At 53.1% G+C, this 51,061-nt stretch overlaps 2 protein-coding genes across 3 annotated transcripts; both read left to right on the top strand.

Moving 5' to 3' along the window:
• Window positions 1–7,696: 7,696 nt before the first annotated feature.
• HNF1B (HNF1 homeobox B) lies at window positions 7,697–31,485 on the top strand. 2 transcript variants are annotated; one of them, XM_075112934.1, is made up of 9 exons: window positions 7,697–8,146; window positions 13,345–13,544; window positions 14,997–15,261; window positions 15,691–15,932; window positions 23,605–23,768; window positions 26,805–26,937; window positions 27,069–27,260; window positions 28,000–28,118; window positions 30,791–31,485. In XM_075112934.1, the coding sequence occupies exons 1-9, from the start codon at window positions 7,713–7,715 to the stop codon at window positions 30,809–30,811; spliced, it is 1,770 nt and encodes a 589-aa protein (XP_074969035.1). In that variant the 5' UTR covers window positions 7,697–7,712; the 3' UTR covers window positions 30,812–31,485. The 2 variants fall into 2 exon arrangements, with proteins under 2 accessions (XP_074969035.1, XP_074969036.1); XM_075112935.1 differs by having other exon boundaries at window positions 7,698–8,146; window positions 15,075–15,261.
• Window positions 31,486–41,604: 10,119 nt separating this feature from the next.
• DDX52 (DExD-box helicase 52) lies at window positions 41,605–50,145 on the top strand. The gene is made up of 15 exons (XM_075113465.1): window positions 41,605–41,734; window positions 41,913–42,153; window positions 43,013–43,143; window positions 43,341–43,526; window positions 43,815–43,958; window positions 44,622–44,733; window positions 45,035–45,107; window positions 45,260–45,463; window positions 45,833–45,923; window positions 46,459–46,581; window positions 46,803–46,953; window positions 47,341–47,416; window positions 48,144–48,215; window positions 48,847–48,939; window positions 49,538–50,145. The coding sequence occupies exons 1-15, from the start codon at window positions 41,648–41,650 to the stop codon at window positions 49,623–49,625; spliced, it is 1,872 nt and encodes a 623-aa protein (XP_074969566.1). The 5' UTR covers window positions 41,605–41,647; the 3' UTR covers window positions 49,626–50,145.
• Window positions 50,146–51,061: the final 916 nt, after the last annotated feature.

Below are 51,061 nucleotides of genomic sequence, written 5' to 3'. Positions count from 1 at the left end.
GGGGGGTCCTCTGTCTCCCCAGGAGCCCAGACTGGTATTTCAGTCTAGACATGCTGGTATTTTTTCAGTCCAGCAAATTTCCTTGATGGCCCAGTGGTGAAGTATGAGCATGCTCAGTGCCCTGGCACGGGTGGCTGCTGGAAGGCGGGGGATTCCCGTGGGGGTATGGAGGGTAGTGACTGGGCAGAAGTCCTGCCGAGGCCGCAGGGGACCAGGAGCCAGTGAGGAGGTGACTGACGCACCCCGCACCCGCTCCAGGGGAGGCAGGAGAAACATTTGCACTGCAATGGGAGGGAAAACTATGCAAAACTTGAAATTTGCTCATAAAACGAGGCTTGCTGGGTGGAAAACTTGCCGCATCTTGCTCGAGCATTGGCCTGGTTTGCAGAGGGCTGCAATGGGCTTGCGTGAAAAGTTTTATTCAACAGCTGCCGATGTTCCTGCCACGCTGCGTGCAGCCACCCCGTCCCACGCACCCAGCAGGGTTGGGCTGGGTAAATAGTTTGGGGGGTGACCAGCTTGGTGCTGCCGGAAACGTCGCAGTGACTCAGTGGTCCGTCCCTTCCCCTTGATGCTGCAGGCTCTGGGCTGATGCTTTTGCCAGCCTGCCTGCCCCGGCGATGCTCCTCTGTGTGCCACCTGTACTGAGGGACCTCTGATGCCTGCCTGGGACTAGCCGGCTGGACAAAGGCGGCTTTCAGGGCTGTGGCAGGGCTGGCCGTGCTTGGGCGGCTTCTGAGATGTGTGAAATTCAGCTTTCGCCTGGCTCCTTCCTGGAGCGGAACTGTTCTCAGCGAAACCATCCCCACCACCCGCCCTAATGGCTTTTCTCTGTGTGCCTGCATTAATGAACGCGAGGCCCAGCCTAATCGGAGGGAAGCCATGCAAGTAATTGCTTGAATTTTTAATTCGGGGTTATGATAGGGGAATCAAAGTCACACGGCGGCCGCTGAGGCCGCCCGCGGCTCCGCGCCATTGACTCCTGCAATTTGCTTTTGATTTTTGCCCTCCCGGCTCCCCCCACGGCCTGGCGGAGACCCTGCTGGGGGCCATGGCTGGGCCCTCTGGGGGAGGGCACCCAGGGGAGAAATGTATTTGGGGTGGGGGTCTCACTTGCAGCGGGGGCTGGGGGGTGCTTACCTGGTACGGCTGTGCCCACGGGGGACCCTTGCTGCAGGTGCGAAGCCATTTGCAAACCTCCAGTGGCGTTTGCTTGCCTCCAAACACCTTCTCCCAGCAGCAGCTGCACCCACACCTCACTGCGCTGCCTACAGGGAGTTGGGGTTTGTTTTTCTTTTTCCATTATGGCAGCTCTCACGCTCAGTCCGGGGAGCAGCCAGCGGTGACCCCCTGCCCGGTGCACAGCCGGTGCCACCGTGCTCGCACAACGGGCCGAGCGATGCACAGACAGGCACCTATAACCATGGGGTGAGACACGAGCTGGCGGGGCTGGCTGGGGCTTGGGTTGGGGTACCTGGGCCAGGGGCTCCCTGCGGTGCAGCCGGGGCTTGCACCAAAGCTGCCCCCAGGGATGGGTCCCCCATCAGCCAGTTGCTCCTCTGGCCCCAAGCATCTCCTGAGCCGTGGCACGCTGCCACACTGCTTTTGTTTTCCCAGAAAACAACCCCACCTCCTGCACTGGTTCCAGCTCGCTTCCCTCTTTGTCTTAAAATTAATAAAAATTCAGAGGACACGCAGCAGTTCGGTAAAGCAGAATGGCATCTGTGAAATGTCTGCCCCGCGTGGGGAGCCCGTGGCTGGCAAGGCTGCCCCTGGCTCCCTGCCTGGCACCACTCAGGTCCAGGGTCTCAAGAACTGGGCATACTGGGAGAAGCTGTGCTGTGCTGGTGCCACGCTCTGCCGTTTGGCACGGCCGTGTGTGGGATGGACCCCACGTGCCCAGGGCAGCCCAGCTCCTCTCGGGGAGCCGCTGGCTGATGGGCTGTGCCCCGTGACCTCGTGTTTGGGGTTTGGGCTGCTGTTGTGGTGTTCTCTGTGCCGCGATTCCTGGGCAGATAGCATTGTTTGCCCTGACACGTAAGCTGGTGACAACCTGCAAGAGCTCTGGCATGGATTCCGGCTGCGCGGCTCCCAGCCTGCCCTGCTTCCCAGGGCCTTTTTATAGCCCAGCAGAACTTGTTTTGCTGTGGCAGCGAAGCAGAACCCGAGTGTGGGCTGGGAGCCGCGGGGACACACACGTATGGCTCACAGTGGGTGCGGGGTCATGTTTGCACCTCCCTACCCCCAAACGCCGCCACAGTGGGACCCTGCTCTCCCATGGTTGCTCAGCTGCAATGCTTGCCTCCGCCTCAAGACTTGGGGAAGTTGAGGGAAGCCCCCAGGCTCTGAAAATGGGGGTCTGGAGTTTTGGAGGGGTCCCAGAGAGGGCTGGGAGCATGCTGCCAGGGAGGGGACATGGTGGCCAGGCCACGAGTGCAGAAGGGCACACTGCCATGGCCATGGGCAGAGGACATGCTGAGGTGATGCTGAGCCCTGCCACCTGTCTCCCCAGCAGAGCAAGGGGCTGCCAGCACCCCTGTGGCCCCCCTCTTGAGCAGCAGAGCCTCGGCAAAGGACAAGGAGGTGAAGCCGGATTATGAAAGTGTTTCTTTGCTTTGCTTTTGAGAAAGGAGAACTTCAAAGAGGCCATTTATCACCAGACAAAGAGAGTTGCGAGTTATTTGCAAAGTGTAAGGGAGAAGCATTAATTATCAGAGTGACAGACAAACGCTGCTGCTGGGTGTCCTCCTGCCTACCCCTCCGCCCCATCCCAGCAGCCACCTGCGGCCGCTCCTGACAAGCCCCAGGTGACACCCGCGCTCCTGTGCCTCCTGCCATGCCGTCTCCGGCTCCTGCCTCGTCTCCCCTCTATCTGGGGCTCCGTGTGCCAGGTGGTGCTGCAGTGGAACTGCCTGGCTCCGGGTGATGGGACCCAGGCAATGGATGTCCCCAGTGTGGGTACACCTGCACCACTGCTGCAGCCAGAGGGACAACGCAGGGGGTTCCCCATTGTGTCCCCAGCGCTGACTCTGCTGAAAGGCTGGGAGGTGCAGGCTGGGAGAAGTGCTCCTAGCAAAGCCCACCTGGTGCCCCAGCCTTGCCTGAGTGCTCCTGTTGAGTGAGACAAGAAACCATGCAGGGGGAAATTTGGTGCCTGAGCAGGCTGGGAGCATCTTTTTCCCCGTGGCAGCCCAACTTGCCCCAGATGCCTGCAGCTGAGGTTCACCCAGGACCCGCTGTGCACAGAGCTGGGGGACATATGTGTGGAAGAGTCCTTTCTTCACCCTTTCCTTGCTCTGCGGCTCCGTGACCCCTTAGGTACGTCTCTTCCCCTTCCCCAGGAGCCCCTGCCAAGCCTGGGCTCGTGCCGAGTGGATTGTGCAGCATGGCCAGTGACGAGGCATCCACGGGATGTCAGTGCCAGCAGGGTCACTGCACTGGCGACTGTAGGTGACAGCTGATGGCCATGGCCAGCAGCTGGGCTGGGGGACGTGGCCAGCAGGGCTCAGCCCAGAGCTGGGGCACCAGACCCATACCACTGAGCCACTGTCCCAGAAGCTCTGCACGAAGAGAGCTGTGGTTCTGTCATCTGGGATGGAGAAGGTGGGGAACGAGAGCTTTTACATCCCAAACCAAAGTGCCAACACACCCAGCCATCCTCGGAGGGTGAAAGCGGCATTGGTGCCGCTGTCCCTGCTGCCTCTGCAATGTTGGAATGCAAATATTGGGGTGGCTGGGGCACGAAGGCTCCCTGTGGCCCTGCTGAGTGAGCCCCGCCTGGGGCGGGCAGCTCTCTCTTTCATGTCTGATCTCTCTTGAAACCACAGCTTCCCTTCGCCCTGCGCGGGGATCAACCACGGGTCATATTTAATAAAGGTGGGGATGGGAGAAGGCTTCAAAACATTACGTCACCTTGGTGTGGGGGAGGCGGAGGCAGGCAGGGAATGCAAAAATCTCGTCACAAGTGGGGGCAGAGGAGAAAATATATCAGCAAGGCGATTTAATGGCCCTGTTTTGGTGGGAACTCTCTTGCCCACTGCCCACGAGGTCAGAGGCAGTGTGTCTGCACGCGCTCAGGCGTTAAATGAAACTGTAAGAAAAAAATGAGAGGCATATACAAAATGCATAAGCGCGTCCGTGGCAGAAATCCCCCGGCGCCTCTGTGCCCGGCTGGCCAGTCGTGCTTGCGGGAGAAATCCCCACCAGTCCCCAGGTCCCACAGCTCCTGCGACCCCACGCTGCCCGGGGCGAGGGTGGGTGCGAGGCTGTCCTGGTGGGGACACGGGGGTGCCCTGGCAGGGTGTCCCTGCCTGCCCCAAGGCTTCCTTTACCTGAGACGCAGCTGCACGGTGCCAGGAGCAAAGTCCCCTGTGCTGCAGCCTTGCCTGTGCCTGACCCCATGGGGCTGGCCATGGCAGCCGCGTCTGGCATGGGCATTTCCACTGCCTGGGTGGGAGCTACTGCCCGTGCATGGGGCAAACACTTCCAGTCCCTCCATGGGTGATGGAGGAGGCTGTGGCTGCGGGCAAGGGCTTGCCTGGCTGAGGCAATTGTGCCGGGATGGTTATTTGCTTGCGGCAATTGTGAGGGGATGGGCTTCAGTTTGGTACTGGGGAGCCTCTCTGGTGCTGTGAGTGATGGGGGAGTGGCAGGTGAGGCCACCTCCAGCCGCCATGGGAGCTGGTGGCCAGCACTGGGCACCCAGACATGTGTGGGCTAGCTGCAAACCGGGTGGCTTTGGAGGGCTGGGAAAGAGTAGAGCACGTTTGGAGAGTAGAGCACGTTTGGAGGGCTTTGGAGAGAGTAGAGTACGTTCAGCTTAAAAAAAAAACCCTCTGTGTGCTGTCTTGTGTTCCCAGCCACAGTCACCTCCTGGTGAAGGCTTGGGTTGATGCTCACACCGGGCTGGTGCCTTCCCCCAGCTGGGAAACTATGTGATCCCAGCCCTGCGGGGCACCCATCGGCCCCCTGAGCCGTAATGACCACACTCTTCTGCTGAGAGGAGTTAATGAGCTGTGCCGGACAACGATGGGAAAAGGCCGATTGCAGTGAGGCTCCTGACACAGCTCTGAGGAGCTGGGCGTGGAGGAAGGGGGAAGAGCAATAGGGTGAGAGAGATGGACCAGAAAACAATATCCACTTCATTAGCCAGGTGGCTCCAAATGTGTGGAAACAGGACAAGGTCCAGGTCACCCACTGTGACAGAACGTTATTATCATGCGATGCCATGAAGCCTGTGCAAAGACCAAGTCAAAGCTCACCAGTCCACTTGAAAGGGAGAAGGGACCTTCTCGGAGCAAGAGCCAGGCTGTTCCCAGGCTGGTGGCACGATGGGGGGTATCCACAGGCAGGCACAGCCTGTGCTGGGAGTCTGGGTGCTCAGCCCGGCTCCAGCTTGCCTCTGGCACCTGTGGAGCCTCTTGCAAGCTCTGCCCCGGGTAGGAGCCTGTAAAGGGGGCAGCTGCAGGAGGAGAGCCCCAGGGGCACAGCAGGCGTAAGCCCACGTCCTGGTGGCAGCGGGTTGTTGCTCAGGGACAGCAGCAGCTCTGGGTGGTCCCCCAGCCCCAACAGTGGGTGTGTGGTTTGGCATCTCATCCCACACCTGGGATCAAGGGAGCTTTGGGGCGATCAGAGACCTGCCACGATGTGAAGGATGAGAGCACCTATGGGTACAAGAGACCTGGTGGGCATGTACTACTTGTTTGCCCTCATGAGTGGGAAAGCTGGGCACAGCAGGGACACTCACCCAGCACCCTGGTCCCTGCACCCTGTTAACATGGTGAGGCTTGTCCATTTGGGCCCTGAACTACTTCAGAGCTGACCTGAGCAGGGCTGGCATCAGGAGAGAATCAACCTGCTGGGAGCCCCCCACCTTGCCACAGGCACAGCGGAGCAAGGGCTTGCCTGGTGCAGGACGAGTGCGAGGGGGCTGCCTTCACCTCCCTGGCTGTGTAGCCTTGAGCCTGTGGGAGCAGAGCCAGGGAGGATGCTCAGCCAGGCTGGGGCTCCACGTTGGGAGCCAGGAGAGGCCTTCTGGGGATTTTTCAGTCCTCTCTTCTATAGGCTGCGCTCAGCCTCCTGCATGCCCATGAAAAACCCTGCACAGCCATCGCATGCTCACCCACAAACTCCTACCCAAGCATGCAGAGAGGTTTCCTGCTCTCTTTGGAATACCCTTGACCCCCAGCCCTCCCGCCCCTGGCTTTGGCTCTTCCCCCCCATCCCTTGAAAGGCAGGGGGCTTTGAGGGTGCTGCGCTGCCATCCCGGCCCCAGGCTGCTCCTGTGCTTCTCTACAGAGCATGAATGGTTTCATCTCACTCCACAGCAGTGTGTCCCAATCTGTGCAGCTCCCAACACACTCGCTCCCAGAGCTGGGTGCAGGCTGTTCCCAGCCGGGCTGCAGAGCTTTTCCCTTTACTCTGCCTGGCTCTGCTGGAAGCCAAACTGCAGCCAGCTCCCCCAGAGCATTTTGCTGTGAGCAGGACCCATGGCCAGTGGCAGCAGAGACCTACAGCCAGACTTTCATGGGGCTCTGGGGCTGCACTGCAAAGCACTTGGGCTCTGCCAGGGGTGCTGGTGGCTGGCAGGATTTTCTGGGGGCCTTCGAGGTGGACAGGCAGCTACAACTTTGGGTACCCTGTAAAAGTCCAAATCTGGGCTGGAAACGCTGTATTTAAAGCTATCGTCCTTTGCTGGGGCTGACATCCAGCTGCCAGCCAAAAGTGTCAGGGAATTGGGCTACCAAACTGAAAGCACTTTAGGAGCCTTGGGGGGGTCATGATTGGAGATTTTGAACACTGGCCCTGCCTTCCACTGCAGGGTCCCAGATCCCTCTGCATTGTGCTCTGGGTATGGTGGTGCCCCTCTTGTATTCGTGTCTGCTTTAATTGAAGCGAACCTGTTGATTTCGTGGGGGGGACTCAGTGCATTTACAGTGTTAGGAAAAGCAGTGTGCGCTCAGATCCCAGAGCCCAGCTTGGATTTCTCCTTCTGCCCACTTCCAACCTTGTTCCCTGCTCCCACTCCTGACCACTGTTCAACGGGGGCTTCGTGTCCCCTGAGCACCCCTGTCCCCACAGGGTCCCCTTTGCTAACTTGCTGAATGTCCTTCCACCCTGCACGCAGCTAAAATGGGGTGAGCCTGTGCTGAGCCTGGCCCCAAAGCTGCCCCACAATGGTGGCCAAGGCCCCCGTTGACAACCCCTGGTTTGGGGTGCTCTTCTGGGGCCTGGATCCTCACAGCCTACATCTGCTCCGTGCTGGGGCTTGGGCAGCAGGACCCTCTGCGGTGGGTGATGCTGGGGGAGAAAGTTCCCCTGCGGGGCCTGAGGGGACTTTTCTCGGCTTGGCCCCCTCTCAGCACGGGGCATGGTCCCCGAGAGAGCCCAGCCTGCTGCGGGGTGGTCGCTCGGCCCCGGGGGTGCGGGCAGAGGGGTGCCTCTCACCGCCCCGGGGCTGTCCGGGCCGTGCGGGGTGTTACCGGCGCATCCCCGTCCCCGGGGGCGCGGCTGGCAGCGGGACGGCAGCCCCGCACCGAGCCCCCCCCCGACAGCAACCGGGGCTCCAGCTCTCGGGGCCGCCGTCCCGCCCGGCCGCTGCCCCCGCCGCGCCTCCCGCTCCTCCGGGGCCTCCCGGCGGCCGCGGGCAAAGTCCGTCCCAGCGCGGCTGATAAGGGCCGGGCTGGGGCTGATTTGCATAACATAAATGTCTAATGGTGGCGATCATGGCTTGGCAGAGCGGCAGGCGGCCGGAGGGAGGGCGGGAGGCGCGGGGCGAGCGGCGGGGCGCGCCGCCGGCGCCCGGGAGGATGGTGTCCCAGCTGAGCGCCCTGCAACGGGAGCTCCTGGGCGCCCTGCTCAGCTCCGGAGCCACCAAGGAAGGGTTGATCCGTGCCCTGGAGGACATGGTGCCAGCCGCCGGCTTCGGCGTCAAGCTGGAGAGCCTGCCGCTCTCCCCCGGCGGGCCGCCCGACGGCAAGGCCGCCTTCCCCACACTGGCCAACGGGCACAGCAAGGGCAAGCTCTCCGGTGACGAGGGCTCGGAGGACGGCGACGACTTCGACACGCCTCAGATCCTCCGCGAGCTGCAGGCGCTCAACACGGAGGAGGCCGTGGAGCAGCGGGCCGAGGTGGAGAGGATGATCAGGTACCGGCGGGGACCGGGACGGGACCGGGAGGGCGGACGGGGCGCACCCCGCAGCGCGCCGGGGTCGGTCTGCAGGCGCTCGGTTCGACGGCCCCGGCACCAAGCGCCCTGCCCAGTGGCGGGTCCCGGTGCTCCCTGCGCGTCCCGGGGTTAGTCCCGGTGGCGGGTCCCGGTGCGCCCTGGCCCGCGGTCCCGGCGGTGGCGGGGAGCCGGGCGGGCCGGGAGAGGGGCCGGGGCACGGCGCACCGGAGCCCGCCGGCCCCGTCCTCCCGCCCCGTCGGGTGCTGCCAGCCCGTCCGTCGCGGCGGAGCCGCGGGTGCCGGGGCCGTGAAGGCTCGGATCGGCCGCCGGCTCCGTCCCTCCGCCCGCCCTCCGCGCCGGGAGATAAAACATAAACTGCAGCACGTGGAGCCCGGGGTGTTATTAATTTATTTCTATAAATCATCAACAGAAAGATACACACGGGGCCGCGATTAGGGCGAGCGGAGCAGCGGGTTATTCATTGCCGAGGTTGTAAAGCGGCCGGGGAGGAGGGGAAAGGAGGAAACCCCTAAAGGCGGCGGGCTGGGCTCCTGCCCGTCCCGGGGATGCGGCTCCAGGACCGAGCCGAGCCGAGCCGGTCCCGTCCGTGCCGCGCCGCCGGGAGCGGGGCCGCCGTCGGGGCGCGGCGGAGCATCCCCGGGCTCAGCGGGCAGCGCCTGCCCCGCGCCTGTCGGGGCGCGGACGGCACCGGCTCCCCTCCGTACCCCAGGGCCGGGGCGGGAGCAGCCGCTGCCGCTTCTCCCGCAGCCGGGGGCGCTGGGGCGATCGTGGCTCCCCTGACAGTGCACCCGGGGCTGGTGTAAGCAGGTGGGGAGCCCCTCGGGGCTGTCCCTGCGTGCGGCAGGGACACCTCTGTGCTCCCCATAATCTGGCGGTGCAGTTTTTGTACCTGTCTCGGTGCCCCAGCAGCACACTGAGCACAGCACTGATCCTGCCTGCCAGACTCAGCCTCTCTGTGCGTGCCTGTACCCTCTGCCAGCCCTCAGAGCTGGGGGTCAGCCCCAGTTCCTGCCCCACTAACAGCCTTGGTGCTTTGGCAGCAGCGTGCCAGAGCCTGGCAGGAGACAGGGACGCTGCCATGGTAGGTGCGGTGTGCTCCAGGCCTGCCCCGGTACCAGCAGGGCAGATGATGCCTTTTGGGGACAGGGCTGGGCAGCGGCACCCATGCCTGCCAAGGGGCTCTGCTGGGACACATGGGGTGCTGAAGAGGCCCAATGCAAAGGAGAAATCATTGCAGGCCTTTTGGGCTGCGTTCTCACCCCTCCTGCATAGCACTGAGCCCTGCACCTCTGGGTTCTCCTGCTCCCCCTCTTGCTGGCTGCCTCCGTCCCCGGGGGTCTGCAGGGTGGTGATGGGGGTGCAGAGAAGGCTCTGCCCAGGATGGCTGCGCTCCCACAGGTGTTTCTGTGCAAAGTTTGCCTTTGGTGCAAACAAGAGCAGGCACATGTCCCTGAGGAGCCTTTGCAAAGAGCTCGTGTTTGCTCTAAGAGAGGCCTTTGTACTTGGAGAGGGAGCCAGGTAGGGGACTCAGGAACCATTTATTGCAGCCGTGCACGGGGTCTAAACCCCTTCTGCTCCTGCTCCGGCATCGGTGTCCTGACCCCAGGGCCAGCTCAGTCTTGGGCTGTTCCCACATCCCTGGGGGTGCTCAGCCCTGCAGCTCTTTTTGGGACTGCGGGGCGGGCTTGGCTGCCCACCCGCAGCGAGGTCGCAGGCAGGAGTTGCCTATTGTGGTGCCATGATCCCAAGCAGTTTGTCCAGGCCACGGCCCCACGGCAATCAGCGTGTTCCCTTGGGCCCATTCATGGCGCCTAAAGGGCTTCAGCTGGCATGGGTAGGAGAGGAGAGAGTGCCGCACCGCGGGCAGGCTGGCCCCGGCACCGGCACGGTGGTTTCTCCCAAAGCCTGGCTCCGGGGCAAGATACCCCGTGGCTACCCCGCTGCCCCATCCCACCCGCTGGGACTCACCCAGAACCCACTCGGGCAAATAATATATACCAGGAGCACCCAGATCCCATGGGCCTGGGGCCCCCGGATGGCCACCCACCCTCGGGGACCCGGCCGGAGATGCCCCAAAGCCTCAGCGAAACGTGTTGGGAGCGGCGGGCACAGCACACCTCCCTGCGCCGATTCCCTGTGTGCACAGGGAGATGCAGATTAGATAGATCATTTCTGTAGGGAGCCAGGTTTATAATCCATCTGTATAAATTCTTGGCATATTTCTCTGAGGATGTGGAGTGTATTTACCTGTTTTCAAGGCTGACGAAGGGGGTGAGAGGGTCTGAGAACCCCTGGGGAGAGGGAAGGGCTTTGCCCCCTCCCTGCGTGTGAGGCTGGGGTGGGAAATGCCTCTTTCTTGGTCTGTGCTGGTGGATGGGCTTCGCTGGGGTTAATTTTCTGCAAGAAAAAAAACACCTTTCCCTGATTTCAGTGGAGAAGGGCCGTGGAGCCAGGGCTATAAACTGGTTTTCCAGTATTACAAAGCACCCCTGGGTTGGGTTGGGGTTGTTTTTTTTTTTTTTTGCGTGTAAAGTCCTGGTGAAGATTGGACAATTAATGGGTTTTTTAATTTCAGTGACAGAACCTAAAAAAATGGGCTTGTGTTGAATCAAAAGGTTTTCCTCTCTGGCTTTTTAGGTTAACCAAAAAAGAAAAAAAAAAAAAAGGGCCAAACAAACACTCAAACGTTTCATATTGGGTCAAGTCCAACCATTTTGTTCATGTTTGGTTTCAGGTTGTTTAACCCTTTTGAATACAGTCAAGTTGATTTGTAAAGAAAAATTACTGCTTAGAAATGAAGTGCTGAATAATTGTTTTGAAAGTGTAAGTGTGAAAGACGCTGGAAATATCAAGGTGAAGCCTTTCTTAAAATAATAAAATGGAGGGAAACTCAAGGACTTTTTTCCTAATTCTCACATTTTTTCCAGCCAAAATGCTGCCAAATTTTATTTAAATACAGAAACCACGTCTGTAACCACTTGTTTGACATTTTAAAAGTGTGCTCTGTTGCACTGGCTCACGATTTAACTCTGGGAAAACTATGCCCTTGGCTTAGTTGTGAACCAAACTGCTATTAGAAATGATAATGAGCTCTGTTCCATTAACTTATTATTAATCAGGAATTAGTAGGATCAGTTAGGTGACATGAACCACCGGCGACAGAAGTCCGCGCGAGCCCCTCGGCTTGGGCACGGTGAGAGGCACGGTGGCCGGCGGGCTTTGCCTTGCTTCGCTGGGAAGGAGTGCGCGGAGGAGAGCTGCGGTGGAAGAACATTTTCTTTACGTCCTTCTTGTTGGCTCTCACCTTCTCCTGGGGCAGCGCGAAGACCCGAGAGCCCCAAAACCCTGTGTGCCATGGCCATCCCTGCCGAGTCCTGGTGCCGACCGGCAGCAAGCGCCCATCAGAGAAGTGCCCCCGCCTGCGGTTGGCACCCACGTTTGCTGCGGGGGCTGCTGAGCCGACGGCCCGGCCGCACAGTGCCATGCATTTTGGGGACAGGAGCAGGCTTTTCTGTTTGTACCGTACTTAACCCAGTCTGGGGTCTGGGCTGTTGGGAAAACTGGAGTCAGTGTGTCGGCGTGCCCGTGCATATATACAGCTCTGCAGTGCCGTGCAACCATCGCCATATAGAGGACACCATGTATACGGTGGGGTTTCCCTGCCCGGAGGATGTACGATTGGGCACAGGGACAAAGTCTCTGGGAAGGCTCCGTGCCTTCCTTCCAGGGGTCTGACAAAGCCCCCGCCGCCGTCAGCAGGCTGGCCCTGGTCAGGTACGTTTGCTTTGGATCCAATCAGCTTTGTTTTCATGCCATATCCAGGACAAAAAGTAAGAAAAGAAATCTACTTGCTCGTTGTTTTTTTATTCCTTGACAAGTTGAAGGATCCAAAATAAGTAATGAATTGGGAATGCAGTCGGATGGTTATTCCAAGCGCAGCATTAGAGTATCGCATTATTTGAGTGCATGACTGTGACCAGGTTCAGGCTCCACACCAATTTTTCAGCATTAAAGCACGTCCTTTTAGTCCAGCGTCCTCCTGTAGTGCAGAGTAAATCCAGGGGTCTTGAATACAGCGTTGGCCTGTTCCTCTGCTCTCGCGGTGTGCTTTCGTTAGAGCTAAAGAATGCAGACAGCATCTTGGTTTTTGGCCCTAATTTTGTTTGTTCCCTAGATTGGTGTCAGCTGCCCCAAGGACACCGAGGTAACGCAGATTTAGGAAAGAGTAATTTTACATCTGGATCTTGCAGGACCCAAATTCAAGTGTTTAAAAATGTTCAACAATGGCTTAAAATTATTGGGGGGGGGGTTGGTTTTGGTTTTCCATTTGGGGACTCGCCTGGGTTTGTGTGCCCGGTTTGACCTTCTGCGTCCCAGCCTTTTGCGTGTGGCCCACGTGTACGCTTTGCTGTTGTGGGAGGGTGGAAATAGAGTCTCTTTCAAATGAATATTGAGATTTTTAAGTAATTACCTCTGCGGGAATGGAAGGGAGAAGAAAAAGCAGCAAGTGTGGCGGGTGGTGTTCGGGGGCCGTGCTGGGGTCCCCGCCAGCCAGCGGCAGCCCCGGAGGCACGGGGCACGGTGTGAGTACCGCACCCAGGAGCGGGGGCAGGAGAAGCACCCCAGCACCTCCAAGTTACAGGTTTCTCTTTCTTCAGAGAAATATCCATATGGGCTTCCCGTATCCATACGGATGTGTGTGTTTGTGTATCCCATTGAATATGCATATATTCAAAGGGAGAAACTGTGGTGAACATAAACTAGCAGCAGTTAATGGATGGGCTGAATTTTTCCTTGAAGGATCTGGAGGTACTTTACCAGCATTAATGAGACCTCAGCATGTCCCATCAGGACACTGGGATCCTCTTTACTTCTCCTTCTCTGGGTGAACAGCCTTGTGGGCATCCCTGGGGTGGCCGTGGCACCCCACAAGCCCCTGTCCCACCAGCCCCCACCTCCCTGGGGCAGGATGGAGCTGTTTTGGGGGCTGGGATGGCAGTCAGTGAAGGACATACACTGAAGGGATCTTGTGTCCTTCTGCAACAGGTTTCATAATATTAATAATAATAATGGGTTTCTGTTGTGGGAAGAAGCAAATACTGGGCACATTTCCCCTGCCAGGAAAGATTAACCCTTCGTTTCCCTCCCCTGCCCAGCGAGGATCCGTGGAGGGCGGCGAAGATGATCAAGGGGTACATGCAGCAGCACAACATCCCACAGCGGGAGGTGGTGGATGTCACCGGCCTCAACCAGTCGCACCTCTCCCAGCACCTCAACAAGGGCACCCCCATGAAGACACAGAAAAGAGCCGCCCTCTACACGTGGTACGTCCGCAAGCAGCGGGAGATCCTTCGGCGTAAGTACCCGCGCCAGCGCTCCCCCTTCGGGGCTGGCAGGGGGGAGAGGGGGTCCCTACATCCCGGTCCTGCCTGCGGATACCCGGCACGTCTGGAGCCGAGCGAGGAGCAGCCTCCTGCCCTCTTCCCTGGCCGAGCCCTCGCCAGTGCCCGCCAGCACCCGCCAGCGCCCGCTGTTCCCTGTGCCCACTGTGGCTGCCCTGGGATCATCCCTGGCTTTGCCCCTGGACCTGGGCTGCCTAGCATCTTCCCTAAAATATTTTTAAAAGTAAAATTAATTTAAGGCACAGGAAAACTGGGCAAGAGCCCCTCTTGGTCACAGTAACACTGTGCGAGTTCCTCCAAGCCCAACCACACAGCTGAGTTTCTGTATATTTGTATTTGTTAGAGGTGGGAAAGCAATTAATAATTACACAGAATTAGACGCCTTTTCCACCTCTGCCCCCTTTTCCTCTCTGTTTCTTGAGACTGCTCGTTTTCTGCAACTACTTGCAAAAAAACTAGAGAGAGAGAAAAGAAAAAACTGTAAATTGCTCCTATCTGTAGCATGGTGTCAGGCAGTTGTGCTATTTAAAATGCAGATGTTTTTGACCATGTACACAGACTATTGCTTTTGTGCACCTTTCCCACCGGCCCCTGCTCCCAGGTTGGTCCCATATTGCTCGAAGCAGCTCTGTTTTCAGCTGAGGTGTGGGTTCGGGCACTGGCACCCCCTTAAAAGGGCTTGCCTCCCTCCTTCTAAAGGATGCAATATCCAGTGGATGGGAAGTACAGAAAAGGGTTTAGCACCAAATACCATTGCTTTGAAAACACACCTTGAGATGTTAGAGCAAACAGAGCCTGCTCCAGCCTTGCCCTGCATTTCCCCCCTCATCACAGGGGAAAAGCCATTATAAAAAGAGGGAGAATTCCCCTGCAAAACTGAGAATAATAAAACCCTCCCATTAATCTCCCTTTACTGCCGCAGTGACAAGCGCTGGGTCTGAGGCAGGCCGCCGGGGAAGGTCACCTCTGGTGCCTGCCTGCCCCGGGCACGGGGCTGGCGTCCCGCTGTGCTGGGACGGGAGTGGGAGCGGAGGGGAGCTCTGGGCGAGCAGAGAGAGGCACCCTTTTGGGGGGCTTTGCAGTTTTCTGCCTGGCTCCTAGCTTGCAAAAATCCTCCCGAAACAAGTGCACGCTGGCAGAGACCCAGTCCATGAATATGCATGCTCTGAGCATGCCTCCCCATTAAACGCCTGTCCTGGAGGGATGGTAATAACTCCCCCACCAGAGTGCAAGGCTGGCCCCTTCCCTGGGGTGGGTGGCAGGGCGCACCCAGCTTGCTCCAAAGCATTCCGGGGCCATGGGCTTGGGGTGCTGTGGGAGGGGACACAGGGGGGCCACCTCTGCGCGGGATGGTGACTCTGAGCAGCGGCTATAGGCCAGCTCACGTCTGCTCCTTTCTCTTTCAGAGTTCAACCAAACAGTCCAGGGTTGTGGAAATATGACAGACAAAAGCAGTCAGGATCAGCTGCTGTTTCTCTTTCCAGAGTTCAATCAGCAGAACCAGGGGGCTGCCCAGCTCGACGACACCTGCTCTGAAACCCCCAGCAAGAAGATGCGTCGCAATCGGTTCAAGTGGGGGCCGGCCTCCCAGCAAATCTTGTACCAAGCCTACGACCGCCAAAAGAACCCCAGCAAGGAGGAGCGCGAGGCTCTGGTGGAGGAGTGCAACAGGTAAAGGCTGCCCTGTGCTGCCCACAGCTTCCTCGCCAGCCTTGCAGCCTTTTTAACAAAAACCAGACGCGATGCCGGGTTCCCGGCTCGCAGCCCCGGCCGCTGGCTCATGGCACAGCTTTGCTTTGCTGCCTGGCCTCTTTTTGCCTTGTTTTCCCCATTTGGGTGACGCCTGGGGCTGAGTGAGGTCCATGCTGGGGCAAGGATGGTACGGGGATGCTGCAGGGATGCCGCAGCATTACAGTGACATCAGAGGGAAGGGGGATGGCTTTTATGGCAAGGATGCAGTTGGAAAGAGCAGGTGGGCTTGTAGGAACAGCTTAGATGCCCTCAAATTCACGTGTCCTCCCTAGGCCCCCTCCCCAGCAATGCTGGTGGAGGCCCCCCCCAGCAGCACCCGTGTTCCAACATGTCCCCTTGCACGCACAGGGCTGAGTGTCTGCAGCGAGGGGTGTCTCCCTCCAAGGCTCACGGGCTCGGCTCCAACCTGGTGACGGAGGTCCGCGTCTACAACTGGTTCGCCAACCGGCGGAAGGAGGAGGCTTTCCGCCAGAAGCTGGCCATGGACGCCTACAGCTCGGGCCAGCCCCCACACAGCATGAACCTGCTGCTGTCCCATGGTTCCCCCCACCACAACCAGCCCAGTGCCTCACCTCCCAGCAAAATGCCAGGTAAGCCCTTGACGAGGGTGCTCGGGCAGCGGCGTTAGATCAGTTGCAGCGATGGCTCCTGTTTCTGCCTGGGAAAGGGATGCCAAGCCCTCGGGGCCATGATGGGTAGCCTCGAGAGAAAGATGGTCACCCTGGTCCCTGCCACAACTTTGAGGGGCAGTGGTGGTGCGGAGAGCAGCAAGCTCTGTTGCTGCAGTGTTATGGTCGGGCAAACCACATGGTGGGGGATGGATTTCCATCCTGCCAAGGATAAATCAGCGTTTGCTTGGTTGGCTTAATTCACCAGAGTCCCCAGGCAGGGGAAAGCTCTGCCCAGCAGGGCGGGAAGGCAGGCTGCTCTGTGCCTGACGTATCAATGCTGGGGCTTGGGATGTAGCCCACTGGTGAGCACTGGTTTGGGGGGGGGGCAGAGTGTGTGCACAGGCGATGCTGCAAAGCCTGTAGGAAGACGTGGCAGTGTGTCCTGGCATCGCTGCAGGGCTGGAGCTGGCCCAGGCTAGGTGCGTGGTACTGCACCGTCCCCATGCCAGAACAGAGGGAGGTGGATGAAGAAAGCTGCCAGGGTGTGCAGGGCTCACCCCAACCTCCACCTCTCCACTCCACAGTCTGGCCCTGTTGTGGACAGTGAAGAGCCGGCTGGGGAGAGCAGACCTGTTGAAAACTCCCTGGGGATTTAAGCAGGAGATAACACTGCCGGGGAGGGGGCTGCACGCTTGGGGAGGCTAATCAGGGCGGCGCGGCATGGGGCGAGAGGCATTGTTGGGAGAACAATCCCCATTGTCCCCCTACCTGCCCTCTGCAGCCAACGCGCCAGCCCCCGGCAGGCAGGAGTGGGTGATCGGCGCCGGGGCGTCAGCGCAGGGGCTGCACCCCAACTGCCCCATGTCCCCCCTCAGCCATGGCACTGGTACCAGTACAGCCCATACAGGGAGGCTAAAACCAGCCGCCTCTTGGAAGTAACCCTGCCTGCCTTGTTACACACACCCAGCTCGTTACAAAGGGAAATTAAAAGAAACCCGTGTGGTGGAGAGTCCCTGCGGGAATGGCAAGGTGCCTGGGGAGAGGAGGCTGAGAGCTGGGGATGGTGCCAGTTCATGGCTGGACACCAGTCCTTGGGCATTAGCAAGCGAGGATGGCCTCCAAAGTGGTACCTGGGGGACGCACTAGCCCCAGATGAGCGCCCGGCATCCGACCCAGCTCCCAGCTGTGGAGGGATAGGCAGCACCCGACCCACTCCCGGGTACTGCTCTCCCTGTAGGGCCGGCCAGCGGTGACCAAAATGTGACCCTGCCCCAGGAATGCCCCGCACAATGGCGGGGACAGGGAGGACGTTTGCCCTCCTGTCACCGGCTGATTGCTTACAAGGTGCCCTACAAGCACATTGTCAGCAAAATCAGCTGTTTTCAGTGTCGGGTCGGCGGGCTTTACAATACCCCACCAGCATGCAGCCCCACGTTGTCATGGCGTTGTCCCCCCGCCCCGTGCATGCTTAATTGACAATTAAGCCTGGGCTTTGAACGAACCCCGCTGCCTTTGATGTGTCCCGGTCCTGCTAGCGTGCATGCAGGCACCCCGCGAGAGCCTTTGTTTCCTTCTATTAGGGGACAGCAATTACTGTAACCGTGGGCATTTATCTTGGGGCTGGAGGGCTGTTAAGCCCCAACCTTTATTTTCCTGTCGGAGCAGTGGCCAGCAGGAGCCGGCCGCGGCTATAGGGCTGATGACAGCCCATTTGGAGGGGCTTTTGAGCAGGGCAGGAGTGATGGCTGCCATGGCGGCAAAGGGCCCCTCCAGAGGGGTCAGGAGGGCTTGGCCACGGGAATTTGCTGGTGGCCAGTGCTCGTATCCATCTGCCTTGCTGAGGAGGAAGAGATGGGCACGGCAAGGGCCACTGTGGGGATTTAGGGCTATTTTGGGGGTGATGGGCAGGGATGGAGTGCAGCCATGACTGCTTTGGGTCACTTGGACCAAGCTGGGTCCAGCAGGCTTGCAGCTCCCAAAACATCACTGGGTCCATGGCTGCTTAAACACCTTCCAAGAGTTGTTTGAGGACCTGCTGCCTCAGTGGGGTGAGGGGTAGTGCTGGCGGGGCTGGCCCCGCTGCCTGGCTGACCCCATCCAGGGCTGGCCGTGCTGGGATTTGAACTGCCCTTGCACCGCGTACGGCGACGTCTGGAGCACTCAATGCCTTAACAGCTTAATGATGGCGCTGGGATGCTGCCCGCGTCCTACCCCCTTGCGGCCCCGTCCCCCTGTGACATCCCCCAGCAGGAAACGATGGGGCTGGCAGCATGGGGCAGCTGCAAAATCACTCCCATGCCCGCAGACAAAGAGGGATCGCCTGCTCCTCAGGACGTCAATGGGGTCTTGCGAAAGGGCGTAATGATGGCCGGGCCGGGATAAGAGCTGTAAAAGTCAAACATCCTCCTGGCCTCTACTTGGTGACCCATCTGTCAAGCCTCAAGCCATAGTTTTTAACTATTTGGAGGTAAATACTTAAAGCCTATCTATCTCAGAGGCTTCTCTCAGACTCTGGACTTTTCCCTTCCTATGGGGTATTATCAGTGATCTTGGTTCCCTGTTTGATTTGAAGGTCACTAGGGGCTTTATCTCGGTGCCATGCGCCGTAGACTCTGGCTTATGCCATTTTTATCTTCAAGAGCCCTGAAGACAATCAGCGCATTGATGAGATTAGGTGACGCACTACCTCACTCGCCAGCCGCCCCCCGCCTCCTGCCCTGCATACAAAGGGATGGCCGGCGCCTGTCAGACCTCGCAAAGCCCTGTCCCCACGGCCGGGGGTCGCAGCATCGCTTCCAGCCCATCCCAGCGGGTTCTGCACTGAAAGGTGGTCGGGGCATGCCTCCATCCATCCATCCATCCATCCATCCATCCATCCATCCATCCATCCATCCATCAGTACCTGCTCTGCAAATATTAGAGTAGCAGAGCAATATCAGAGCAATCATGTATACAGACATATATGTGTGTGTGTGTATATATGAATGTGGTTTTATATATATATTTAGATACCTCTAGAGTTGTAGATAACGAACATAAAAATAACTCAGTACCACCCCTGAGATTCTTCCTAAACCCAAAGGGCAATTTAAGTGTTTTAACCTTTTCTTAAAGAAGAGCCCATTGATAAACCCTCTGTCCAGAGGTACTTCGGTCTATATCTGGATCCTATACGTTGCTCCTTGGAGTATGTGCTGGTTCTGATTGTGGACCCGGTGCCAGCGGTTGTAATCTTTTACTGTTGGGCGCATTGTGGGGCTCTGTGGGTACAGTGCGCTGTTAGGAGCTTTTCCCGGTTTTATGGGGGGTAATTAGAACTTTATGACAGCAGCGAAATGGGAGGGTCCAGTCCCCATAAACAGGTTTATAATGGATATAAACTATGCACCTCTGTAACTTTGCAAGATTAACACTTTAGGGACAATTTGAGTGGCAGCCCAAAAATCAGAGCTGCCCTTGGTGCTGCGGGGACCTGCATTTGAGGGGTGAAAATGTCCTGTCACCAACCCGGCTGCTTCCATGATGTCAATAGGTGCAGCATCGCTGAGTCCGGTGTGACACCAAAAATTACACAGTGCCTTTCTTGCCCTGCTGCCGGGCTCCTGGCGCGCACCAGCGGTTGCATCCCTGCGGGTTGGGCAGAGCCAGGGCTGAATCCCTGCCGCCGCCTGAGTCATTGGTCACCAGGTGCGTAGTGCGGCCAGGTCCATTTTGGGGTTGGGCATCACTGGTGATTTGCAGGATGTTTGCGAAGCTCTGGGCAAAAATGCAGCCTGGTGCCGGGGCGAGCGGCGGGCGCTGCTGCCGGAGGAGTTTGAGGTGTGCCGTGCGGCGGCAGGAGCTCGTCATTTGAAAGTACAGTGAGTTTTTTTAAAAAAAGTACAATTTAATCATATCAATATGACTTAAAGCAGAGGAGAACCACGCTGCTTCGTTACTTTTGCCTGCCAAAGACACAAGACTGGTGTGTACCTAGAGAACGGCGCAAGCCTGCCATGAAAACAGCAAAGTTATCGATTGCTGCCCTAATCACACCCCATTGCTCTCTCCTCCCCAAAAGCCGGGTTGGGGGAATGGGTCTGGCACTCCTGAGAAGCTGGGGGTGCCAGGGCTGGCTGCAGGAAGCCGTGGGCACATGGGACCCCCGCCAGCCAGGCTGTGCCCTGGGGGCCACGGGGTCTGAGGGCTGTCCTGCTGTCCGTCCCCGTTGGCTGAAACACAGGGTTAAGGCTCCAGGAGCCTGACCCCGCGGCTTGTCTGGAAACCTGGGAAAGCAGTAAAACATTTCACGGGCAGTGCAGCTCGGGGGCCGCACAATAGCTGGGTCCCATAAACAGACTTTTATATTATGGCAGTGGCTTCAGTAAAAAAAGCCTTAAAGAGGGCAGGGTCTGTGGCCAGGCCCATTCCCAGTGATCCCTGTCCAGGCTCCTCTCTCCGACGGCTGCAGGGAGAGGCTGAGGAGGAACAAATCTCTTTGAAAGGGGGCTACTTCCAGCTGCGGAGGCACAGGAGAGTGGCAGGAGAACAGTCATGTCGGGCTTCAGTGGCTCCTGCTCATAAACCCTGGACCACAGAGCCCCCAGCTCGCTCTGGGGGGAAACCTTCATGTCCTGGTGCAAACCGCTGGAGCCGTCCCCATGCACTCACCCGGGCCAGCAGGATCCCATGGCGGGTCCCACGGTGGGGGTGAGTGGTTGTGCTGCCGGGGGACGGCTGGCTCACGGGGCTTGGGACCCCCTCCCATGGCAGAGCGTGCCAAGGAGGGTTTGCCAGGGAGCTGGCAGCGGGGGAAGCCTGGGCACGAGTTACCTGCCCTGCGGCAGCGTGCTGCATCCCGGCACCTTGCAAAATGGGGTTCTGTTGCTGTAACAGATAGAGCCCAAAGGCAAGAAAAGGGGGGCTGGCAAGGTGGCTGGGGAGGATTAGTGTGCACTTGGAGGCAAGCTGGGAAAAAGCCTGAAGGTGGCTATTGTCCAGGTAGATGCTTTAGGCTGGGCTCTCTGTGTTCGCTGGGGGGCTTGGAAGAAAGGTACCTGCCATCATTGGGGAGCTCTGTTTATTATGGCAGTGACAATAGCAGCAATGCCTTGTGCTAGTTTCCAATATTAATTATCTAATCTGCCCAAATCCAACCCAACTCTGAGCGCATACAAATAACAATAGTATCTGTCCCATTCTAGGAATGGGAAAAATCCAAGCCAGGATAGTTGGTGGTTTCCTAAAGGGCTGCAAGGTAGCTGTGGCTGAAGAGCTTTTACCCTGCCCAGCAAGCGTTTTGTGGGCAGAGTCAGGTGCCCACGGGCTTTGGGGATGCAGGACCCCCTCACCAGCACAGCTCCTCCCTCCGTGGGAGCAGGGTCCTTGGTGGGGCCAGATGGTGGCACCGCTGCCATCATCCCCAGAGCCCGACCTCGCGCTCCTCAGGAGAGTTAATCTTCATCAAGACTCAGAGTCTTCAGTGGTTTTATCTAGAGACCCAAAATCTCGGTCACCAGACTATCTGAAAATCTAAGCATTGGTTATTGTTTCTCAAACAATGAAAGTCTTGTCCTTGGGATTGCAGGGAAAAGTTTGAAAATCAGGTTTTAACATCTTACATGTTTTTAAAGACAACTTTATAACTCCAGGTGTCTTGGCTTATGAGCTACAAGCATCCTCAGTTGGGTGTAGCCTGATTTTGGAGATTAAAATGTTTTCTGGTTTGGTTTTTTTTTTTTCTTACTGAAAGCTTCACCAAACCCAAAAGAGATTGAAGATTGAGCAGAAACTCTGATTTTCTTTCCAATAGGAGTCTGTGCTCCTCGTCTATCTTTAAGATCATGCTCAGAAGAAAGGGCTTTATTTTATCTCCCCTCCTATTGTTTAACCAGCGCTGCAGGATCTCAGACCGGCAGCGGCTGAAGCACACTCTGCACGAGGCCGGGACCGCGGGGAAGAATGTGTGTGACAGTGCCCCGGTTGAGTAATGTTTACCCTGTTCACGTCAGGGACGTCCACTCGGACCGGCAAATATCCACCTGCTAGAGGACATTCTTTTATTATCAGGGATAAAAGGGGTTTGCTGGGAAATGATCAGGAACCAGACATTGCGGGGAGATTCCTATCTGTGGGACATGTTTAACCAGCTGATGGGGAAAATTCGGAGGTGATTAAAGAGTGACTTTGCCATGGTTTTGGTGGAGGGTGCGGGTAGCTGCCTGCGCTTTGGCAGATGCTTTTGGAGCTCATGGAAAGCCTCTGGACTCCAGTTATCATTTCTTTCCATTTCCTTGATTCAGAGATTTTTAGAGTAGCCCTTAGAGCATCCTTTGCCAAGCCAGCCTGCACCAGCTCTTCCCCTTGGGCACCTGGGAGAAGGACATCCCGAAATCCCAGGAGGAAGATCCTTTACCTGGGCAGGTTTTGTAGCTTGGGGTGTCCATGCTGTGCTGGGCAGCCACCGGCATCCTCCGCAGGCTGAACGTCTCCAGCTGCTGATCTTTTTGGGTAGCCATCCCCAATGCCCCTGCGCAGTGGCCGGTGGTCACAACCGGTCAATGCTCTTGGTGGCCTCACTTGCAAGGGTGAGCTTTGCTGCCGTGGTTTTCTTTCCCAGGAGAGCTGTGGGCGGTCTGTCCGTCCACTGCTTCAATCCCAGAGCAGTTCAGTGAACCTGGCTGCGAGCACGGTGCCGGACTCCCCGTAATAAATGGTTTTTCACCGTAGTCATCAAGGCAGCCTTGTAAAAGACGCTTTTGTTTCCTGTGGGTTTTCCTCAGTTAATTATTTGTGATCTGTAGATGCCTTTCCATGACACATGGCTGATCATATGGTTATCAGTGCGGGGTGTTTTAGCCAAATTAAATATATTTATATAGAAGACCTGTGCTAAAGCCAGATTTCTCTCCTCGTCAGTGGTGGGCTGCGGTCCGATTTGGAGGTTTGCATGTGTCTGGTCCCCCTGTCTTCCTGCAGTAATCTGTTAATCATACACGTCTCGAGAGGGAGTTGAGAGGGAAATTGGATGCAGAAGGGCCTGAGAAAAAAGTGAGAGCCATCACTGTTTAGAGCTGGGCAGCACTGGGCTGGACAGGGCTGCGAGGAGCCGGGTGAGCCTTGCAAAGAGCTGGAGGATGCAGAGTTGCTCCCCGCAGCTCAGGGCCCTCAGGCCACTTTCCGAGAGCCATGGGGACATCGCAGGAATTTGCACGATGGGTGCAAACTGCAAATTAAAGCACAAGGGATGCAGATGGGTGCAGATGCATGTCCAGGCTGTTGGCCAGGGTTGGGTTCCCATGGGAGCAGCTCTTTCCCCCCACACCATTGGGGCCCACAGGCAGCGTGTGCCCTGCATCCCCATTGGGCGCTCAGCATCTCCATCCATAAACTTCTTGCTAAAATTTCAGAAGATGGAGTTGGGGAGAAGCTGGGAAGTGGCACTCGAGGAAAGGGCATGTTGTCTGGTGCTGTCCTTCCTGTTTATTGTTCAAGGGTGTCATTTAGGAGCTTGCGTGTCTGTTTGCATCCTCGTGCTGTGCACGCCGAGGGAGCTGAGGAGGGACGGGGGGGTTTCTCCTTTGCAGGGCCAACTTCAGAGGGGGTTGGCATGGCCAGGGCACCCTTGCCCAGGTGCCTGTGGGCGATGCCAACGCCTGGCTGTGTTTTGCAGGGGTCCGGTACAGCCAGGCGGCAAGCGGCGAGGCAGCATCCTCCGGGGCCATCAGCCACCACGGTGGCGGTGCCATGGTCACCACCAGCCAGGCGGTCCTGCAGCAGGTCTCCCCGGTCAGCTTGGACCCAGGCCACGGTTTGCTCTCGCCCGACGGTAAAATGGTGAGTACACCTGGCCTATTGTGGCGGCGGCACTGATAAGATAAGAGGGCCCAGCGGGCAAAGCAAACACGCTTTCCCCGGGTTTCACACGCGGCCCGCGTTGAACAATGGGGCATTGTGGGGCTGGGGCTGCGGTGCGGGCGCGCGACCGTCCCCACCACCCGCCTCAAAGGCGGCGCTCAGCCCCCGTGCTCCCCGGCGGGCAACGGCATGTTTTCTGAGCGCAGCCCATAAATCTGACAGAGCCTCGCTCGGGTTTTTATTGATTGCATGCCTTGCAGATTGAATGCACGCTGGGTGGATCTCTGTTTGTTTTCTCCTGCCAATGACATGGGTATTGATAAAATGTTCATTCATTATTTTTTCCCTAAGCACTCCCAAGTTTGGAGTTTGGCTGGGGAAGCGCTTTCCTTGCAAGCAGGGACCTTCTTGTGCCAGGGCATCACACAGGCCATCTAACCTGCTAGTGCCAGCTCCAGCCCCAGAGCTCCTGCCGCTCCCCATCCCCTTCCCCATGTGCTCGGGGCTCTGCTGTCAGGGCTCCACTGGGCAGAGCTGCAATTGCCAGCGGTGGCAGGCAGCAGAGTTGGGACATTGGCATCCCTGCCGGGTGCCTGATGCCTCCCCATGCTGGGTGCACAACCGCTGCCAAAAAGTCGTTGTAAGTGCAGGGCTGGGCTGGGTTTCAAATGCCCAGGTCCTCAGGCTGCTCCTTTCTGTGGGTGCCTGGCTGGCGCAAAGCCCTTTGGAGGGAGTGCATGAAGGAGCAGGGCGAGGAGGGGGCGCAGGGTGGCAGGGCAGGACGCGATGGGATGGGAGAGCACAGCCCTTCCCTGGAGCAGGCTGCTGGAGGTTTGCGTGCGGCTGCTGCTCTTCCGGGAGGTGTTTTTTTCTGCTGAAAGCGAAAGTCAAACATGGCACTGGGCGGCAGGCCGAGCCCGCTCTTCCCCGGTTTTCACTTCCATTTTCGGAGGGTTGGCTCTCCTGGGCCACTGAGTTGGTCTCCTTGCAAAGCTGGGTGACTGCAGAGGGGCTTGGCATCCCCTCCCCCAGCTATGGCACTCTTTGATTTTGCCTTTCCTTCTGCTGCTCTCTGGCTCTGGCTCACAAGGGTCTCTGTGCAGCCCCTCGGGCTCAGATACTGACCCTGCAAAGCTAAGCATCCCCCACCAAGCAGGGGGGATATTGCAGAGCAAAACCCCGGCCCTCTCAGCACGCTCCTTCTGCCCCGAACACACCCGTCTCTCCCCAGGGGTGTGTTGAACCTTATTACACTGAGCCTTGAAGTCATAAAATGAGTCAGGAATAAAGGCAGCAGCAGGAGTCACCGAGTGCCTGGGGCAGGGGTTCATGAGGATGAAGTGATGTGGAGCTCGGTGGCAGAGGCTGCCCGCTCCCCCCTGCCAGCTCCTTTTGCAGGGGCCATGCCTGAGGGGTGGGTTTGCAGGAGCACAGGCAGGGACCCTCGGATGGGGCAGAGAGCTCACAGCAGCCCAGCAGCACAGGAGAAGGCCGCATGGAAGTGCAGAGGATTAACTTGGGAAAAGCAACTTGTTGAAGTGCAGTAGGCACTGGCATGTGGCAGCAAAAGCCCTGCTGAGTTATCCCGGCTGCACGGACACCGCGCAGCGCTGTCACGGACCGCTCAGGTCCTCAGCAGCATGCAGCTCTGCCAGCTTATCTCTGATCTTTAAGCTGGGCTAGCTAGTGCTTGCAAGTGATTTAATAAAAATGTGCTGTAGGCTGTGGTTTCTAGTAAGTAAACATGTGCCTTTAATACCCCACATGTAACCAAAAGCTGCCAAGGAAGTTGCTGCATCTGAAGGCAATTGATTTTTTCAGGGAGGAGCATTACTGAGGCTGCAGAAAGCCTTGGTGGTTTGTTCTTTCATGCTCCAGAGTTGCACTAGTCATGGTAGTGCCAGGGTGGGTGTCCCCCGAGGGTCCAGTGTCTGGAGGGTCTTTTCCAGTCATGCAATCTCCAGAGGTGATTTTGGGTGCAGTGCTTTGGGTGTAAACCCCCTATGAAAGGAGCCCAGGCCTCAGGCGAGTGGCATGTGCTTGCCGTGAGCTGTTTGACTTGTGCAGCCGAGTGTGGTGTAACCTGGCCTTGAAGAGACTTTGAAAGTGGAAAATACCGGATCAGGAAATGTGAGTCACTCCCAGGCTTTGGAATTTATTGATGGATTTGTTTCAATTGCGGCAGGGCCATCTCCAACTCACATGTGCAAAATAAACAAGGTGCTCGGACTGGTGTCCAGAAACGTCACACGAAGAGCCGCAAGGATGGCTCTGAATCTGGCTCGAGGTTGCTCAGTGCAAGAGGTCTAACAAGAGGGATTAGGAGAATGTGCAGCAGTTAAAGAAATAAGGCACCTAGCGCCCTGTTTGTCCTGGGGACCAGCTCCTGTCCTCTCGACACACTCCAAGTGCCTTTGTGTGTCTGATTGCTAAACACTGACCTGAAATCCTGGGAACTGGCTCTGGCTGAGGGCACCCAGCCTATCTCCCCAGTGTCCTGCCCATCTGCAAAAGTGGTGAATAAGGTCATCACCATGAGTCCCTTTTTATCTGTCTTTTTTTACTTCCCAAGTTTATTTTTCCCACTTTCCTTTACAGCCATGACAGTTAGAACTTAATGGGTGTTAAAAGTCCTCAGCTGTCCCTGACAGCAGGAGCTTGGACTTGGGGGACAAAATGGCAAAGGCTTGGGATGTGCCATGTCCTGGTGCTGTGCTCCGGTGGAGCTGGAAGCCAGTGCCAGTGAAGTCCTGCGCTGCTGCTGCTTTGCTATTTATTAACATGAGGTTCAGGCATCCCAGCTGGGGTCTGCAGCCCCGAGGCGGTGGGAGCTGTGTGCACTGAACTGAAGGTGCCCCAGCAAGGCTGCAGCCTGCTTGCCTCTCAGGAGGGGGCTTTGCTGATCCCCCCGCTGCAATCTCCCTGCTGAAGCAGGCAGGCGGCAGGGGAGGGGGCTGGGAGCAGCCCCCTTGGCTGTGCCTCTGACGTTGGCTGTCCTACCTTGCTCCTTGGCAGATCTCCGTTTCGGGGGGCGGGCTGCCGCCGGTGAGCACCCTGACCAACATCCACAGCTTGTCCCACCACAACCCGCAGCAGTCCCAGAACCTCATCATGACGCCGCTCTCAGGAGTCATGGCCATCGCACAGAGTAAGCGCGTGCCCCAAGCTCGCCTCCCTGCCCCGCATGGTCACCCTGGCTCCTGTAACGGGGAGGGGGATCCCCTGCCCACTCATGCTGGCACTAATGTCCCCGTTCTTCTGCTCTCTCCCTCCTCCCAGGTCTGAACACCTCGCAGGCGCAGAGTGTACCTGTTATCAACAGCGTTGCCGGCAGCTTGGCAGCTCTACAGCCAGTCCAGTTCTCCCAGCAGCTCCACAGCCCGCACCAGCAGCCGCTGATGCAGCAGTCACCCAGCCATATGACGCAGCAGCCTTTTATGGCCACCGTGACTCAGCTGCAGAACTCGCACAGTAAGGGTCTGGGCAGTAGATGTGAAGGGAAGAGCCTGGAAAATTAGTTCAGATAGAAAATAAGCTTGTGCTCTCTTCCTGCTCTCCCCTGCCCAAGCTTGCACCCCCGGCTGCTGCCTCTCCCCCGCGGGTACCAGCCGGTGCGGGGTTGCAAGTGGGATGCAGGGCGATGCGGTGTAGCCACATCCTGCCTCACCCTCTCCTTCCTCTCTGCCATCCGCTGTGCTACACCTCCTGTACTGCTCCACTGCTGCCTGACAGGTGGGATGCAGCCCCCAGCGGTGTTTCGTACAAACTTTATTTTTCCTTCTGTGTTCTTACTGCTAACACACATGCTTTGCCAAAGGAGGTGGCCGGGTCTATTGCAATCCCTGCAAAGCAAATGCTTCCCCGCTATGTCCCGAAGGGATCTAGCTTCACCTCTTGGCCTCATCCATCATCCCAGCTCCATCCCTGCTCTAGCCCCGGGCTCTGCAGAGCTACTGATGTCTGGTCCAGCCACAGCCCTTCAGTCCCCACTCATTTCCCTGGACAAGCCGGTAGCTGAGAAAGTGGTGGCTTGGGGGCAGGTGGTGGTTTCCTTCCGTGGCTTGTTTTGTTGCATTTGGGTCTCCATGATGCTCATTCACCCCCAGCACCCCTGCTACCTGCTGTACCGCAGCATTTGGCTGCTCTGCCCCGGTGCGAGGGCTGTGGGCGGCTTTTCTGTGACAGCTGCTTGTCTCCCTCCTCTCTGCAGTGTATGCACACAAACAGGAGCCTCCCCAGTATTCCCACACCTCCCGCTTCCCCTCAGCGATGGTGGTGACGGATACCAGCAGCATCAGCACGCTGACCAATATGTCTTCCAGTAAGCAGGTAATGGCCAGGCAGACATGTCCGAGGGTGCACAGGGGTGGGTGTGGGAGGTGGAGTGCGGCTGTTCCTCCCCTGGAGATGGGGCTGGAGGAGGGTGTAGCAGAGAGCCCGTCCCGGTGCCTGTGCTGCACCCGCATGGGCAGCTGAGGACAAGCCTCAGGGTGCTGAGAACCCCAGCCCAGCCCCTTCACAGGAACCAAAATACCTGCTTGCATACGGCAAGCATGATGGGGATTTGGGTGACGGTCCGGCTGTGCTGGGTGAGGACTTGTCTAATGCCTGGTGGTACCTGCCAGGCCATGCTCATCCCTGGGACAACTTAATCGGAGTGGGAGCATACTACTGGGGTTCAAATTGGGCTAAGGTCAGGACCAAGCACATTCTGTTGCCTTTGTGTCCATGCCAAATCAACCCTGGCTGGAGTTGAGTGGAGGAGCCAGGCTCCGATGTGCCCCAACTTCTCCCAGCCCTTAAACCTTTATCATCTGCCCAGTGCCGGCACAGGTGTAAGGCAGGACTTATCCTGGTTCAAATCAGGTGTGCGAGGCCTTACTCAGACAATAGTCCCTTTCTAAAAGCCAGCTCTGGGGACTGTGGGAAATATGTGGCCCTTATTGATTGCTAGATAAATAAGAGAGAGCCTTGAACTTGCATTCAGATAAACTTTCTTACCGAAGTTTGACAGGGAAAGGAAAAAAATGTCTGCAATGACCACAGAGTAAATACAGTGTGGGATTGCTGTGAGACCCCCCCTGTAGATGCCTGGTGGAGGGCAAAGGAAGGGGCTGGGGCTGCAAACGGTAGAAGTCAGGAAAGGGGCTGCCCGGGAGGGTTGGGATGCTTGGGAAGGGGTGATGGACACCACCGCCCCCAGCTTGGGTCGGACTCTTGTGCTTTGTAGTGCTCGGGGTGACCATTTATCTGTGCCCGCACATCTCGGTCCGGGAGGCGGTCAAGCACGGCCGCGCTCCTCGGGAGCACCATTTCCTCCGCGCGGCTTTATCAGCCCATCTGGTGTGCGCTCAGCCCGAACTCCCCCTGATTAATTGTGCTCTCCTGCCACGGGATGCCTTTGATGCTGGGCTGGCCGAAAGGAGCCTTGGGCACACAGGAAATGTCCCTGGCAGAGAGATAGCGCCCGGTCATCCCCGCTGCCCGGCCGGGCGCTGCGATCAGCCTACCCTGACACAGCGCTGCCCGGGGTGGTGGGGGCTCCCTCGGTTTTCTCCCTCCATCACACTTTTGCACTTTTATTGAATCAGGAGAAGGTCTCGCTCCTCAGGAGGGGGAGATGGGGCTGGGCCCTCGTGGCTGCTTCTGCAGGCAGTGCAAAATGCCAAAGGGGCGCACACCCACCCTGTTATTCCCCCATATGTGACACACAAGTATGGGCTCATCCTGCAAGTGTCAGGGTCAGGATCTGGCCCCTGTCCCCCCCCACAGAGCTGGAGTGGGCACAGGGGTCGTGTCCCTCCCCAGTGCAGCCTCCCAGCCCCTGGGGCCTCTTTCCCTACCAACCCTTCAACATTCAAGTTAAAGCTGCAAAAATGTATCCCTGAACATTGATTTTTCCCTCCAGTGGTTGCCCCTTTTGTTAGCAAAGGGCAAATTAAGTGCTACAGAGGTGGCACAGGGGACCTGTAAATGGCTCAAATGCCTAAACATTTTTGCACAACCCACATGAAACCCCAAGCTCAGGGAGCTGCGCTGCTGGACCTCACCAACTCCCTCTTTGCAAGGGGACAGGCATCCTCATGCAAAGCAAAACCTCTGTCGTTCCCCAGTGTCTCTTCTGCACCCCGCAGACCCCACTCCAGACCCTGCAAACCCGCTCTGTGGGAGCACCTGGCTGCTCCTGGTACTGCCGGTGGGGATGGAGGCTGGAGAGACTTCCCCAGTCCCCCCCAGCTCTCCTCTCACAGCCCAGTGCTGTGGATCGCTTATCAGATGTTGTTTAGACCTGGAAGGGGCAAATACCTCCCGGTTCCTTTGACAACGCTTGAGGCTGAGCCACCATTTTTATTACGTTAGCAAACACCTGATAGCCATGGCCTGTCCCTAATGACATGTCACGGGAGGCTCCTGGCGTCTCCTTATCTCCACGTTACGATGTTTGCTGTGCGCTCCAGCCCACAAGGTCACCCGCAGCTCCTGGCCCTCCACCCCACTGGTGACTGGGGGACCCTGGGTGGGGGACCCACCCTGAGGGATGGAGAAGGGGCCTCTGTGGTGGGACTGATGCCACATTGGGGGCTGCTTAGCTCCTTCCCTGGAGGCGACAGCAATGCTGGGGGACAGCGATGAGCTTGGTCCCCAGCCTCACTCCCACCCAAGCGCAAGCTCCTCATGCCTGGCTGCTCTTGGCAGCGCTGCTGAGCTGCCTGGCACAATCTGTGCAACAGCCTGGGCACAAACAGGCCCTTTTTTATTACTATTATTTTTGGGAGGGGGTGGCAATATCTGGCTCAGAAAGTATTTTCCCACTGCCTCCCCCTCAGGGGTGCTGGGGAGGGCTCCGGGCTAAGCAGAGCTTGTGCAGTACCACCAAAGAGCTGGGGTGGTGCAGGAGGTGATGCCTCCAAATGTTTTGCAATACCGCCTGAGAGCCCCCGCGGTGCTCCCTTCACCTCCTGCCTGCCTGCCAGTCACTGTGCTGCTCTCTCCTTCCCCAGTGTCCCCTGCAAGCCTGGTGATGCTCCACACCTCGCTGCTTTTGCACATAGCAACGGGATCTTATTTTCCACAACATCCCGCCGGTGACCCGCGTGCTGAGCCCAGGGAGTCACCAGAGCGAAGCCCAGCGCTGCAGCGAGGAACCCGTCAACTCAAAACGGAGCTGGAGGCTCGAGACTCCCCGTCGCCCTTCTGTGCCCTGCCGGGGACAAGCTTGGATTTGCGGGGTGCCCACCCGGGACTGAGCCTCTTCTTCCCTCCACGCAGTATTTCCAAGACTTGTCTTGGGGATTTTTTTCTTAAGTATTTGCCTTCCAAGAGGCTGTTGGCTCTCCTGAGGAACTAGGAACAAGCTGTACTGGGGACTGGCAGAAAGGGAAGATGGATAATATTTAAGTTATACTCCTCCACCTGATGGACTGAGAGGGACTTGGGTCTGTTACTTGGTGTTTGGAAGGAGGAATTGCGTGTGCCGTTGAACTGAGCCAATTAAACTGTAAATATAGGTACAGTCCACTCCACCCTCACCCTTCCCTGCTCCTATACATAGAGATTTATATAAAAGAGGTAAATTTTGTCCAATGGATGTAAACTACTGTAATCAAGTGCAATTCCCCCATCTGTATATATTGTTCCCAAACCTCTTCTCTTTCTTCTTTTTTTTTTTTTTTTTTTTGGTAAAGGTCAGAGCTGAGCATGGTTTTGGTTTTGTATTTGTCCATTTAAATGAGTTAATTCACAAGGAAAGAGCTGGGCCTATGCAAGGACGCCGATCTAGCAGCACTGGTCTCTGCTCTGCGAGAGGACAGGCACGTGTGTGTCCTCTGCACGGTGACATCCCCCGTGAGGGAAGGGCACAGGAGGAGGTTAGCGGAGCCCTGGCAGGACCTGGATGGTCTGTACAGGGACAACTGCCACTATGGAGATCTCGAGGGACTCTTCTGCTTTTGGGGACTCTGAGATGGACTGTTGTGGGGTGGGGAAGCCTCAGCAGCCCGGTCAACACATCCAGACCGCTGGGAAGCGTTTGGCGTCGGCAGTTTTCAGGTGAGCCTGTAGCAATTGCTGCTACAGAGGTGAATGAGGCTGCAAGAAATTCTGGTGGGATCTTCCTCAAGTGGAGTTCAAAGACTGTCTCCCTTTTCTCCCCTCCTTGGGGCGTTGAAGGGACTGGGTACCCGGTTATTGTCTTGTCTCCTGCCCAGTAAATGGCCAGCATAGGTGGCTTATTTTCTGCCGTTAGCAGGTTCATGCTGAGCCTGTTGGCTCCACCCTTATCAATAACCATGGTGCTCTCGTCCTTGTGGTGTCATCTCCGAGCTGCAGCTCGATGGACGGGCGCTGGGCTGTGACATGAACACACTGGTCCATAGTCCCTGCCGGCTGCCTGCCTTGTCTCACCTGGCAGCAGCTCTTGCAGGAAAAGCTTTGCAGCAAGATCTCCAGCTTGTGCATGAGCCCACCTCTGCGGTGAGGGCACATCCCAGCTGGGTACCCACTGAGTACGCTGGGCTCCACACCCTCCAGAGCACTGAAGGGGTTTAGGTGCCCAAGTCCTACCTCCCAAAGCTGTGGAAGCTGTAAAAGGCATCGTCTCCCCTCCTGTGAGACACAAGCTCCTCCATACCTGCTCCCCTTCAGAAATGGATCTAATGCTCTCCAGCTGTGTACAATTTTCTTAAACTTTGCAGTGTGTGCCAACTGCTGAGAGCGATTTAGAGAGGTGGAGAGCAGTAGAGGTGCCCACGGACAGATGACCACAGCTAAAATGAATGACACTGGATGCTTTCTTGGGGGCAAGAAAGGCCCTTTTTCTCTGTGTTTGTACAATGTCTAGCACAGTGGGATCCTAACCCTTGCTGGGACTAATAGGAGTTGCCCTACAGTGAATAAGTCATCATGAACTAGAGACCAATATTCAGAATGACATTTAATTTAATGTATACCATAATTAAATACCATTTCTTCTGACTTATTGCTGCCGTGTGGTCTGTAAATTCCACAGTCATCATCTGCCGTGGTTTGGCAGACGTCAGTCCGGCAGGCAGCTGGAAGCAAGGACACAGGCTGGCGGCAGTGACATCTCCCTCCTGCTCTCCATTGCAATGCTGATCTAGGTTTCTACCTGCCTGAATGTGGTGAGTCAAGTATTTCATACAAAGCCCCAGGTAGCAGCCACAAACAGCAAGAGGCCCTAGGAGGTTGGCAAGACCCATGTCCTCACCCTCCTACTGATGCACTAATGATGTGGCCCTTAGTGCAGCACAGTTCGTTCCTCATCCTCTGCTAACTTTAGCAGCCGAGTGTTAAGCAAACCAATTAGGAGCTGAGCGCCAGACGAAGCCAAACCCCATCCATTTTGGGTTCTGAGCCTGCTTTAGCTCGTGGGGGAGGTGGGAGGGTGTGCTGCGGTCGCTGTAAAGCTTCTGAAGATCTTTGATTGCAAAGAGCCAACATAGCTGAGTGACTTGGAGCACATCAGTAGGAAAGGGTGGCCCTTCTGAAGATGCAGTGCAGGGCATTGGTTTAAATCACCTTCAAATGTGCCTGGTTTTGCTTTGGCAACCATTTTTTTTTTTATATAAGGTAAGTGTGGGCTGCTGTGGGAAAGGCTTTCAGTGCAGCAACCTGTTCCTCACCTTTATAGCTGGAGCAGGACACACCGATAAAAACCTTCCCACAGAGTTTCTTTGTTTCTGTGATTTTTATCTACCCCAGACAAAAACTGGAAGCACAAAGCTGGAAGAAGACAGGAGGCATGAAGGCTGCTTGGTCCCTTTTGTGCAGACTGGGAAGTGATGCCCTCTTTTAGCAAACCTTGGAGAGGAAGGATGCAGGTTTTATTCTGAGATCCCCTTTGAACCTTCCTGCTCAGCAACTCCTTTTCAACACACCTGAGTGCCAGGCTGACCCCTTTTCAAATTCTGCTCCTAAATATTGCGTTCCCACCGGTCAGTGTGGAAATTACTTGGGTTCTTTTACTTATGCCAAGTATCTTTTGCTCTGTGAGTGGCTCATGAAGCTAAATGGGCTAAGCTTTCCCCAGCTGATCCATATCCAGCATCAGGTTGAATTAGTCCTGCAGAGGAATGGATAATCCAGTGGGAAGGAGAGGGAAGAAAGAGGCACTAGATAACCTGCTGCGTCTGAGCTGATGCTGCAAGGGGAGCAGTACTTTTTGGGACTTTATTTCTGCTGGCTTTAAGACAGACACAGACCAAGAGGCGTGGGGTTTGGGGTGTGAAAACGATGTGTAAACCACTGTTTTGGTGAGTGGTCTGATACCAGTGCTGCTCTCCAGAAAGCCCTGCAGAGAAGGTAAGTGAAAACCCCGGGGAAAGGAGACTCTGAGATGCAACCCTATCAGAGAGGGACCTGGAGAGGGAAGGTAGGGACTGAGCCAAAAGAAAACTGGCAAAAAAGGCATCCAAATGAAGACACTGATGGAAAAGATTGCTACCATGCAGCAAAGAGCGTGTGATAGAGCAAGCAGGATAAAGTCAGTAATATGAATAGAATGAACGATTAAGACCAGATGATAGTATTTACCCAAGAGGGGTGAATTTATGAAGCTGCCAAACAGCTCATTGTGTGCTGTTACCCATGCCTGGGTAGCAGAAGATGAGAAGGTAGAAATCACGACTGGTTGCTAGAGGATGCTGTGGATGTTACACATACCAACGTGTTCATGGGGAGAAAGGTTCCCCTGATTTGGATTTAACCTCTGGCTGAGGAAACCTTTCTGCCCAGGGAAGTACCACCCAAAACTGCTTCCCTGAGCAGCCTCTGCAGCAGCTGGCCTGGGACTGAGGCTGTCCCTGCCCAGACCTCACCTTGCACTGGAGACGTATTGGGTGGAGTGTTTGCTCTCGCAGATGCACTGGCTGCCTCATTAAATTGTTGGAAAATAAGATGTGATGTTAAATGAGGCTTCTGGAAGATAATTTTTTTTTCTCCCATTGCTGTTGGGCATGTTATATTTGTTGGTGATGCCGTTGTTATGGAGCAAAGAAACTAGCAGAAACATGACCATGTTAATTTATGACCACCGGTACAGTTTTATATTTTACATTTACAGGGTGAGTGATTATTTTACAGTTCAAAGTGTTCACAAGGGAATTCCCTGCATGGGCTGCCACAAGGCTGCAGCCTCCCTCATAGCAGAGCACAGGGACACTGCTGCATTTAATTTGAAGTGCAGGTGTGGGTGCAAAGGAAAAATCCCTCAAATCCCAGCATGACGGAGGCCAGGGAGTAACACCCAAGGTCAGGGCTGTTATGGCTCTGCAAAATGCAAAGATCTGCTCTCTCCAGGGAGATATCACTCAAAGCTCACTGTTTTTTGGTGCTCCTTCCCTGAGTGGGATGCACAGGCTGTGAGGCAGGGGAAGGGCATGGACAGGCATGAGGGGGCCCCGAGAGGTGCGATGCAGGAGGGCTGGGCAGGAGCGTGATCTCTCCAGAGGAGAGCGCAGCACAGTGATACCTGCCTGGACAGGTAAATTCCATGCCCTGACTGCCTCCTGTTTGTGCTGCAGCACCGACAATGCTGCTGGCAAAGTCACTGGGTCAAAACCAGGTTAGCGCCACCCTCGCTGCCTGCCCCAGAGCGGCGATAGGGCTTTATCAGACCATGAGCATGAGCCTTCTTCGTGGGGCTGTGGCCATTTCCAGGGAGCAGGGCTTCTTGGTGCTTATCACCCCCATAATTGTGGGGAGGAACAGAGCCAGGAAAACCCCATCCAGGGCCAAACCTTGCACACTGGCCACCATCGCCAGTGCTCCAGTGCTGGCTGGGCTCTGGCCCTGCTGCAGCTAGTCCAGCACACATCGACCAGCATCGAGCATGCAGATTGGTAAGGAAGTCCCAGGTCATTTCTGTGGAGGAGCAGATGTCCTGCTGGCCATGAAGGCAACGGCCTCTCCAGGGATACCAAAATACAGACAAACTATTTCAGCAACTTTAAAAATGTTGTTTGGTGCACATGTAAACGTAATGCGCAGTTGCACAACAGCACCCAGCTCCAAACCTGCGGTCTTTCCAGACTTGTTCTGCCAGTCCAACTAGATGGCCAGATCTGCTGGAAATTTCATCAGGAAAACCAGCAGCTGCGTTGTGGAGCTGTGCAGAGCCTTGGCTCTGCTGGGGCTCTGCTCCCCACCAGTGCAGCCTGCACCGTGCTCACCATTGCCCAGCAGTCCCAGCGCTTCCTTCCTGCGCGATGGGTCAAAAGGGAAAGCATTGTCAGTCCCCTGCGGACAGCAAACATGCTTTGCCCTTTGAAGCCTTTGAGTGGATTTGGTTGGGCTGGTGGCAGAGTTTGAGGAGTACACAGAGAGGAATGCAGAAAGTGCTTGTGTTGAGAGGCCGGGCTGTTTGCAGGTGTTGCCAGCTCCCCGCTGCGCTGCGGTCTGGCCACAGGAGCAGGTATTCGGTGCCAGAGGAGTCCCCACACCAGGCGGGTGGCAGCTTCAGGCAGCGTGTATTGATCCCATCTCCTGCTGACAAGAGGTTTCCATGATGTGTTAGCAGGAGGTCCTCACAGGTCTGAGAAAAGGTTTGATGGGGGAAAGATGTGAATCATAGGCGAGCAGCAGCAGAGAACAGCACTATAATGGTTTACCGTCCTAAACCAACACACTGTTGCACACTCAGTAGCCAGAGAGGACCTCACTCTCTGCCTGCTCCAGTGCATCTCCGGTTGCTCCTGCAGCTCCAGGTGCTGACCTCCACACCTGCTGCTGCACTGCCCCACACCGGCCTCCCCCCAACAGCCAAGGGACCTGCAAATCTGGGGGCTCACCGATCAGCAAAGGTCTCAGGGAGCCTCGATATCCTGCTGTCCTCCTACCATGATAGGCCAATGCGAGCAGTGCTCTGCATCCCACGGTGGAGCAAGCAGGGATGCCACTCCAGCTGCAAGCACCAGCAGGTCCAGCCCTGCAGCCCTGCACACCCACCACAGCAGAGTCTGGCCAGAAAACCCTGTGAGCTGCTCCACACTGTTTGCTCTGCAAAGGTCCTTTGCAGGCAGATGCTCAAGTCACTCGCTTGCCTTCTCATTGCAAGTGCTGTGAGATTTCCCATGCAGATGAGATGGGCAAGACACTGCCCTGGGTCCCCTGAGGACAAACTACAGATGCTTCTTAGAAGCCTGCGTGTGGTCAGGTTAAATATCTGGTGTGAATAGCCTGAGCCACAGACTGTATTACGTGGGCCCGAGAGCTGCACGAGCTACTCCTTGGTGCTCTGAGCTGATGATCCCAGAGGCAGAGCCCCATGGGAGGCTCCAAGGCTTGGCTGCTCGGCTGCTCAGCAGCGCAGGGAGCCTGGCTCCCCTTGGCACTTGCAGGGTACACCTTCATTTAATCCTGAAGGGTAGTTTACCCCTGCTGCAGCTGGTGGAAGGCCAACAGGTCCTACAGCAGCACCAGGGCAAAGGAGCTGTACGTGCTGCCACAGGCCAGCAATAGGAGTGCTGTGGGGGCCACCAGAATCGGGAGGGGAGAGGTCTCTGCCCCCTGGACTTTATTTCTCTGGCCCAGGGATAAAACTTAAAAGTCAAAAAACTCAAATGTGTACTGAAGAGTTGTTCCCTCCCAGTATGTGTGTAATACAGACCCATGCAAAACCTGAACCTCAGACATTTCACGTTATCTTCTAATTTCAGGAACTATGATTTTACTTTCATATTCAGCAAAATTAATTGTCCTGTCTGTAATTAATATGCTGCTCAAATGGATTCTTAATTATAGATAAATCACAAATCTACACACTCAACTGCTACGCTTTTCAAGTAATAAAAGAGATCATTTGTCTTCCTCAGATGAACAGAGACCAACTAGCACGCCATTTCCCCCTTTATGAAGAATTCATTTGCCTTAGAAAGAAAGCCTTTAAAAAAACATTGCAAGGATTTCTTGAATAGGGGATCAAAGCTCCCACACTGCTGGAAACCATTTTTGCTAAGTAAGATGTGGGTAAAGGAAAAAAAAGTAAAAGTTTTTTGGTAGTGGTTGGGATTACAACACCCTTGGGAGAGACAAGGACGTGGGGTCAAGAAGTTGTGACCAGGTTAGCAACACAGGGAACAGAAGGGAAGGACAAAGGAACAGAAAGTGGAAATGGACAGTTGAATGAGGAAGCATGTTTCTTTGCCGAAAGAGAATGGATTCTACATCAATCCATACTGAGAGCTAAAGGATGAGGGCCTGTTAATGGATTGGGGAACACAGCAGGGATCAGAGGTCATGAGTGCACTCAGCTAGGCTAATTGACTGTTATGTGCATATTAGTGATGATAATGTAGTAGGAGAGTGGGACGTGGGGAGCAGATATGCAAAAGTTCCACTGACAAGCGCTGTCCTGTAATTACTGTCTTATACCTGCTAAACAAATGAACACTCACACACACAAAAAAGATAGTGGTCTTAGCTGGCTTTCTTCAGGAGGGGAGCCCAGGGCTACAGGTAAGCATCTCTGACCTCATTGCGCATGTGATGAAATAAATCTGCTCACCAGATTTGCTTTGCAATCTTGAGTTTTTATTTCAGTCCTATATGTTGGGCACAGCCCAATGATCCAACCAATACATCTCACCTGGGCTGCTTCTACACCATTGCAGAGGTCTCCTGAGCACCCCTGTGGGATGGGGGCTGCTTTGGGGTCAGGAAGAGTACCCTGCTATTAACCACCTGCCTGTACCTGCTGGGGTCCCAGGGACTGTCTGCAGGGATAACAAATGAAAGGGGAAAACCGTACAACCAGGGCTCTCCCCCACGCCCCAGTCCAGTCCACAGGCATCCTGCCAACAGCTCCAGGCAGAACAAGGCTAACGCTTACCCTCCTCTGCTATAATTTTACACCAGCCCTGGTGTGTCGGAAGCACTGTGTTCCCTGGCACGTACAAGCAGGTGCAGGGGGTTTAATATGAAGCCCACAAGCTGGTCCAATAAATACGGCATTCACCCCACCTGAGTGTGGCTGTGGCCAGGGGGCTGTTGATGCCCCTCTTAGCTGGCACAGGCAGCTGTCTCCTGTTGTTTGCTGCAGTGCAGATGGAGTGAGAACTCCCTGTCAGGAGGCACTTTGCTTTCTCTTTACTGGTTTGGATCAATCATAGGGAACAAGGCAAGTCATCCTTTGCCTTGTGGGGTTTCTACAGCGTGCACCTGAGAGGGGTCCTTCTCTGGGAGGCTTTATGTCACCTTGCTCAGCAAAGCAGAAGCAACACAGAAAAAGACTGAAATCAGCTCCAGCCAATCCAGATACGGGATCAGTTTTGGAGGTCAGGTGCAGTTTTGAGCTGACTTTTGTGGAATCAAGATCCAGCCCGGCAAGCACTGCTAATAAAATGGGATTGCCCAGGTTACATCAGGCTGCTGGGGCATTAATCACTGCGTCCACGGCAGGGTTTTGGAGAACAGCCTGTGCTCCCTCACCACACGCACCCTGCAAAGGCCTCACTGGTCATCTGGTGTCAGCGCTGACTTGGCAATTAGCACCAAGTAATTGATAGAGCAGCACCGGGGAGATAAAGCTAAACCCGACACCATGACAAGAGCAGTTTTGCTTTGCATTAAATTAAGTTGCTCCATTTTTATATTTCACCAACTTCTCCCTTTCACCCCAACACAGAACAGGCTCCCTTGCAGCCCAGCTCCTGGTGCTGGACCCTCCGACCATTCCAGGGCAGATCGACCTCTGCGTAAGGCAGCTCGGCCCCTGTGGCTGCACCTGCTGGAAGATGGGAGCATACTGCTGGGGGCTGCTCCTGCTGGAGGGTCCCTCACGCCTGGTGCACGGCTTTCTGCCCACCTGGCACCTGGCGCTGCCGCCTCGGGAGCAGAGTGTCTTACTCCGACCACAAAGGGATTTCCCAGTCAACTGATGAAGAGAATATTTCCCATTTCCTCACTCTTGAATCTGCTGACAGCATCTCTTGGTGAGTGATGGATATTGGAGATGATTTATAGTTCTTTGTTACACAAATGCCCCCACATTCTTCCCTGTCCTCTCACAGCAACCGTTAGTCACTTTACGCAGTGGAAAAGCAGAAGCCTGAGCCTGGGAACAGCCTGAAGGATGCGGTGTCAAGTCTCGCCCGTGCTAGCTTTATTCACCGTAAATACGCCATTGGCAATGGCTCAGCTCGGGGACACAAACGAGGGAAGTGTCAGCATCGTGGTACTCTGCACCCACCCAGGTCTCCATGTGGCTGCTTCTACCCATCTGCTGGGAAGTCAAAAGGTTGGCAAAGAAAAAGCACAATAAATCAGGCAGATAGGGGCTGTGGGGAGGATCGCGTTTATGCAATTTTTCATCTCAAAGTTTGTAATTAAAGAAGTGAACGTTAGAGGAGGAACAGCCATTGCCTGTATCTCTCAGGGCTCTCGGACTTTGGCAGTGTAAACGTTTAGCCCTTGAGACTTTTATTACATAAAATAGTTTTTGTAATGCTGTTGTTGCTTAATTGGATTTCTGTTTGTTTTACTTCAAGAACACCAGGAAAAATATCTGTATTGTTTGATCTGATACAGACTACCAGGAGATTTACCTGTACTATTGGGTCTCACAGTTTATCATAACGAATAAATACATGAATTAAATAAAGTCTGATCTTAATCTATGCAAAGTTTCTTGATTGCCCTGAGGAGCTGAGCCAGTTGCTCAGTTGCTCCTGCCATTGCCTCTAGCATTTCTTTTTTCAAGCACCGTTGTGAGGCCGGATTGTATCAGTGGAAATCAAGGATTAAACAAATTAACTGGGCACATTCCTGACTTTAATTTAGGTGTCACTGGGACTGCTAACTGGCTTCATGTCAAATGCATGCTGAAATGCTGTCGAAGTGCATCTTAAAATCAGGAGGGTAGTGCAGGATTGAGCCCTAAGTATTTTTTAACAAAATAGGTTTGAATCACACCAAGTGAGAACATTCCTCTTCTTTCACAGGGAAAGGCAGAGCCACTTGTTGCAGATCACAAAGAGGCTTCCCCATCAGTCCACTAAGAGAATATAAAACAAGGGATGATTCAGGCAATAAGAAGTGCTAATAAGCCATGGTTTTGCCTCCTCAGAAATATGGCGGACCTAAGTTTACATCTCTAAGAGGCAGAGTGGTTGTGCCCAGCGGGGCTGATAATCTCTACTTGCTGGTGCTGTGATGGATAGAAGAGAGGTCAGTCCTTTGAGACCAGCTAATGATACTGTAAATCACCAAAGCCCAGACATGTGCGAACAAAAACTTCCCACAAAAGCTTTTGTCCTCTTATTCAGCTGAACCCTTCCTTAAAAATAGCTGAAGCAGTCCGCACAATTAACTTGCCATCAGGAATACACAAAAGGACAAAATGCTGCCATCGGCCTATAAAGATGTAGAACAGTTTTATAGCTCGTATGCTGGATTCGATATTTCTCATTTGTGTAGACTTCACTCAGATGATTAAAATTTTTTTAGAAAAAGGGAATAAAGCATCAACAAACACCACCCTGCTGGGGCCCCTCCCGTACAGCCCCATTGGGGGTCTGGAAGGGGCCGGAAGGGAGGGACCCCCAGCCACACTGCTGGCACGGGGCCCCCCGGGGCTGCGGCCGGCCTCTGCAGCAGGGAAGGGGTGGCTGCTTTCCGCCCTCGGGATGTGGGGATGGCTTTTCCCAGTGCCCCGGCCCGGTGCGGCCTAGAGAGGAGCGCGGCTAGGCCGAGCCTAACCACGCCGTTACCATGGCAACACGGCGCCATGACACCACCACCCCCCCGCGGGGTGGTTGCTACGATACCCAGCCAGGCACGTGCTCGGGCGCGCTCCCGGAAGTGCTCGGTACTTCCGGGGCAGCTTTGAGCGGGTGTGCGGCGACATGGAGGCGCAGGAGCTATTTCGGCGCTTGGGCGCCGGTGCTCGTTTTGACGTCCGGCGGTTCGGGCACGATGCGCGGCGCTTCGGGGTACGGCGCCACCGGGGGGAGGCTGGGGATGGGTCTGGGCCCCGTCCCTCCCGTGAGGCGGGCGCCAGGGCCCCGTCCCTCCCGTGAGGTGGGCCCCCAGGCCTATCAGCTGTAGCGCTCGGGGAGGCGCTGGGGCCTGGCCACGGCGTCTCATCGCTTTCCCTCCTCTCTTCCCCAGGTGATAAAGGAGAGCGGCGGCAGAGTTTCGCTGGAGAGCCTCGACTTCTTCAGGCGCGAGGAGGGCGCCTCTCTGGGGTCTGCGGAAGAGGGCAGGGGGCTTGCTGCGGCTGGAGAGGAGGGAAGGGGTAGAGACCAGCAGAAGGAGGATGGAGCTGGGAATAACGACGGAGAGACGACAGGAAAGAGAAAAAGAACTGCAGAAAGCAGTGAACGGAAAAGAAAAAAGAAAAAGACACGAGGTATTTATATAGAACCCGAAGGAATGGGAGGAAAATGTGCCAGGGGAGGTTTAGGTTGCATATTAGGAAAAGTTTCTTCCCCCAGAGGGTGGTGGAGCACTGGAATAGGCTCCCCAGGGAAGCAGTCATGGTGCCAAGCCTGGTGATATTCAAGAATATCCCTCAGAGACATAGTGTGAATTTGGGGCTGTCCTGTGCAGGGACAGGAGTTGGACTTCATGATCCTCAGGGGTCCCTTCCAACTCAGGACATTCTATGATTCTATAGATTTATGTGTCCCAGAAGAATGCTCTGCTGTATTTTGTGCTTCTTATTTGTTTCAGTTTACTTTACATCCGCAGGTACTGTAGGTCATTTTTGCCAGAAAAAAAAAAAAGGGGGTTCTGGGTTCTTTGGCTGGCCTGTGTCAGAGCTGATAAAATAATTGGGCCAAGATTATCATAGAATCACAGAAGGGTTTGGGTTGGAAGGGACCTTTAGAAGCTATCTAGTCCAACCCCCTTGCAGTGAGCAGGGGTAGCTTCAACTAGACGAGGTTGCTCAGAGCCCTGTCCAACCTGACCCGGAATGTTTCCGGGGATGAGGCCACCACAGCCTCTCTGGGCAACCTGTGCCAGTGTTTCACCACCCTCGTTGTAAAAAATTTCTTCCTATATCAAGTCTAAATCTACCCTCCTTTATTTTAAAGCCATTACCCCTTGACTTAGTGTTAAGGCATGAGAATGTGATTGCCATCCTTCTGGAGTCTTCATTAATTGTAGTGAAAATGAGAGAAAAAAGGTTTTGAGATGACCTTTTTCACCAAATAATTTTTGATTGAATTTTATTAATGGAAATTTCAATTTTTTGAAACTAACAGGAGCAGCATCAATGCCAGAGTTGTCAGAAAGTAATGGAATAAAGTGGATGTCCTCTCTGGAAGCAAAATTCGAAGATACAAAAGACAAAAAACCTACTGCTGAAAAACTTGAACGCTTGAGAAGAGAAAAGGTGGGACCACAGAATTCTAATGTAGCAACAGATTACTTGGTTTCTGTGGGGGTTTTGTCTGAAAATTGAGGTTCATTTATGGTAATTCCTCTTGGGAGGAGGGTGACTGAGTATGGGGAAAATAACCATAAGATGAATCCATATATGTTTAGTTTTGTGCTGTCGAAGAAAGAAAGAGTTAATCTCTTGCCTTTTAGATAAACCGCTTCAGAAATCAACACAAGATCAATGTTCAAGGAACAGATCTTCCTGACCCAATTGCCACGTTCGATCAGCTTCAAAAGGAATACAAAATCCACCCTAAAATCATGGAGAATATTCAAGCTGCTGGCTTCCAGGTCCCAACACCAATCCAGATGCAGGCTATTCCTGTCATGCTTCATGTAAGTTTTCTGGTACTGCATTTTGTTACAGGGAGTATGGCAAAATGTGGAGAGCCGCCTCTTTTTAGGGTCACGGCAGGGGTTAGCTGCACAGCTTTAGAGAGATATCAGTTGCATTAGAGTTCAAAATTAGCCATTAAAATATTCCTGATCTGTGCTTTTACTCATGTATTTTGAGTTAGTTTGGCATTAATATTTATGTGAATGTGATTTTTGGTGGGGAGGTTTTCCTCTTTTTTTTTTTTTTTTTTCTAGTAAAGGGTAACACCCATCTTGTTTTTCTTACAGGGTCGGGAACTTCTAGCTTCAGCTCCTACTGGGTCTGGAAAAACACTGGCATTTTGTATTCCTCTCTTGGCACATCTGAAACAACCTAGGAACAAAGGATTCAGAGCACTGATCATATCACCCACCCGAGAACTCGCTAGCCAGGTGTGTGTTGAGGGGAACACGGTTGTTGTCATATTGATATACTTCAAAGTATTCACTCTGAGTCAGTAAAATAGCAGCTTAGTAAATATTTTTTTCCATTATTACCCTCAGATAATCAGAAAAGGCTAATTTAAATGTCTTTTGTCTTCTATGAAATAGCTACATATCTAGCATCTCAGTCTAATTGGTGATTGGTTTAGAGGCTCAAGATTCTTTGATCATACTTTTAAAACTGCCCAATGCTTAGGTGCTCTGAATATCTACCTTCATATCTGAGACTGCTACAAGAGATTTATGTTTGTCCCAAACACAGAATTTCAACTAATAACTTTATACAGAAGCTTTGTTATTAAACTGAAATAAAACCCACAACTTTAGGCACAGTTCCTTTTTTTTTTTTTTTAATTGAAATAGGAGAAGGGGCTTATGGGAGCTGCGTAGTTAGAGTCAAAATACGGTAGTCAGACCTGTGAGAACTTTAAAGTCAACAATATGCGTCAGAAAGCTGCATTTTGTTATGCTAAGAAGACTACACAGCTTTCTCTTTATGCTGAAGTCGGAGTGATGTTTGAAAATGTAACTTTGGGATTGCCTGCAGTTTTTCTGGTCAGAAAAGCTGATCAGATTGGTTTGAAAATTTAACCTCTGTTCCTGCCTTTTCAGACTCATCGGGAGCTGGTCAAGTTGGCTGAGGGGACAGGCTTCAGAATACATATGATCCACAAGGCAGCTGAAGCAGCAAAGAAGTTTGGGCCCAAGTCTTCTAAGAAATTTGGTAATTGCTTTAACTACTTGAAGTGCTTCTGAAAATTTAAAAAATGTCACTGACTTCTCTCTTCTGACCTGTGTGGTTTTAGACAGATTGGCTAATACCACTCAAGATGTGCAATCTATTGCTCAACACTAAAAAAGTAGCTGGCATGGAAGAAATAGGAAGTAAGCCTGACAGTGGACCCTGTTAAATTGTACCTCTGGCAGGTTTGATTGGAATTAGTGTTTCTCAGGGCTCTGTTAGACTGGCTTATTTTGTGTCTTTTTTTAATGTTTTGCTTTTTTGCTTTTCCTTTCCGTTACAGATATACTAGTTACTACTCCGAACAGACTCATTTATTTGCTGAAACAAGATCCTCCAGCAATAGACTTGACCAGGTACCGAGAGTCTTTATCAAATCTGGCTTTGATGCTGGCTTTGCCACTGAAAAGCGGATGTGTGGGTAGTCCTCACATTTGTGATGGTCTGTTAGAACCTTTACCTTCTCCACAAGGGACTCTTACTGAAAAGAAAACCTCTCTGTTCCTAGTGTGGAGTGGCTGGTGGTGGATGAGTCAGACAAACTGTTTGAAGATGGGAAGTCAGGGTTCCGAGATCAGCTGGCCTCCATCTTCCTGGCATGCACGTCCCACTTGGTGAGAAGAGCCATGTTCAGCGCAACCTTTGCACATGATGTAGAGGAGTGGTGTAAACTCAACCTTGACAGTGTCGTTCTGGTGTCTGTTGGAGCAAGGTAGGTGTGCGGTTGTACTCTGACTCTAGTGGTTTTTTATTTCTTGGGCAAATTATTTGCTTGCTTTGCATCATCAGTCTGCTTGGTTGTATGTCTGTTGTTAGTCTTAGTACTGCAGGATGTTTTGTCTCCAGGAAAAAATAGTGTAGACATACAGATCTTTCTCACATACTGGGGAAAGTGTTGTTTTCTTTTACCCGTTACTTTATGATCAAATAAACATTAATCTTAGAAATGTGTACTGGTGAAATAAATTTGTTGTGCAGTATTTCTCATTCACCAGGTAATATTTTATGGGTTTTAGTGTTTATAAATAAACTCCGTTTATAAATAAATGGTAGCACACATCTGTTGGATTTCTGGTTTCAGAAACTCTGCAGCAGAGACAGTAGAACAAGAGCTGTTGTTTGTTGGATCTGAGACAGGAAAACTGACGGCAATGAGAGAGCTTATTAAAAAGGTATTTTTGAGAGATTGAGTACATTCTGCTTACTTCTGAACTGAGCTGCATGTTCTGTCAGAGACTCATAATTTCTTACGGCAAAGACTTCTCTGTGACACCTTGAACCATTGTTCAAATCTGTTGTACAAGAGGAAGAATAAGTACCCTACCTATGAATGAAAGCAGTGTTCCCTGTTCTTGGTTATATATTTCAGTCTTGCTCAGGAACAGTTTCTAGTAACAGCTTGTTTAATTTTAATTGGCAGTGTGAGTGGGTTCTTTACATTGGGCTTCTCACCGGGTGGGGGAAAAAAAAATCAGTTTGTTTCTGTGGATTAAAATGCAGCCTGATGCTTAAGTTAGGAGCCATCCCATCAAAGGCAGTGGAGCTGAACTTGATTAGTTCTGACTCCCAAAGATTTTGCTAGTCAAAAAAATAACCCTCTGAGGTGTAAAATACTGGGGCTTGTTAAGTCTCTTTAGTAGCTCAGTGTCTGCAACCAATAATGGTAGGAAAAGGACGTGAACCTTAGACAAGCTTATTCTTTTGCAGGGTTTTGCTCCTCCAGTCCTTGTTTTTGTACAGTCTATTGAGAGGGCTAAAGAGCTTTTCCATGAACTTATTTATGAAGGCATCAACGTGGATGTCATCCATGCGGACAAAACTCAGCAACAGGTAGGAGGATATAATTTCTTTTCAAGAAACACTTTACAGTCCTCTTGCTTTTTACTTTTCTTTCTAATGTAACTTCAGGTAACTTTGACAGTAAATTACTCCAGGTTTTTGTTTAGAGGTTTAGTTTTATTTATTAACATAACTTTCAGGAAACAAGTTCACTTCCTTTCTCAGATTGCTAATTAGGCTCTTTCAAGTACCTCTTTTTTTTCTTTTCCTAGAGAGATAATGTAGTACACAGTTTCAGAGCTGGAAAGATCTGGGTGCTCATCTGCTCAGCCTTACTAGCTCGAGGGATTGACTTCAAAGGAGTGAATATGGTCATTAACTATGATTTGCCAACAAGTGCAGTGGAATACATCCACAGGATAGGTGAGTGATTGTTACAAATTATGTTCTTTTTCTCATTTCCTAGATCTTTAATGTAGATGCTCTTGTGCATGAGCAAAATTCCTGAAACCAAGCCTTCTCTGTTACTGCAGCACTAGCTTCTACTTTGCTTGAGCCAGTTTATATCTGGGTTCAACTTTCAGTAAAGCTGCATTACTTTTTGCCAGTTTAATATTTATATGCTTCAGACATGGCTGTGCTTTCACTCAGTGGGAACAATCTTTGGGGGACAGCTGCTTGGTAGTATGCCTAGTATACTAACACACATCAGGAGGCTGGGGCTGTGATATATGGGGCTGTGAGAGGAATAGAATAGAGGGAGATATTTACAGTAAAGTCTCTACTCTTTGCAAAATTTGTGTTTGACAGGTCGTACTGGAAGAGCAGGGCACAAAGGAAAAGCAGTCACTTTCTTTACAGAAGATGATAAACCTTTGTTACGGAGGTAAATTGGAAACCTGGTGTAGCAAAAATGGTTTTCTATGGCTTGTATAGTGTAGTGCTGAACCGTATGGTTGTGTCAATGTTAAGGTTTTGGGTTTTTTTAATGTTTGTTTGGGTTTTTTGTAAGCCTTTCGCTGATGCAGCAAGAGAGAAACTAGCGTCCTTTCACTTCTTTCAGTCATGTTACCAGTAATGACAACGTGATGGCTTACTTGGTAGCACCTTCCAGTGAAACTCAGTTATTCTAACATAAACCTCGTTGAAGGGGAGGTTCAACAGTCTTTACGACTAACTTTGCTCTTGTTCTGGTTTTCCTGAATCATTGGCCAGGTAGAAAGTATGACTACCTCATGCTGTGCTTTAGATTTATTTTTTTAATCCAGTTAACTTGCTTGTGTCCAAAATAACTTGGCATGATTCTCTGTTTTGGCTTATTGATTTTATTTCGTCTCCTTGAAGACTGTACTTGCCTAGAGTTTCAGTTTGTTCAAACTGTCCAAATGGAGTCATTGGTTTCATTTAAGCCTTTTGTGTCTTTGTTTCTTCCTCGCCTTACTTCAAACTTGCTTTTCTGTCTTTATTTCTTGCTTTAAAAAAAACCACAACAAAACAGAAGACCAACAACAAAACAGCTAGTTCTTAGGGACTGCTGTCTTCCACCAAAGAAACTTATCTATTGTCCAGGCACTCGCTGCCGGAATTAATCTCTTCCCTCCTCTCCTTTCCAGCATAGCCAATGTTATTCAGCGAGCTGGCTGTCCTGTGCCAGACTACATAAAACACTTTCCCAAACTGCAAAGGTATGTTTGTTTGAACTTTACCAGTTTGTCTCCCGTTTTAGAAGCCTGCAGGAGTGGTGCTGGGGTGTAAAAGGGCTACAGAAGATCTAGTTGTTTGCAATATAGTTGCAGTTGAGCTGCAAAAAGAATTTTAGACAGGGCGGTTGTGGCAGTTTTTTTTACCCAGACAAAAATGGAAACAAAAAGAATTATTGACTTACCATTTTCCTGGAGTTAACTGTTCTTTGAGTTCCCTGAAATCTGCTTTAGACTTCCTAGGCCCATACTCATTAATTGGGCTTCTGATACATGAAAGAAAGTCCTTTACTTGTATGAGTTACCTTTAGAAAAATTGGTGTAGGGGTGTTTGTATATAGATAAATATTTTTTTAATTAGTGCTTCTTTTCATGCTTTTTTGTAACTTCTAGTTATCCTTATGTATATATATTAGAAGCATATATTAAAAAAGTTTGAATGTCTTGGAGTTAACATGGCTGAACTCATCTTGGAATAAACAACACTGAAAATATATTCAGACGCATAAATCCCTAACAACCAATAAAGGCTTTCATTATCTGTTTTATTTACTTTGGATATTAATTTTTGCCCTTTAAAGTAATTTAATCCTTCTTTGCTAAATGTCGTTCTCAGCAAACAAAAGAAGAAATTCATTAAGAAACCACTGTCAAGAGAATCCATTTGTACCACCCCTCAGTGCTTCTTAAAAAAAGCCAAAAGAAAAATGTAAGTAGCTTGTTTGGGGCTTTTTTTGTGGGGGTTTTTGTGTGTGTTTTGTTTTTTTTTTTTTTTTTTCCAAGAGGAGGTAAGAGGTGCTGTTCAGCCAGAACAGGCCCAGCAAGCTTCCTCCAAAATAACTGATAACTTACTTGGATGGACCACCCAGTCATAAGGATTTTAGTGATGGTGACGTTTTAGTGCTAATATCTGTCTACTGGAAGTTGGATTAATGCAATCAGTTGGCCTTACATGCTGCCATGTATCAGGTGATAGCAAGCTGAGTTTAAACCACTGCCCTTAAAGCCAGACAGAACCTATCTGCTTCCCTTCTGGCAAAGGGATGGCTTTGATTTTAACTCATGGAGTATTAATACAAGAAGCAGATCTTAAGTTGTAATGACTGGAGCTCACAGAAGATTGACATGTAGCAGTTTGGTATAGCAGAAGTGGTCATAAAGAATACCATTACCCACATTTCAGAGTGTTCTGACTGAAGGATTTATGTTCAGCTCTACAAATGACTAATGTCTGTGTCACTGCTATATACCTCTTTTTTTATATATATAATGTTCAGGTGTCTTGGTCTCCACTGTGTTTCTTGTAGGAAAGCGACAAAGGAAAATATTAAGGAAAAAAAGAAAGTTAAAGAAGATAAAAGTGGCAGTAAATTACAGACTGTTTCAAAAACCTGAATAGCAACAGACTGCTCGTGAGGTGGGGCTGACGCCTCTGTCCATACTGAAGAACAGAAGAATGGAGATATAGCAGCAAAGGGGAAGGGAGAGAAGTATGTTTCCTTCTGGGTGAGGATGGATGTTTACATGCAAGAAAGTCTCTACTAAAATATCAGTAGAGGATTCCTGAATGCTTCTTATAGAAGCTGTAGAGTGTGCTCTTGCAGTAAATGCCTTGTGTTTCTGAACAGTAGTTCAAAAATAGCATCTGTCTGTGTTACTATCGCACAGGTTTTTTTTATTACTACTTGGAAATAGTGTCAGTTCTGTGTTCAGATTGTCCCTAACATGTTTGTCAGACTTCTAGAAGGTGCAGTGGCAGAATAACACAAACCTTCCTGTTAGGCTTGATAAATGCAGCTGTCAAAGACTTCCTGGATGCTTTAAAAGCAAACCAAACCCCCTTGTCTTGTACGCAAAAGTAAAGCCTTGTTCCACCTATGTTTTTACTTCTATAAAGTAATTTTGAAGTAACTAATACTTTACGTGTCCTTAAACTCTAATAATTCTGTACTGTTTCATATTTAAATCCCAAAACAGACTCAACAAGGTCATAAAAGATTCAATACAGGTACCTGTCTGCCTATACAGCCTTGGCAGGACAAGTCTGCAGGCATTATTCCATACCTATTACACAAAAAGGCCAGGCTCCTCACATTTTCCACCACTTCAGTTGCTATCTGTGTTCAGTCCACTGTTGTGTCAGAATTCTAGTAATGCAGGAACGGCTTCTCCTTTGCAATTCTAATCCTTCTTTAATCAAGCATTCCTGTACAGGATTGTCTTCCTGCTTTGTCATACTTAATCCAATTTGGAAATGGATCCTGGGTGTGTATACCTCATTTACAGCAGGGTGCTGTTAATTGCTCTGCCTAAGTAGCGACTGTGAAGTTTTGTGAGAAACTGGTGAAGACTCTGCATCCTGTTTTGATTATTCCTGAGCTAGGCTGAAGCTGAGTTCTTGCTTTGCTTGCAGAATTGCATCTTATATTTAGGTGATGCAGGAGCTAATGTCTTCATTTTGACATCTGTGAACAGATTTGCATGGATATTTTAATAGAAATGCAGTTGTATATTCAGATAAATAACCAGTTGCCTGCTGCACGATGCTGATGACAGATACGATGTGGAGTATCTTTAACAATTTGAGAAATTACCAATATTCACCTTTAAAGGCACTGCTTATTGCAGTAGTGGTAGTGGGAGAGAACAGCTTTCAATCATCAGCATCTCTGTCTTGTGTAGCAGGGTGCTAGAAGATGCTGCAGTTCACTTTTTAAGGGACTTAGTTTAAAACTGAGAGCTTAAATTTTGTTTAGCACTTTCTCTAAGGCTGGCTTTTATTTTAATGTGACTTCAGCCACTGATCAGTAGCTGAGTGAGATGTTTAAGCA

The sequence above is a fragment of the Phalacrocorax aristotelis genome, chromosome 18, assembly GCF_949628215.1.
Source record: "Phalacrocorax aristotelis chromosome 18, bGulAri2.1, whole genome shotgun sequence".
In the NCBI taxonomy this organism is placed as follows: domain Eukaryota; kingdom Metazoa; phylum Chordata; class Aves; order Suliformes; family Phalacrocoracidae; genus Phalacrocorax; species Phalacrocorax aristotelis.
The sequence above is the reverse complement of the archived record's forward strand: the minus strand, read 5'-3'. Positions and strand labels throughout refer to the sequence as shown.

Excerpts from the sequence above, each read along its gene's own strand:
- HNF1B (XM_075112934.1), top strand. The coding sequence starts at position 7,713 with ATGGTGGCGATCATGGCTTGGCAGAGCGGCAGGCGGCCGGAGGGAGGG. Across the intron at positions 13,545-14,996 it reads GCAGCGGGAGATCCTTCGGC|AGTTCAACCAAACAGTCCAG; the intron begins GTAAGTACCCGC and ends TTTCTCTTTCAG. Across the intron at positions 26,938-27,068 it reads AGTCATGGCCATCGCACAGA|GTCTGAACACCTCGCAGGCG; the intron begins GTAAGCGCGTGC and ends CCCTCCTCCCAG.
- DDX52 (XM_075113465.1), top strand. The coding sequence starts at position 41,648 with ATGGAGGCGCAGGAGCTATTTCGGCGCTTGGGCGCCGGTGCTCGTTTT. Across the intron at positions 41,735-41,912 it reads ACGATGCGCGGCGCTTCGGG|GTGATAAAGGAGAGCGGCGG; the intron begins GTACGGCGCCAC and ends TCTCTTCCCCAG. Across the intron at positions 43,959-44,621 it reads CCCGAGAACTCGCTAGCCAG|ACTCATCGGGAGCTGGTCAA; the intron begins GTGTGTGTTGAG and ends CTGCCTTTTCAG.